The 72,089-nt window shown below is 47.5% G+C and overlaps 2 long non-coding RNA genes and 2 pseudogenes across 3 annotated transcripts; 1 reads left to right on the top strand and 3 right to left on the bottom strand.

The window, feature by feature from the left end:
• Positions 1–12,304: 12,304 nt before the first annotated feature.
• Positions 12,305–13,292, bottom strand: LOC123156065 (uncharacterized). The gene is made up of 3 exons (XR_006477822.1): positions 12,978–13,292; positions 12,752–12,897; positions 12,305–12,452 (listed from the first exon to the last, which is right to left on the bottom strand). It is a non-coding gene; the product is annotated as an uncharacterized lncRNA (long non-coding RNA).
• A 4,398-nt stretch (positions 13,293–17,690) lies between these two features.
• LOC123157905 (uncharacterized) lies at positions 17,691–19,579 on the bottom strand (annotated as a pseudogene).
• Positions 19,580–24,183: 4,604 nt separating this feature from the next.
• Positions 24,184–30,272, bottom strand: LOC123157906 (histone-lysine N-methyltransferase SUVR4-like; annotated as a pseudogene).
• A 3,998-nt stretch (positions 30,273–34,270) lies between these two features.
• LOC123156890 (uncharacterized) lies at positions 34,271–54,170 on the top strand. Of its 2 annotated transcripts, none has more exons than XR_006478485.1 (3): positions 34,271–34,312; positions 46,487–46,561; positions 54,126–54,170. It is a non-coding gene; the product is annotated as an uncharacterized lncRNA (long non-coding RNA). The 2 variants fall into 2 exon arrangements; XR_006478486.1 differs by lacking the exon at positions 54,126–54,170 and adding an exon at positions 52,444–52,691 and having other exon boundaries at positions 34,272–34,312.
• Positions 54,171–72,089: the final 17,919 nt, after the last annotated feature.

The following is a 72,089-nucleotide window of genomic DNA, read 5'->3' on the forward strand; positions in this document are numbered from 1 at the left end:
TTGAATCCGGCGGTGGCGACAGGTACTGGGTCTCGGTCCAGTCAACAAGGAAGCCAGCCAGAGCTTGGTACTTGATCATGGTGCGGGGCTCGTAGAGGATGGTGTGGCCAGCTAGCTCGATCGCCCACTTGGCGACCCGGGAAGAGGCATCCCGGCAACCCATGATCTCGCCGATGGGGGGCCATGCTAAAAATGGTGACAACATGCTCTTGGAAATACTGCTTCAACTTCTTGACGGTAAAATACACACCATAGCACATCTTTTGGTTGTGGGGGTAGTTCTGCTTTGAGGCGGAAAGCACTTCGCTCAGGTAATAGATCGGGCATTGGACGGGCTGGATCTTGCCCTTCTCCGGTCGCTCAACCACCATCACCGTGCTGACCTACCACGAGGTGGCGGCTATGTAGAGCAACAGCGGCTCCTTCTCGGTCAGTGTGGCCAGGACGGGTGCGGTGGAGAGCATGCGCTTGAGATCCCGGAAGGCTTTGTCCACCTAGTCGTTCCACTCCAATGGCGCCGTCTTCTTCATCAGCTGATACAGGGGCAAGGCCCTCTCGCCCAAGCAGTCGCTGACCAAGGCCAAGCAGCCGGTGAATTTCTAGACATCGCGTAGCCGGGCTGGCTGGCGCATGCGCTCGATAGCCTTGATCTTCTCTGGATTTGCCTCAATCCTGTGCTCCGAGGCGAGGAAGCCAAGTAGCTTTCCGGCCGGCAGGCCGAAGATGCACTTCTCCGGGTTGAGCTTGATCTGGTACTCGCGCAGATTGGCAAAGGTTTCCTTCAGGTCGTCGAGGAGCGTGAGGTGCTGCTTGGTCTTCACCATGATGTCGTCCACGTAGACGTGGATGTTGCGGCCGAGTTGCGGCAACAGGCATTTCTCCATGCAGCGCTAGAAGGTGGCGCCGACATTCTTCAAGCCGAACGACATGGTGATGTAGCAATACGCCCCAAAGGACATGATGAAGGATGTATTGAGGGTGTCGGCCGGGTCCAGCTTTATCTGGTGATAGCCCGAGTAAACATCCAGGAAGGACAGGAGCTCACAGCCAGCGGTGGAGTCGATGACTTGATTGATCCGTGGGAGGGTGAATGGATCCTTGGGCAGGCCTTGTGCAGGCTGGTGTAGTCTATACACATGCACCAGGTCTTGTTCTTCTTCAGGACGAGGACTGGGTTGGCCAGCCACTCGGGGTGGAACACTTCCATGATGAAGCCGGCTGCCAAGAGCTTGGCGACCTCCTCACTGACGGACAAGCTTGGCGTCCTTGCGGACGTGGAGTTTGTGCTCGGCGTACTTCCTCGGGATACCCGGCATGTCCTTTGCGGTCCATCCAAAGATATCCGGATTCTCACGAAGGAAGTCGACGAGCTCGCCTTCCTATTTGCTATCGAGGCGGGCGCCCACAACGACGTACTTCCTGCAGCTGGGGTCTTCCGGGTTCATCTTGACTTTCTTGGTCTCCTTGGAGGGCTGGAAAGAGGCTTCGTCAGTCGGCTTCTTGGCCGAAGCCAGCACGGCCAACGTCTTCTTGGCCAGCGCGATGATCTAGTCGAGCTAGCGCTGCTTCTCGGGTATGACAAGCGACCCAGCCAGTTTGGCGCCAGCTTGCGCACACTATAGGGACTTGCGGTAGTTGTCGGTGTCGGTGATGAGGCCCTTCAGACCCGGCAACTTCATTTTTAGTTAGGCGTAGTGAGGGACCGCCATGAACTTGGTGAGCGTGGGCCAGCCCAGCAGCGCATGATACGCGCTGGATAGGTCCACCACCTCGAACCAGATCAACTCGCGTCAGAAGTGGTCGCGGGTGCTGAACAGGACATCGAGCCAGATCTAGCCGATCGGGGAATAGGAGAGGTCGGGCATGATGACGTGGAAGATCGTCCATGTCGGCTCCAAGTCTTTGGATCCAAGGCCGAGCTTGGTCATGGTGTCGTGGTAGAGGATGTTGATGCTGCTGCCGCCATTGATGAGGACTCGGGAGAACTTTCATGTGCGTCGGGGCCTGATGATGGTGGGGTCAAGGACGAGGGCGTAGCCACCCGGATTTGGCATGACGACCGGGTGGTCCTCCCGGCCCCAGGTGACCGGGCGATCCGACCAATGCATGTACTCCGGCTTGGCTGGGACGACAGTGTTCACTTCCTGCCGGAGCAGGCGCTCGCTATGTTTGTCGTAACCAAGGCTGGTGAAGACGATGTAGGTCACGTTCTAGGCGGGGTAGACGTCGTCGTGCATCACGCCGTTGGCCAAAGGCGGAGGCGGAGGTGGTGGCCCCACCCCGGGAGCCGGAGCCGGAGGAGGCGGGATGTCGCCCCTCATGATGCGCTTGGTGATGGCGCAGTTTCGGAGCGTGTGTGTGAACGGCCTCGCGCCGCTGTGGTGCTTGCAGGGAGCGTCGAGCATCTCCTCGAAACTCATGGCGGGATGCCACGTCGTCTTGCCGGTTTGTCGGCATTTGGCGGCCGGCTCGGCCGCTGGCGCCTGCTCGGCGGCCGCGACGAGGCGGTTGTCGTAGCGCTGGGCCGGCTGGTCGGCCTTGCACTTGTTGTTCTGCTGGTTGTTCTGTTCTCTCGGTTGGCTTGGGAGGGGTAACCGGCTTGGCCCTGACGGCTTCGTCCAGTGCCACCTGGATCTTCATGGAGGAGTCGGCGTTGGCGTACTTGTCCGCCTTCACCATGAGCGCGACCATGGTGGCCGACTTGGAGTGCAGGAGCTTGTGCTTGAGAAGGGTGTCGTCTCGGCACCCACTGACAGAGTACTGGATGGCCTGGACCTCGTGGACGCCCTCGCAGCTGTTTCGAAGTTCGGTCCAGCGTGCGAGGTATTCGCGGCCGGTCTTTGTCGGCCCTAGTACGCACATGGCGAGCTGGCTGGGACGACCGGGTCGCTTGTAGGTGCCGGTGAAGTTGTGCACGAAGGCCTGCTCGAAGTTGACCCACGCATTGATGCTGCCAGCCGGTAGGCTGTTCAGCCACGTGCGGGTCGAGCCCTGGAGCATGAGCAGAGCGTAGCGTACGGCGAGGGCGATTGCCGCCCATGATGCTGATGCCGGTGGTGTAGTCGATGAGCCAGTCCTCAGGCTTCACGGTGCATTTATACTTGGGGGTGTCACGGGAAAGCGTTAACCCTTTCTGGAAGGGCCCATCCCGGATGCACGGGCCGAAGCAGGCCGGCCCCGACTACGTTGTTCTCCTCTAGCTCCAAGGAGAGAGCGAGTTGGTTGAGGCGGTGGCGAGCGTCGGTGTCGTTGATGGCGTGCGGGCCCAGCTGGCTAGCGACCGCGCCGTGGGGGGGGGTCAGCTGAAGCCGAACGACGGTCGAGTCGTGGGGGAGGGTCGAGTTGGAGCCGATCTTCTGGAGTCGGCTCGTCAGCCAAGCCGCCAGCAGTTGCCGGAGCACGGTTGCGCCGGGTCCAGGTGCGACCAGAATGAGTTTCGCTAGGTGGCGAAGATGATGTGTTGTGCTGGTCGTCGGGGTCGTTGGTGCAGTGCGAGTCAGATCCCGCGAGCTTGCCGAGCTGGTTGAGGTGATCCTGGTGCGTGTTGGCAGCGTCAAGGAGGTCGTTCACCCGCTTTAGGACGTCCTTTAGCTCCTCGCCCTGGAGCTTGTCCAGCCTGACCGCGGCTGCCTGGGCAACACACATGTTCTTCACGAGGATTTCATAGACGGGAGGGATTGCGCCGAGGGCGCGGCCAATGGCGCCGCCCAAGGCCTGCACATCGGTGACCCGGCTTGGCTCGACGACGGCTAGCGTGAAGCTGTAGGCGGCGTCGCGCTCCTGCTGAGTGGAGTCCAGACGGCGCTGCGTGGCGGCGAGCGTCTCAGACAGATCCAGCAGGCGCTGGAGATCCTGTTCCAGCCGGGCCCTAGCCTTGGCGGCGTTGGAGGTGTCGACATCGGTGGTGATGGGGATGCAGAGGCTCTGCATCATGGTGCGCAGCAGGTTGGCCTTGCGGGCACGATCCGCTGCAGCCCTGGATTCGGCGGCCTTCCTCGCCGCGCTGGACAAAGAAGAGGCGCTGGTGTCGGTGGCAAATACTTCCACCCAAACGCAGAGGTCCATCACCCCGGCGGAAGCACCGTCACCGAGGGAGATGTGGGAGTCAGAGATGTCAAGCACCCCGTTGGGGTACTCGTCGGTCACGGGCGCGTCAGAGATGTGAAGCGCGGCGAAGGAGGCGGTGAGCATTTTGATGACATCGTCCGCCAGCGAGACTGGCTCGTCGGTTCAGAGGGGAGCCCCGTCTGGAACATGACTCCGGTCGGGGCCTCGAGGTGCCCCACGGTGGGCGCCAACTGTCATGGTGGGTGCACGGTAGATGCCAAGGGATGGCTAAAGAGAGGAGGAGGCTCGAGGGCACCGGTGGGCTCCAGACGCGAGGTCAGCATGATCAACTGAGGGACGCAAGACATACCCAGGTTCGGGGATCTCCGGAGAGATAACACCCCTAGTCCTGCCGAGGTTGGTTTATACGATATGGTACACAATTGCTCCTAGAGCTGTTTAGAGGAAGAAGGAAGGCAGGCCATGGCTTAGGTTGTTCCTTCTCCCTGGTTTGTGTGTATGTGCAATGTGTGTTCTACTGATCGCTTCGCCCCTGTACATGGAGGCCTCCTGGGGGGTTTTATAGGCCAACCCCCCAGGGTTACAACAGTAAAGCTACAATGCCATGGGGACGGGTTGTCATCGTCCGAGAAGCCGGTGCTGGGACCCGCCGGGTGTCAGGGCCCGCTGGGTTCCCCGGGCGAGGACCCCATGTACCAGGTGGCACTGTTCTTTGTCTTGTCGGGCGTCACGGAGTGGCTGGGTCGAGTCGGCTATAGTGGCGCTCCACCCAGTCATCGTCTATTGTCATCAATGGTGACGATCGGTGCGATGTAGCCACACCGGCCTCAATCAGCAGGGTAGGTGGGGCACTGTTGCCATGCCTCTGCCGGTCAGAGGAGTTGGTGGGGCACTATTTCCCCGCTCATCTCTGAATGGAGACTCGTCCCATCATACGGCTTGGGATGGGACGGGAATTGACCCGTGGCCAGGTGGAGGAATACGCCACGGGGGAGCTAGCTTGTTGGGGAAGCCTTGATGCACCGGGTTCTATCGGCTTGTGCCAGCCGGCAGGGCCAGGTTGTCGTCTTGGTTGTGTCGAAGAGTTTGGCCGGACTTGGTCGGGTCGAGGGACCCGGCCAAGTGCGAGACGGACTAAGGGGTGATGCTGGCCCTGATGTTTTTGAAAAAGATCTGGGTTCCGTTGCCTGCCCGGGGTTCAGCCCCCCGACAGTCCCGTTCATACTTAGTGTAAAATTTTGACCATAAATTTAACTAACAAAGTGTCAATGCATATCATATAAAACTATGCCAGTAAAAACTATGTTCAAATACGAATTCAGTGATTTGATTTTTTATGAAATGCATTAATATTTTATTAGTTAAATAGATGGTCAAAATTTGACACAAAATACTACTAGTACTACTACATTATTTGCCAAGTGCCTTCGCAAATGTTTCATCTTGTTGGACAGGATGAGATAGGGAAACTATAGATAGGAAGTCTTGGCGATCCATTATTCCCCATCTCGGTCAGAGAGAACTATTCAACTAGTCTTCACAATGAAGTGACAATACAAACTGCAGCAGATGGGACACTTAATTAATAAGCTGAATCAGCCTTACCCAGTATTGCCATCATGTTTGCGAGTGGAGCATACTTCTGCAAATACACCTACGCACCCCTCTCTTCCATTAACTGACATATGGGCCCTCTTGAGGTAGACCCACATGTCATCGGCTTAACTATTTACGCTCCAAAGGACGGTATATCCTGGTAGTAGTACTAGTAGAATTGAGCTTTAATGCACTTTCTTCCCCGTCTTTCCCTCTTCTTTTCCTCTCTTCTTCTTCCTCCCCTCTTCCCCATCGTCGGCCGCACACCATTTCCCCCCGCTCACTCCTCACTCGCCCCCGCCATCTTCCTTGGTAGCTCGCACGTACCATATCCCCCCTGCTTACTGCTCAGCCACACACGCCATCTTCTTCACTCGCCCACCCGAATCCACTTCCCCACTCGCTCGCAGGCACCAAAAACCCCCAATCACTCTGCGCCCTAAAAAACCCTATGGTAGAACCGACTGACACGTAGAGCCACGATTGGAATTCCCTCCATGATGTTCTCTTGGAGCATATCTGTAATCGTATGGACCTGCTCAGCACCGTCTATCTGGCCGCATGCTCGGTGTCCTTGTACCGTCTACTCGTCTGCAACAGGCCGACCCTTTTCAAGACACCCTTCTTGCTGATGCCCGATCCTCGCAGGTGGCCTAGACACTGACTTGACAATCCTACGGAGGTTGTCGTGGTGCCCTTTGACATGCTACCACTACCCGTCCACCTGTCCTTCATGTGCGGCCACTATTGGGCGGGCATGAAGGCCAACTGGATCGTCCTCAACCACCAACCCGGTAGTCCGTGGCATCTCGTGGATATCTACACCCAGCGAGAGATCATCCTTCCATCATTGGATACTGCCACCATCGAGCCTCGTAGCCCACCAGACACTCCTGCCTATTACGCACGAGACGCGTTGAGCTTTTGGTGCGACCTCTGTTTGCTGAAGTTTGTAATCTACGAAGTGCCCACACCATCAGAAGACTACATGGATTACAAGCTCATTGCCTTGTTCGACATGGGATTAGTCTATCTGGAATCCGGTTGCCTTACATGGTTATGGATCATCATCAATCCTATTGAGCTTCCATTTATGTCTGATCTATAATGCACGCTAGCATCGTGTACACGATCGACGCACAGATTGGTTGCCTATACTGGTGGAATCTATCGTCGTGTAATTGTTCTATCTCATCTCATCTTTACCTTATGAATATGACTGCATGTTGATTGTTACAAATTTAGAATAGATAGTATGTCTATAACCACATCATTGTTATATGTTCCTCTCATTTCCTAGATTTTTACGACCACACATGTTATTGTTAGAGTTGGTATGAGAACAATTGACATCTAATGAGTAGAATAGATATTATGAGTATAACCTCATGATTTCTATATGTTACTCTCATTTCCAAGATTTTTATAACCACGCATGTTATTGTTTAGAGTTGATATGAGAACAATAGTAAGTGCTATGGTAGAATATGAGTAGGCCCCGTCATAGCTGTTTTCCTCTCATTGTTACATGATGTTTTAACCATGACATATTGCTAGACATGAAAGCCATTGGCTTATTTATTTTTAACTTGGGGTATGATTATGACCATGACATTGCAATTCTCTGTCTATCATATGTGTCACTATTATAATAATCTTAATTCCACACAAACTCTGAACATGATTGTATATTTTTGTCCTTTTGGTCTCCAATTTGATTTGTTGCAGCAGTCGGAAATGTGCTGGCCTTCATGATTCCAAGACCTGGAATCATACCATTCAATGAGTGGTGGTTTATCGCTCGTTCAACTAACGGCGGTCATTTGATGCTCATTCGCACGTACCAAATTGACCAAACCATTTCATCAAACCACATGTAGTACAATGCCTGGGGCATTCGTGATTGTGATGGCTATGGCTGCTTCATGTTCGAGAAAGATCCCAGCTCCGTTGGGCCAGGCGTATTCAACTAGAGGCGGGTTTACAGCCTCGGCAACCACTCCATGTTCCTCGGGCTCAATTATCTGATCATCCAACCAATCGTCGATCATATCACCGGCGATGATTACCATGCTATGCAACTTCCATTCACCAGGGGGAACTATGTTTACACATCGTACCATGGGTTTCATGAATCACCATATCCAGAGATTCGTCGACATAGCTTATTGCCAGATAATCTTCAGTTTGTGAAAGGCATCAAGCTTCCATGAGATGAATGGCTTTTGCAAACCTGACATCCGACGATGTGGTTCATGCAAACAGCAAATATGCACAACTTGATCCGTACTGATATCTAGACTGAGCCATATATCTTGCTGCTGTAGCATGACCCTCTTTTGTTGGATATCATGCAATGTTGTTAGTTTGAAGGATAGATACCTTTCTAGGATCAAGTGCGTCCTAACTCACCTGCGTAGGATGTACTGATAATGATGATGGAGATGTTGTGCAGAAGCCATATATATATATATATATATATATATATATATATATATATATATATATATATATATACATCCCAGCTATTCTGCAACCCATGCCTGAATAGGCTATTCAGGAACCATTCCTAACTGACCAAAAACAGATAAGCTAACTGTGCCTCATATTCTAGTTAACTGCCGTGCGGACTTTTACTCGCATCGTTTTTTCGCACAATTTTTTTATCGTAAATTTTGAACCGTTTATCGGAATGATGAAAATAATATATCGTTGGATAGCTATTGAATAGGAGCAAAAAAATCCATATTGATCGTTTTCCCAAAATCCTTACAGTTTTTAAACAAAATATAAAAAACTAAAAATTCTTCAAATGTGTTTTCGGTGTTTTTGTGAAAGAAATTTTGTCAGAATGATGCGTATGATATACCCTTGGAAATCTATCGATTAGCCTGAACTTTGGTATATATAACACTTTTTCAGTTTCGATACGGTTTAAGAGCAGTTTTGAAAAAAACTAATGTCACTTTCGTCATTTTTTCTGAATTGCTATAGTAGACGCTAACTGTTCAAGCGGAATAGCTAATTGCACTATGTTAAGCAAGCTAACTGCCGGAGATGCAAATACCTTTTTTTCTTTCATTCATTTTTTGTACGGGTGAGGCTAACTGCCGGGACCAAAATAGCTAACTACCGAGCATTGCGGCAATTAACATCAAGTTAACTGCCAGACTAAAGACACTATTTTTTTTCTTTTATATTTTTTCTCGGATCGAACTAACCGCGGGGCCTGAAATAGCTAACTGCATGGGGATGCGGCAGTTAACACCAAGTTAACTGCCGACAGCGAAGACACTAAAAAAATATTTCGTTCTTTCTTGTCAGGGTCACGCTAACTGTCACGAATGCCGAAGTTAACTACCACGCTGGCCGATGTTAACTATCGGAGCTGCAAATACTTTTTTCTTTCATTCATTTTTCGTACGGGTGATGCTAACTGCCGGGACTGAAATAGCTAACTACCGGGCATTGTGGCATTTAACATCAAGTTAACTGCCAGACTGAAGACACTATTTTTTCCTTTTATATTTTTTCTCGGGTCGAACTAACTGCGGGGCCTGAAATAGCTAACTGCCGAGAGCGAAGACACCAAAAAAAATATTTTGTTCTTTCTTATCGGGGTCATGCTAACTGTCATGAATGCTGAAGTTAACTACCACGACGGCCGATGTTAACTGCCACTGTGGATGATTTTTTTAAATGGCCAAACTTTTTTCATTTTTTTCTAATTCATTTTTTTGCCGTGGTCACCATAACTGCAATGAATATCGGGGTTACCTGCCACGTCGGTCGAAGTTAACAGCAACTGTTGAAATCCATGGAGATGTGCAGCTAACTGCTTGGGTTTTTCGAGTGAACCTGTCTTATTTCATGTTTCAATTGCAAAAAGATGGGTGGTGGGGAGTCACTGCGTTATAGATTAATAACTCAACTTCTACAGTTTTTGAAAGCAAACTGATACAGTTCGCTAACTACTACCTTCGCTCGCAGCCAGAATGAACATGAGACTTTCGTTGGAGCCGCAGCGGGGTGGTGTGGCGCTTGCTGTACATGGATCTGACCGGACAACGCCCATGCTTCTGGTACCGTACGGGAGCTACTGGAGGTAGGAAGCAACTAGTGGCGCCGGACGTGTGTGCACGCACAACTGCACAATCTCTTTTTCTAACTTCCACCATGGCTGAACTTAACTGCTGCCGAGGGAAGAACAAGAGGAGAACATTGGCAGGGAGGTTGGACGATGTAGAGGAGGAGGGGAGCTGGACGGGCGCGCTGGCAGCGTTGTCCTTCGATGCGCGTATTAGAGAAGCGGAATAGTCGCTTCTGGTTGTGCCCGTCTCCTTCGTCTCGCGCACCTCATGACCTGCCTTGGAGATGCAGCTCCATTCCTCTCTGCTAACTGCCCCCATGGTCGAATTGCTACTCGTGGTCGCTGACGTGGTTCCCATGGAGGTGGTGTGGCAGGTCGGGGAAGGTGATAACAGGCCCATGGTCAACAGGGAGCACACACATGGGGAACGGTGAGCCCCCGCGGTGGAGCAGAGAGGTGGTCGCCTGATGGCAGCCCGTGCGGTGATCTAGCTATGCAAGTCGTGGTGGTGGAGCGGAACCAGGGTAGGTGGAGCCTCCTCCTCAGGCCACCATGGGAGGAGAAGGCCACTGCCGTATAAGCTGGGGAGGATCTCGCCGGTGCCGCAGAAGCCGAGGGAGGATCTCCCCATGACTCGTGGCGGTGGTGGTCAGGATCCTATGCCATGGATCTTGACGGGTCCCAAGGCAAGGCGATGAATAGAGGAGGGCGCCAGGACTGGATCTCATGGATTGGCGGCACTGTCAGTGGGAGGTGGAGAGAGGAAGGTGGATCCCATCGACAATTTCGTGGCGTGGCGCCCGACAGGGAAGGTGGAGCTCGCTCCCTCGCACCCTTCGGGATTAGGGCAGCGGCGCGTCAGCGGGGATGGGTGGCGGTGGCGCGCCGGTGGGGTAGTTCACCGAACACGAGCTCGCTCCCTTCGGGAAAAGAAACAGGTAGGAGTGGGGGTGGTTTCTAAATAAGCTTATTTAGGAACTCTAAAAGGGGTTCCTAAATAGTCCCACCATATATATATATATATATATATATATATATATATATATATATATATATATATATATATATATATAGGACAAATGTTTCCTACAAGCAGTGGTAGTTACCACCACTTGCGTTTGTATGTTGTATGTAGTATCTCTCGGAACCGAAAATATGTACGTGTAGTATGTAGTATATAACAATGATTAGGTAGTATATATATACTAATTTTTAGGTAGTATGTACCATTTTTTGAATATGCTTATTTTTACGTACAAATATGTACGTATTTTACAAATATAACAAAAACTATGGGCTCGTATGCAATATTTTCATGTAACTTGCTTTGAAATATCTTAGATATAGTATATGAACATATTTAAAATAATAAAATACTCCCTCCATCCGGAAATACTCGTCGGAGGAATGGATGTATCTATATGTATTTTAGTTTTAGATACATTCATTTTTATGCATTTCTCCGACAAGTATTTTCGGACGGAGGGAGTAGTATATATAGTACCACATGGTAGTATATGAGACATGTGGGATAACTACCACCGGATGGTAGGATGGATTTTCCATATATACATATATAGGACAAATTTTATCTACAAGCAGTGGTAGTTACCCCCTAAGCAATAGCCCTCCACGTGTCCCACCCTAGCAGCGAACAAACGGGTCACCGGGTTCCAAAAGGATCCGATATGGCTCACCTAATTAATCAACTATTTAAATTAGTTAAAAAAATTAGATAGCGGTTCTGTTGCAACAAACCTCACGAGTTGCTGGCCGGCTAATTGCATGCATGCATGCATGTATGAATCGAGTAGAATCTATAATGATAGCCACTAGCCACATACTCCTCCTTACATGCATGTACGTGCATATGTCCTAATCTTAGGTATATACTCCAGGTAGAATATATATGATTATGTTTTACAGTATGTACGAATACTCTTGTTTGGCCTATGGGCCTATTATTTTTTTAGTGGAATTGTATGTATGTATATTTAAGAATAATATACTAATTACAGTACAGGGAATGCATATTTACTTATAAAAGTATTGAATATCACTCATGGAAAATAAGTGTGTGTATATAAACCTTTTATTGCAGTATGGGGACTATACACTAGTTTTTTTTTGCAGTATGGAGTAATATTTTTTGGTGTATGAAGTATCGAGTTTATCATATATTATTTTGAAGTGTAGAGTATGGAGTATGAAGTATGTGGTGTATGGAGTATGGAGTATGAAGTGGAGTATGGAGTATGGAGTATGATGTATGTGGAGTATGGAGTATGAAATACGTGGTGTGTATCTTCATAAATTAGGTAGTATGGAGTATAATTAAGTAGGTAGTATGGAGTATATCTGTGAGTACAAAACATTTAGTATATATCGCACAGTTGACTGGAACAATACAATTTTATCCATGGCTCAACTGTCTCTTCGAGCTCAGGTTGAACGATTATCTACACTCATTTCACAATGGAGTTTGTTGTCCGAGCAGATCCTATACAGCCATACTTTGTAGCAGCCGCCGCACTAGAGTAATCACCCGTCGACCATTTGTCATACTACGTCGCGCGACTGCTGCTACACCGTTGTCTTGCTGCTGGAGCGCTATCCTGTCCGCTGCGTAAACCGCATGTCATCATGGCCGCCGTCATGCTAGAACAGTCACGGAGTCTCCCGTTAGCCGCCGTTGCACCTGCACATTGAGGCCAAGTAGTGTTAGTCGTTGTGCCACAAAAAATAGAGTATTTATAAAATGAAAATTGTGAAGTAGCATTAGAAAATAGTATCGTGTAAATGTAGTAGTATATATATGCACTACTATGTGAAAAGAACGTATGGAAGTACGTGGAAAAAAGTAGTATGTAGTATTGGAGTTTCATGCATGTAGAGGCGTTATCATCAGGATCCATCATGCACCATATTTCTTTCCATATGTGTTTGCTCACGTAGATCTTTTTTCCAGTGGTAATGTGTGGTCGTTGCATTGCTCACCTCGGTGACATCCGCCGCCGTCATCATGCAGTCGTCGTACGTCGCTGCGTCTAATTAACCCTGAGCCGTCATCAACGGTGTCAATCACTCGCGGGTGCTCGCCTCAACAGGCTACTCCCAGACGATGCTTATAGCCTATTCATCATCTAAATAAAGCAGATCAAAGTTCAAACTTCAGAAAGCAAGCAACGAAACATTGGAACCTGTGGTGGAAGTGGTATCAAACCTGAGTCAGCTAGCGACGTCCTGCCGGCCGAGACGGCGGATGGTGCCACGCGGCACTCACTTGCTTCCGATCTATGGCAACAACATGGATCTATAGCGGCGACATGACAAAAATTCTGGACGTGGAAACATCCATGGAGAGAGAGAGAGAGAGAGAGAGTCGGGTGGTGGCACACGACGACGCCGGTCCCCTGTCTCCAGCTGGTGATACTCACGACGAGGCCGATCCCCCGTGTCCAGCCTGTGCGGGACGCAGCCTTGAGGCAGATCGCTAGATAGAGGAAAAATTGCTTGTTGTTGGTAACAAGAACATACAGAGAAAGCTATTTTTACGTGGAGAAAATTGCAGTCAGTTTTTTGGATAAGCTCACGACCAGATAGCTGTGGTTAACCATAAAATAAAGTAATTAACGAATTAGTACTAAACGGGTGAAACCTCATCTAACCCGTTAGGATTCTGTTGGTCATCTAGCACGCTTAGATCGGCACATGGGATGAACGGTGGATTCTTAGGTGGTAACTACCACTAGGTGGTAGAATCTATTTTCCCTATATATATATATATATATATATACTACTCCCAGGATTAGAATAATTATTCGGATCACAGCTTCTCTATATAGGGCGCACGAGGATGTTCCCGAACTCCACGAACCGGCACGCACAAAAAAGAAAAAAGACATCCACGATGCCACGACCACGAACTGCCCCACCTCCTTCCCCCTGATCCCATCGCTGCCAATCACCTGCCCCGCCGCCGGTGACCCCGCGCGCCGCCGCTCCTCGGAACACCAGGCGCCAGCGACCTAGTGATGCCCACGCGCCCCCACCCTCGCCAACAGCCTCTGCCCCATGTCCTCCCGACGCCGCCAACAGCCCCTGCCCAGTGCGCCACCGCAGGCCCTGGATCCCGCGCGCCGCAGACTGGCTCTGGATCCCGCGCGACGCTGACGGCGCACACCACCATCTCCCATTACTGCCTACTTACCATCCTCCCTCTGCCGCCCACCGTCTTCCCGCCGCCGCCGTGCAAGACCACCACTGTCCGATCCACCACCTCCATCGACCATCCACGGCCGAAGCCTGGCTCCGCCCCCATCTGTCGTGCCCCTACGCGTCACCCCCGCCACCTGCCCCTGCGCCCCGCCCCCATCTGTCGTGCCCCTACGCGTCACCCCCGCCACCTGCCCCTGCGCCCCGCCCCCATCGCCTGCTCCAGCATGCTGTCGCCGCGTGCCCCTCTGCGCCACTGCCGTCGCCTGCCCCAGCGCGCCGGCGACCCACCTTGCCCGCTTCCTCCTGGCTCTGCCCGGCTCCCGGCAACGCGCCCATCACTTACTCCCAGCCTCACAATGAACCGGCGATGCCCGTCACTGTGGACGCATCCTTCAGCTCCACCCTCCATCGCAGTCCAACGGGTTTAGCTGCAGTCGTTCACTAGTGACGCACGAGGTAAGCTGGATCCCAACCTTTTGCTCACCTCGTCGCAGACATAGCTCTCCTGCGAGCAGCCACTGTAGCCCAACCCTGGCCTGTGACGCCGCCGACGGCTTCCTCCTGCGACGTCACACTGACCATCACTTCTCATCGGCTAGCTACCTTTCCGTGGATCGGGGTCGTTTGTGCTAGCGTGGTGTGTGCGGGACGCCGACCATTAACGCTGATCAAAGTTCAGCTAGCTGTCTCGCTGAGACGTTCAAGCATTACTGTATAAAAAGTTCAGTTATGGCGTCAGGTGCATGTTCAGATGGAGTACTTGCGTTGCTAGCTGAGGTCTCTAAGGGCATGTACAGCGGAGGCATCACCATGCGTATGCCCCAACGAATCCACGCAAGCCTGAAGGAATGAAACCACCGTCTTACAATATTCTGGGCAATGGAGGCACTAGTCTGTGGTCCAGATTTTGCAGTGACTCTGTTTCTTTCCTACGTCAAGCACACCGGGTCTTCTCTTGCTTTTTTCGTGCATACTCCTCTTTTCTCTTCTCTCTCTTTGCTTTTCACATGAGGAGGCTGGCTCTTCTGCAAGCATCACCTTTGGTCTGCAGGCAACACCTTTCCTTGAGTTGGGCTTGTTAAGACAGACGTGGCAGCTGGGGCACTAGTCCATGCTGGAGCATTGGCCATGCCCTAACAGTAAAAGTTCAAGTGTGATTGTATGAGTCCTTGCATTGCATGTCCCTCCATTAGGTGTGTTCTGCCATATAAAGTGCAGTGAGCAGCTGAGTTAACTGAATCATTCATCGGCATATACGTACAGACAAACTTACACATCAATATGAGGTAAGTAGGCAAGTGTAGCCCTTTGCACTCTGTTACAGTGCGCATGTGCACTTGTTTCTTCTTCTTTTGGAGCCATGTACACAATGAAACCATTTTTGTGTTCTTCAGCACCTCAGCCTTCCCATGGATCCTGCTGTCTTGTTCTCTTCCATTTGGTGTGAGTTTGAAATTGAAGTTCAGATATAACACGGGAAGAAAAACTTCAGAGAATGCTTTGCATGTTCATAGATCACGATGGACTTTTCATACATGTTTGTGCTAGTTCATGCTAGTTCGTACTCTCTTTTATGTTTCAAGCCTTGTGTTTCATGAGTTGTTCCCACTACCAACTATGCGTGCGCAAGAGCTCCATGGACGAGCCATGGAGGCTATCGGGAACAACTAGATTTTCACTTATGCTTTATTTAATTTGTGCATTGTACTGCTGCCAATAGAGAAGGAGAACGGTGATGGTATTTTTCTGTGAACTTTCATCTACATGTGTTCAGGATATGGCTGTTCATTGTCTCCAAACATTTTTCTCTGAACATTTTTGTGCGCCTAGTCATTTTAAGGCTACAAGTGTGCTTCTCTCTGAAAACTTCTGGGGACCAAAAGGTGGGTGGTGTAGCAGTGGTGAAGCGGCCACCGGCGAGGACCAATGGCACTGTAAGATGCACTTCAAAGTGTCGGTGTTAATGCCTCAAAAGAAACTGTTTTGTGTAGTTTTGTATTTCAGTGCAAAGCACACTCAACTCCTTGAAACCACCATTGCCCAGCTGATGTGTCTTTGTGTCTTGCTGGTTGATACCTTTGGCCTACATAAGCTAATGTTGTTTGTGTCTATAGTGTCTATAGCAGAACTCAGCTGTCTGCAGCAAAACTCCAGTTGCATCACATTTGTTTGTGTTTATCCTCTAAAAAACTTGCCACTGTTGCAGGCCAGCTTTGCCAGATGCATCAGTTCAACTGCAAAAAACGAGCATTATATACTGTTGTCAAGTTCGCTCACTTGTTGGAATGAAAAAACGACTGAAGGTCAAAAGAAATTGTTCAAGAAGGTCAAAAGTATGTTTATATTTTCTGGAACACCGACACTCTCTTGACATCACTGGTTATCGAATAAGTGTTGTCCATCGTTTTCATCAATGCCTTAATTGATGAAAAGAATGTTACTGCTCACTTCCAGTGCTAGGGATGGCAGTTTTGCCCATGGGTATGGGTACCCGCTGGTACCCTACCTGAAAGCAATGGGCATGGGTAGGACTTGGAGAGATTTTGTACCCATGGGTAATGGGTATCCATACCTATAAAATAGATGGGTAAGGTATGTGTATGAAATTATGCCCATGGGTGAACCAATGGATACCTAGAAAAATTAATAAATGAGAATAACTCTTATGACATGTGGGGTCAACCTCGAACTCTTGTGGCCCACCCTAAGTCTCATATTCCTCAACCGACTATATCTCATAGGCCCGTAATCACCTTCTCACCATCCTACGTCCTATGTGACTCCTCAAACAGATGAAATCTCAAGTCTTCGCTACCAGACTCATGTCCAACTCTCGATCCAGTGATGCCCCATTCCCACCACCACCTCCCACTGCGTCGGGCTTCCACCAACCGGGGCTCATACTCCCTTGATGCCTCGAAGAGGCCACCCACTGTAGGAGACCATGCAAGTGCTACACTACTCGCCCATTATAACTTGAATTTTAAATTCATTTCTTTACCTTTAAAAAAATTAAATGCTATATATTGTACCCACTGGATACCCATTGGGTATACAATACCCAATGGGTATGGGCATGGGTGCCAATTTATACCCATGAGTATTGAAATAGGTGGGTATAGAAATTTTTTGTGGGTATGGGTTTGGGTAAAAAGAGGTTGTACCCGCCCATACCCTGCCCATTGCCATCCCTATCCAGTGCTATGTGTGTGTTAGAACATCTCTGTGTCTCACCTATCTTAGCTGTTCTCCTACTCTCCTAGCTACTATCTTAAGCTTGTACAACTTGTTAGAACAAATGAAAATGTACTAATCTGAAGTTCAGAGATGATAAAGAAAGAAGACATGGGATCTAGGATCTTGTGATTTTCCATGAGGTAAGTTGCAGCAAGAACTCTGCTTTCATTTGGAAGTTGTGAAGTATTAGACTAGAACATTTTTTATCTCATCATGCATACAGTAAGTTGCAACGCTTCTCTGAACATTTCTTTGTGTGCAGACTCGGACGACGTCCCCGCACCACCCTTCTCCCGCTGCGAACAACCCTTCTGCCACGTCTCCAATGACCGCTGTTGTTGCTACCTCCAGGCCATATGAAATGGGGTTGTTGCAGTCCGCATTGTTATACACCAGCATGACGGCTCCTTAAGATCGTGCCACTTGTCCTTCTTCCATCGACCATGGTCGCCATCACCGTCAGTAAAGTTGCACTCCATGATCAATGTATTTGCTGGGCGTGCTTGATGCATACGTGCACGTCACACTGCGCTCCAGGGAAGTAGCCGGGGGCAGGAACTGGCTGCACACTCACTACTGTTGGCATGGCCCAGTGGTGGTTCGCCAGGCGGCATGTCATGTTTATGTGAGCTAGAAGTAAGAGCGTGAAGCAGGAAGTTCAACTACTACACTAAATGAATTTCAGAAGAAAAACTTTTAAAACCGTCGCGAGTATGAAAAAATGATCAACACGGGAAAATTGCGTGTTTACACCAGCTTTCCATCTGTATATCAGTTGCTCAATTTCGGTGCGTGGATGGAGAGCTACGATAAAAAAAGCGCGTGAAAAACAGAGTGAAGTTCAGGTAGATATACCAAACAGTTCAAGTTCTTCACGCGATGCATTTTTGGAGAATCTGTTTCGCGACAAAGGCAGAACGCATGATCTCGTTGTTTTCAAAATTACTTGAAAACGTCTAGGAATCAGAGAAAACCATCAACATAAAAAAGTTCGCATTTTTTGTAGATTTTCAAGGGTATATTATTTGCCCCATTCCGATAAAGTTTGTAGAAATTACGTCCAAAAAACATTTTTAGCCATTTTTAAAATAGACTTAAAGCCGTAAGGAATTGGGAGAAATAATAGATATGAAAAAGTTTCGCATTTTCTCAAGCTTTCCAACGCCATAACATTTGCTGCATTCGGACTTACAGTTCAAAAATTAGCTCAAAAATACAAATTCGCTAGAACTTGTATCATTTTCTAAATTTCTTTTGAACCGTTCAAAATTAGAAAAAAACTTTCAACATGAAAAGTAGCGCATTTTCATAAGCTTTCCAAGGCCATATTGTTTGCCTCAATTGGATTAGCCATTTAGAAATGCCATCGAAAATACGAACTTGGCTGTTCACTTTCGAAAAATTAATGATTTTCCATATTACTCTTTAACCATATGGAATTACAGAAAACTATCAACATGTGGAAGGAGCGGTTTTGCAGCAGCTTTCCAACGCCATATTATTTGCCTCATTCCAATAAACAGTTTAGAAATGCGATCAAAAATACGATTCACATTTTTTGTATGAAGGAAAAAACGGTTTTCAAAACTGCTCTTAAACCGCTTATATTTTGCCAAAAATTCAACTTGGGTCATGATAGTCGTGTCCATAGCTTTCCAACCGTATATCGCAAGCCTCATTTGGACATTTTTTAGCTGAAGTTCAACATAGTACTCAGGGAAGGTTAGACGCGTTACTTGGGAAGTTCAGTTTGTGATCGGAATATATATATATATATATATATATATATATATATATAGGGTGGGTCTATTCTACAAGTGATTATAGAATAATATTCTATAATAGGCAAGCCCCTATATAAGGTAGTTTTGAATCGGAGACCGACCCGACCCGACCCGACCCGACCCGAGCCTCCTTCCCCGATGCCCTCCAAGGCTACCCCGCCCTCGGCAGCCCTCTCCGCGGCGAGCCCCGATTCCCCCTCGTCCACCGCCGCCGCGGGCGTCGGCGGCGCGGCGGCCCCCTCCCACTTCCGGCGCCGCGCGCGGAACGGCGCGGGAAGCTGTCGCGACAGCTTCTGCACGGCGCCACCGATGGAGGCGCCGAGGTCGGACCCGGCCTGCCCGAGCCAGCCACCGATCTCCACGAAGGACGTGACGGCCACGGCCGGGAGGTCGACGCCGACCGCTAAGGGGGCGGCGGGGAGTTCGATGTCGAAGGGGAGGAGCTTGAGCGGCAGGGCGGGCCACGGGAACTGCGGCGTCTGCATGTGGAGGTGGAGGAGCAGCCCCGAGATGCCCTGCGCGAGCGGTAGGCCAGGTCCTGCTCGTGCCTCTGCACACCCAGCAGCGCGTCCAGGGAGATCTCCATGGATGGCGGCGGTACGGGGCGCCGGGCGGAGGCGCGCCCCGCCGTAGCGGATTAGCTCGAGCGGCGGCGAAATAGACTGGTAGTAGCCTGTGTATCCCTACCATCGAGGTGTTCGACGGGAAGTACAAAGGTAGCAGTAATTGGAAGTACATACAATATTTAGGTAGAAATACAGAGCAGTACAACATGCGAGCGAGGAAGTACCTGCTCAGAATTATTCCTGATAGGGAGGCAGTACCATAGTTACACTGACATAAGTACCGAGTAGTTTGAAGTAGCAGTACAGGATGTCCTTTATGATAATTTGGTACTCAGCTTTTGCAGCTGCTACTTGGAGCTGTGGAATTAGCAAGCTTAGGGAAGTGCAAAAAAGGTTCTCTGTAGTGAAGAGTAGCAGTATAGAATATCTTGAAGCAGCAGTGCAGATAAAAAAATGCAAAACTAGCCTTAATAAAAATTGTGTAATTGAGAAGTACAAATCCTATAAGATCAAGAAGTACGAAACTGATATTCCCAAGAAGTACAAGATACATGTCGAAGGAAACTAACTTATGTTAAATAATTTACGAGCAATACAATTTAATCATTTCGAGTAATACAAAAAAACTATTGTAGAGCAGTACGAAACTAGTATTCTACGGGTGCGGGGTTATTACTGGTTCCAACGTCGAGCACAAGCACGAGCTCCTTCTCCAGCGAGAGGTGCGAGGGTAAAAATGTACTTCTCTTCATCGTGGCATTATGTGGCATTCTTTTTACTCCGACGGGCGACGAGGAGATTGAATGAAATTTTGACCTCCTGGGTGGAGAATTACGGGAAGTACAAAGGTAGCAGTAATGGGAAGTACATATAATATTTAGGTAGAAGTACAGAGCAGTACATCATGCGAGCGAGGAAGTAAATGCTGAGAATTATTCCTGCTAGGGAGGCAGTACCATAGTTACACTCAGAGAAGTACCGAGTAGTTTGAAGTAGCAGTACAAGGTGTCCTTTATGCTAATTTGGTACTCACCTTTTGCAGCTGCTACTTGGAGCTGTGAAATTAGCAAGCTTAAGGAAGTGCAAAAAGGTTCTCTGTAGTGAAGAGTAGCAGTACAGAATATCTTGAAGCAGGAGTGCAGATAAAAATGCAAAACTAGCCTTAATAAAAATTGTGTAATTGAGAAGTACAAACCCTATAAGATCAAGAAGTACGAAACTGATATTCCCAAGAAGTACAAGACACATGTCAAAGGAAACTGACTTATGTAAACTAATTTACAAGCAATACAATTTAATCATTTTGAGTAATACAAAAAAAATTATTGCAGAGCAGTACGAAACTCGTATTCCACAGAAGTACAAGGCAAAATTGTGTTCTTTTGAAATAAATCCGAGTAGTACAACTTATTCTTTTCGAGGAGTACAATTATTATTATTATTATTATCGGGCAGTAAGAAACTCATATTCCACAGAAGTACAAAGGTACATGTGGAGGGAATTTGAGTTCTCTGGAAAAAAAATTATCGGCAGTACAATTTAATCACTTTGAGAAGTACAGAAACTTCTTTATTCTCGGGCAGTAAAAAACGTTTGTAAATTTCAGTAGCTTTCCAACGGTATATTATTTTCGCTATTCCAGAAGTGGTCAAAAAATTAATATATAATTAATGTTCGTCTATTTTGAATGAATCTCGGTATTTTCAAAACTGCTCAAAAATTATGTAAAATTTGAAAAACATTAATACACGAAAAAAATGTGAATTTAAGTACCTTTCCAATGCCATATCATTTGCATCATTTTGATATCCAAAAATGATCCATGATCATCTTTTAATAAAACAGATTTTTAGTATTTTCAAAACTGTCCCAAAACTATGCAAAATTTGAAAAAACTTAAAACATGAAAATGTTTGTAAATTTCAGTAGCTTTTCAACGGTATATCATTTTCTACATTCCGATAAGTGGTTAAAAGAATTTCGTTCAAAACACTTTTCATTCAGCTTGTGATGATTTCTGTTTTTTTGAAAATTCATAATTAAAAAATAAAAAAAGTGAAGCAAGTTACAATATATAAGAGTTGAGAATTTTCTGTAGCTTTCCAACGGTATATCATTCGCGCAATTCTGATTAACGGTTTAGAATGTATTAGTGAATTACTACGCAAGTACAGAAGAGCAGTACCGACTTTACGAAAAAGAAGTACTGTAGTGTTATGCAGAAGCAGTACCAGATCTTTATTCCGGGCAGTACGAGATTATTGCAGAATATTATTCTATCATCAATTGTAGAATAGACGGCATGTGTGTGTTTATATATATATATATATATATATATATATATATATATATATATATATATATATATATATATATATATCAACTAGGCTTCAAGTGTGTACTTGCTGGTGAAAGTGTTGTCCAATGGGAACTATATTTTGTATTACTCATGTATCCTACAAAGTCTGTCGCACAACCTTGTAACTTCTCACTCCATTTCTAAATTTGTACTAGTCCTCTATACCGTATATTGCGCTGCTCGTACTACTTCCTCCCTCCTGGTTTATTGGTCCCCTTCGTAATTTGTGTCAAATGTTGACCATAAATTTAACTAACTAGATGTTAATGCATGTCATAAAAAATTATATCATTTGGTTCGTATTTTAACATTGTTTCCAATGGTATAATTTTCGGTGACATGCATTGACATTTTGTTAGTTAAACCTATGGTTAAAATGTGGTACGAAATATGACTAGTAAGTAGTACAGCAGTAGTACTAGTATACGTCGGTCAAATTATTCATCATGTCCTCACATTGAACTGACGTGACAACACGTTGCGCGTGAGATGACTCAAGAGTCCCGACAACGTGTTTGGCTCACCCCTCTTGTACTACAACAACACTCTTGCATTCTACAGAGAATCACTCTCCCATTCTCTCCTGGTCTCCACGCCTCCCAGCCGCCGCCTTGTTCCAATCCATTTGGTACGATGAGTGATGAGGTACTGGAGTTGCTATACTTCATTGCAAGTAGTCAAAAGGAAGATGCTGAAAAACTCGATCTCAACAAGGATGCTCTTCAAGCTAGCCGGATGAAGGAAGGAACCAGCGAGGCCGCTCCTATGAGTATTCGTCCAGTTGCCCTGTATTATGATTTGATCTTTATGGGGGGTTTTCAAGTCTTCAGAGTCTACATGTAGCAATGAAGCTGAGACCCCAGTTTGTTTGCGTATTGTGGACTTCAGATTTGGAGTACCACTTATCTGTCAAAATCTTCCATCATTTAGTTAGAACAGTCGATTGATCATACATTGAGTACCATTTAATCGGAATTAATTGATGCAAGTCCAAGAAGGATTGGCCAATGCTGCTGGCTGGAGTCAAGTTCGATCCCATGGATCAGGAGATGATCAAGCACCTTGAGGCCAAAGTGAGTGTTGATAGTGCGAGATCTCACCCTCTCATCGATTTGTTCATACCAACCATTGACAGCGAGCACGGCATATGCTACACCCATCCTGAGAAACTTCCAGGTGAGACACCGATCGGCCTTCTACTTGCACAAATATATTGCTTTGTTTATAGCTCTATTTTCTTTTTAGACATAGACCTAGTGAAGCAATTACAATTTGACAGTTAGTAAAAAGTGAAACAATTGACTGTAGCATGCCAAAGATGTTATGAAAATGCCAACTACGTACAATAAAACCTGTATTTGACAATACTGCAGGTATCACACTAAGTGGCCTAAGCAAGCATTTCTTCCAGTGCAACTCCAGGGCGTTCAAAAGGGGCACGCGGATGCGTCTCAAGATGCAGTCAGAGTGTGGCATGCACGCGATGTGGCACAAGACTGGCAATACCTTGCCGGTGATGGTCAACGACCGGCAAACGGGCATCAAAAAGGTTCTGGTGCTACACACCAACAAGAACTTCGACCAACAGAGGACCTACTAGGTGATGCACTAGTACCACCTTGGGGACCTGGATCAAGAGAAGGAGCGGGAGCTGGTCCTCTGCAAGATTTTCTACTAGACGAACAATAGGGCCAGGACTGAAAAGATTATAAGTTAGTTTGGTATTGGTACTTGTACTACCTGGTTGTCTGCAAGTTGGTATTGTTGTTAAGGATCTTTTGATATGAACTTGGTATTTTCTTTCAACCATCATGTCGAGGGTTGACGCGGATATAAAGCTGAATCATTTATTTCGAAATGAATTTTCAGGCACCTGATTTTTATTTGATGGGTAGCATAAGCACCGTTCGAATTCCCAGTTCTCCAATTTTTTTACATCTTCGAAGTACATAGGGGATCCATCCGGTTTCACAGGCTGATAGTTGGATGCAGCACGTCGGAAGTGGGATGTGGCATGCCAAGCCCAACTACAAATTGTTAAAAGAGAGCAGCGATGGATTTGGACCTTACAGAACAGTTAAGTATCGCGACCTCGATCATGAAGCGCCTCCCATGGACTAAAAAAGGCCTATTCCGTTATTATTAGTTGAAATATGTAAAATATTCCACAATGAAAATAAATATGTAAAATGCAATGAATTTAGTCCGCTTTCACTGAAAAACATCTGATTTGCATGAAATTCATCCGTGGAACCACAAGACGGCTATCCATACAGAGCCTAACCATACAGAACCAGCAGGTTCATGGTCGTATGCATGCAAGTGCATGCACTTATTATCACGATGGAAAAATAATGCTAACATATCAGACGGTGAAACACATGAAGTCTTCAACATAGTCAATAAACGAGAGAATTCTGCAAGTACAGACTGATAACTGGGATCCAACAGGTATATTATTTTTTCAAGTCGAGCAAGTTTCAACTGGGTTGTAGACTGCCCAGGCTTGGTTTTGTTTTTAACGGGCCCAGCCCATGACGACAACAGGGCACAAAGATCAAGCAGGTATCTACTGGCCTCTGGCCTACCAGCCTTAGCTATATTTTATCTTAGAACATAAGCAGGCGGTTTTTTTACTGAATCAAACCCACATCCCAATTATATTTTCCCCTTGAAAGCCATGTCCTACTTCCGTTTTCTAATCTCTACGTATAGTTTTACTAGTTCAGCTACACATATTATTATATTGAAAATACATAAAGTTCCCTTTTCATCTTTACATCCTTATTTTTTTTGTTGTTTCCTTGCCAGCGCTGATTTTTTTACCACTAGTTTTCCCTTCAACCAACTCAATTGTCCCACATCTTATTAGCTTACAAAAACAAAACGATATTTTTTGGCAAATCAATAAGTTATTAAAAATAAATGTTTATCATTTCTGGATTAAAATAGTTCGGACTCCACTGAAATATGCAAAATAAGGTTGAACTTTTTGACCGTGGTCCTGGGCAGAAAATGGGTTGTAATAAATTCCTTAAGAATTATCAAATAGGCTGCAAATTATTAAAAAAATAGCAAATGGGCTCTATGTTGTCTGCCACAGATTTGGAGGCTGACTTGTGGGCCTACTAAGTTCATGCGTACACAAGGTTTCTCGAAAAAAGAAACTTAGTTAACAATCGATTACCAGCGCCAGACTGTTAGATGTCAATCTAACGACAATCATGCTTTTTAAGTCTCTGATCTTGCTGCTTCAGCCACCCAAACCAGCATCAGCGGAACCACCTACTCCCGCCTCCCATGGCTAGCTGTGCTATCGGGCAGGCCTCATGGGCCCACCATACTTGCATCCCTGGCCTGGCTATCCCTCTACTCACCCACACCTCCTGTTATTCTCCAGCGACGGCAGCCTCACACTGCAGCCGAACAAGTAAACCCTCGTACCCACTTCGTGTGGGAAACAACTATCGAGTCTTCCTTGGCTCCGGGTCGTTCCCTTACTTGGCCTCGTTGTTGTCCACCACCTTGGTGCTCTCGGCACGGCGTGCTCAATGAACGACATCCATCAGAAGAGGACTGTATGTGCATAGGCTGACAGATGGGTTCATGGCCGCACGCAAGGAGGTGCCTCTTTTTTTGCATGTAGGAAGTGCCTCCTTATTACACACAAAATAATGATTCCTCCTCCTGACAGTTAGGACCCACCGGAAGGGCCTCTGTATTTCGCGAAAAAAACATTCCCCCGCTGAAAGCTTGGATCCACTAGCTATTACGCACAAAAATAATGAATAGCCCTGCTACAAGGTCGGTCCCACCATATTTGGAGGCTGACTTGTGGGCCTACAAAGTTGACGCAGATGCAAGGCTTTGTCAACTTAGTCAATATAAACGATTCTAGTTGTGGTGATCGTACGATGTCCATCCAACGGTCGTTGTGCTTCTTCTACCTCTGGCCTTCTTGCTCCTGCCGCTAAAACCAGCGCCGGCCGTGCCGCCTGCTCCTGCCTCTCGTGGCCGGCTGTGCTGCCACGCAGGCCTCACCGCCCCACCCTACTCCGACCGCTGGCCAGGCCTTCCCTCTACTCACCCACACCCCATGTTATTCTCCGGAGACAGCACCCTCAAACCGCAGTAGAAGCAGTCAACCCTCATATTCCCCTCCACGTGGGCATCCACTGCTGCGTATTCCCCGGCTCCGGGTCATTCCCTTCCTAGGTCGCATCGTCGTCCACCACCTTGGTGCTCTCGGGCGGTACGGCATCGTTAATGCGGTCAACGAACGACAACCATCAGAAGAGGATTGTAAGTGGAGAGGCTGACAGTTGGGTCCATGGCCACACGCAAAGAAGTGCCTCCTTATTACGCACAAAAAATGATTCCTCCACCTGACACCTTGGACCTACCGAAAGGGTCTCTGTATTTCGTGAAAAAAATGTTGCCCCTGATAGCCGGGACCCACCGGCTTTATCTTCGCATGGAAGGAACTGCCTTCTTACCCCCTGACAGCTGGGACCCACTAGGTTGAAGCGAAGGTAGCGTTATCTGTCCGGCCATGAACGTGTATGTATGTAGCGGTCGATCGGTCTCTCTGCAGTGATGTACCGTGGCCGAGTAAGGAGCGGCACGTGTTGAAGTAGAGGCGCCGATGTAGCATGTCACGCAGTCCCGTCTATATCATGTACACGTACGTACGGCCACGCTGCAATAGTAAATACGGCTACGTACGTACATACGAGTGGGGTCTCTAACGCGTACAGCGACTAATCTTGTTCATCGGCAGGCAACCGGCTGGGTCGAAATGGAGTAAATAGTGTTGCTTGTTCATCGGGAGCCAACCGACTTGGACAAAACAGCCGAAACGAGGTCTGGCGTACCGCAGAACGGAGGAAACGGGCCTTCTGTTCGACCGCGTACGGTCAAAACAGGGTCATGTTCATTGGGAAGGGTCTGGCGTACCACAAAACGATGGAAATGGACTTCTGTTCGAGCTCCTACGGTCAAAACAGGGTCCTGTTGATTGGGAGGGGTGTGGCGCATCGCAAAATGGAGGAAACGGTCTTCTCTTCAACCTCCTACAGTCAAAATGGGGGTCCTGTTCATCGGGAGGGGTGTGGTGTACTGCAAAACGAGACTCCACGGGCTACTGTTCATCCACTGTCTACTGCCTCGCTCCTGCCTCCACGGGATACTATTCATCCACCGTCGACCTCCTCCAGCCTCCACCTGCGACTGTTCATCCACGGCGTCTCCCTCCTGCCTCCACCAGCTACTGTTCATCCATGGGCTCCTGTTCATTCATCCTCCACTGGCTACTATTCAACCACCCCTCCACGGGCTACTATTCATCCAACCCTCCACCAGCTACTGTTCAACCAGCCCTCCACAGGGGTCCTGTTCATCCACCCCAACTGGTTCGATCGGGGTCCTGTTCATTCAACGGCAATGACCTCTACTATACCACGGGGTCCTGTTCATCCAACCCCCACCTGGAACTATTCATCCAACCCCCAACAATGCTCACTGGTCATCAAGAGGCAGCAGGTTTGATCGGCTTCAGTTAGCAGCAGTAGCGAAGGGACCGCTCGATCGGGTACAGTTAACAGCCAGGGATCGATCGATCGCTCGGGTTCAGTAACGCGTAGCTAGTGCAATCACTTGGGTTTAGTTAGAGCCCAACGCCTCGCACCCATGTGCATACTTGTACGAGAGAAACGTGCAATCCCTCCGTGCATCGCTCGGCCCCGACCACCCACCGTAACCAAGAACTCCTCGATATTCTCCTCGTCCTCGCTTCTACCATGGTTTTTTTCGTCATGGACGGCCCAAAGAATGTCATGCACCTGCGTCTCCGGCCCGCCCAGGATGAAAAGCCCATTTTATGTCATGATTGTTTGTCACAGAAGTAGGAGGCCACCACATCTATGTAGATACCGGGTTTTGTCACAATTATTGTCATAGAAGTGTCATAAGCATGACAGAAAAAATCGTTCAGCCCAAAATGTCACAGATGTGTCTTTTTTTGTAGTGTAACCATCTTTGATCAACGAGCTAGTCAAGTAGAGGCTCACTAGGGACACAATGTTTGTCTATGTATTCACACATGTATTTAGGTTTCCGATCAATACAATTCTAGCATGAGTAATAAACATTTATCATGAATAAGGAAATATAAAATAACAACTTTATTATTGCCTCTAGGGCATATTTCCTTCAACAAACACTTACCCGCGTTAACTCCTCAAAAGCCTCTATTTTCTTGGCAGTGAATAATGCAAGCTGCGTTAAGAGGGGGGAAACATTAATTACTCAGAAGCATGTAGCTGCAAATCAAGCACCTTCTGTGCTGAAATCAATATAAATTGCCAAAAATCAGTTACATGGTAATAACGTCGATCAGGAGTCTCGACTTCAACAGGTATAATTACCAAATTTGCATCATAGCATCTACATGGAAAAGCATTATTATTAGACACAAATCAGCGAAAAGTACAAATATAGCATTAATAGACAAGGCTGCTGACGCCTTTACAAATGGACATATGGGAAAAGAGTCCTAGCATACCTATGGTAATCGCCCGATATTCCCATAAAATGTTAGATCAAGGCAGAGAGCTTCCTCGTCTCTTAGCACCCCTTCAAAACCCCAACTATCATCTAGGAGCACTGGATCCACATGCTTAGAATTTTTGGCTTTTCTCTCATGTAGTGCAGAACTTGTTAGTACTGCCCCAACTAATTCACAGATGAGAGAACCTTTTGGCAACCCATCCAGCGTCTGTGGCCCCCAGCCCTTCCCTTCATTCGTAAAAAAACACCTGAATCACGGAATAATGGTAAGCTCATATCCATGCTACAAAGTTGACACCAAAGTAAAGGGAACAAAGTGAAGTTTTGATTTGCTAGTGCTTACAAGAATGGAGCAAGAAACACATTAATATAGGAAAACAAATGAATAATGTCAATGGCCATTCATCAAAGAACAGAATGGTCAATGGTCCATAAACAAACTACTGATGAGTGATCATCATCCAAAAATGGGAAGCCACAAAAGTATAACAATTGTGATAACCTATAGATGTTTTAAGATAGTACCTGGAGATTGCATGTTATCCCAGGCTGAATCACACGATTTCCACACTGCATGCCACAGCCACATTTACTCCAACACTCCTTAATGAATTTTCTAGCAAGATGGCCTTTGCATGGATCTAGTGAGGGCTTCGTCTTATATATTTCAAGAGAGCAAGCTTTACAATAGCACTTATTATCCTTTTCTGGGAAGTGATTAACAACAATGCACTCATCAATTAATTTTGCCCTGACCAGGCCCTCCGGTGTGTATGCAATCTCACCTCTAGTTGATCTTGCACATGCACATGGATGTGATTCTAATAAGCAGTTTCCTGCACAATCTGTGCAGCAATCCTCATCACCAATCCACGCAACTGAGGTGTTGACATAAGAACTTTGGAAAATGAGATTCTTTCTTATGTAATAGAACAATGGTAGACAATTATCACTACAAATTCGCTTATAATAGGTATTCTAACTCATTCTTCTCCCTTGGTTATGTTAGCAACATCATGTTGTGGCCTTTGCTTAAAAAGTGCTTCCTGAGGCTGATAAGCAACTACCCAATTTTGAAAGCTAGGTTTCAAGGATGATCCTACGGCAGCATTACCATTCCCATCAACAACATGCTTACAAGTGATTAGCTTCACAAAGGGAGCATACGTCTCCAAAGCATGTCCTTGCAAGCTGCCACCATTGTTTTGAGCTTCAAAATGCACAGCACGTGACTCCGCAACATATTGGCATATCTCATTCATCAGCTTGCCAACAGAAAAATCAGGAGGTAGGGTTTTGTACGAGCGGAGACATTTATCCTCAACCATTTTGAAAACCTTGTCCAAACTAATGCAGACCTCTGAATGGTCAAATTTGCATTTCCATGACTCGTTCACCTCACCCGGGGTGGATGAAGCTACATCAAGTTCAACAAAAGATGCCTTGTGAGTCTTTTGAACAGTAGAATCTACCCCATCCTTGACTGCATGTTGGCTGCTGTCCAGATTTTGGTCGTGGTTAACTATGCTAGCTCTAGCATCAGAACCCCAAGTCAGCATGTCCCTTGTTTTACAATGTTCAATTAGCATGTTGTCCCCACCTATTTATTTTTATTTTTCAAATACAATAGATCCAATTAGAACAAGAATATTGCCGACAGAAACTCATCCCAAATAGAGAATTATCAAAGCAACTACTACAATTGCACATACATCCAAAAAAGGAAAGAAAGCAACCAAGCAAATGCTAAAATGAACCACATACATGTGCACCGGGAAACCGCCATAAGGACTTAAACAATTTGGTAATATCATAGGGAAAATGTTGAGTTTCATTTCCAGAGCATACAAACATCAGTATGAACTATAATCTCAACTAAAACTAATGCAAACACTACAAAAAAAAGACACATCCGTAACATTTTGGGCTGAACGAAAAAAAATTATGTCGTACTTATGACACTTCTATGACGATAATTGTGACAAAACCCGGTATCATCATAGATGTGGTGGGCTCCTACTTCCATGACAAAAAATCATGACAGAAAATGGGCTTTTCATCCTGGGCAGGCCGGAGACGCAGCTGCATGACATTCTTTGGGCCGTCCATGACGGAAAAAACCGTGGTAGAAGCGAGGGCGAGGAGAATATTTGGGAGTTCCCAGTTACGGTGGGTGGTCGGGGGCCGAGCGATGAGCGTGTCTCTCGTACACGTACGTGCGTGGGTGTGAGGCATTGGGCTCTAACTGAACCGGAGCAAGGTGTCGCCTAACTGAACTCGAGTGATTGCGATATAGGCTACGCGTTACTGAACCCGAGCAATTAAGTGATTCCTTCGCTACTGCTGCTAACTGAAGCCGATCGATGCTACCTCTGGATTCACAATGAGTGTTGCTGAGGGGGTTGGATGAACAGTTCCTAGTGGGGGTTGGATGAACAGGACCCCGCGGTGTTGCCGTTGGATGAACAGGACCAGATTGATCGAGCCGGTTGGGCGTGGATGAACAGGCCCCCCGTGGAGGGCTGGATGAACAGGACCCCTTGGTGGGAAGGTTGAACAGTAGCCGATGGAGGGCTGATTGAACAGTAGCCGGTGGAGGGCTGGATGAACAGTAGCCCGTGGAGGGGTGGTTGAACAGGACCCCGTGGAGAGGGCTGGTTGAACAGTAGCCGGTGGAGGAGTGTGTGGTGGTGGCTGTATGAACAGGAGCCCATGGATGAACAGTCACAGGTGGAGACTGGAGGAGGTCGACGGTGGATGAACAGTAGCCCGTGGAGGCTGGAGGAGGTCAACAGTGGAGATGAATAGTATCCCGTGGAGTCCCATTTTGCGGTACGCCACACCCCTCCCGATGAACAGGGCCCCGTTTCGATCGTAGCGCTCTAACACAAGTGTGTTTCCTCTGTATTGCGGTGCGCCACACCCCTCCCGATCAACAGGACCCCGTTTCGACCGTAGGAGGTCCAACAGAAGTCCGTTTCCTCTATTTTGCGGTACGCCAGACCCCTCCCGGTGAACAGGATCCTGTTTCGACCGTGGCCAATTGAACACAAGGCTGTTTCCTCCGTTCTGCGGTACGCCAGGCCTCATTTCCATCGGCTGTTTCGACCAAGCCCTCCCGATGAACACGACGACGCATTCTGTTCCGACCCAGCCGGTTGGCTCCCCATGAACACGACGATGACGCAGTTTCTCCGTTCTGACCTAGCCATGTACACGAGCCTTGGCTGTACGTATGCACGAGTAGGCATTCAAGACCCCGCTCGTATGTACGTACATGGCCGTATTTACTTTCTTGCACCTTGACCGTTGTACGTACGTGTATATGCTACGTGTGCGCCTCTACTATGACACGTGCGCGCCTCTACATCGACCAGTATATACGTACACGTTCGCGACCAGAATGACAACACTACGTACGCTTCGACCAGGTGGGTCCCGACTGTCACACACTTCCTTGCGTGCGAAAATGTAGCTGGTGGGTCCCAGCAGTTAGGGGGGCGATTTTTTTTGCCCGTAATATGGACGCACTTCCTTGCGTGCGAAGATGTAGCTGGTGGGTCCCAGCAGTCAGGGTGCAAACATTTTTTTGCAAAATATAGTGGCCCGTCCGATGGGTCCCTGTTGTCAGGTGGAGGAATAATTATTTTGCGCGTAATAAGGAGCTAATTGTTTGCGGCTACCGTGGACCTAGTTATCAGCCTCTCCACGTATAGTACTCTTCCGATGGAAGTCGTTCCTTGACCACATAGACCACGCCGCACCGAGAGCACCAGGGCGGTGGATGACGGTGAGGCCTAGGAAGGGGACGACGCGGAGCAGAGGAAGACGCGGCAGTGGATGCCCATGCGGAGAGGAGTACGAGGGTTCATTGGTTCGGCTATGGTGTGAGGCTGCCGTCGTTGCAGAATAATAGGGGGTGTGGGTGAGTAGAGGGAGGCCTGGCTAGCGGTGGGAGTAGTAGGGGCGGTTAGGCCTCCGCGGCATCACAGCCGGCCATGGGAGGCAGGAGCACGCGGCACGACCGGTGCTGGTTTGGGCGTCTGTAGCAAGAAGACCAGAGGTTGAAGAAGCACTACGGCCGTTGGATGGACATCGTATGGTCACTGGAGTTAGAATCATTCATATTGACTAAGTTGACAAAGCCCTCCGTCCCAGTCAACTTAGTAGGCCCACAAGTCAGCCTCCCACTATGGTGGGTGCCAGCTAGCAGGGGTATTCATTTTTTTGTGCGTAATAAGGAGGCACTTCCTTGCGTGCGAAGATATAACTGATGGGTCCGACCTGTCAGCGAGGGGAATGTTTTTTTCATGAAAACAGAGCCCCTTCCGGTGGGTCCTAGCTGTCAGGTGGAGGAATCATTATTTTACGGGTAATAAGGAGGCATTTCCTTCGTGCGGCTGTGGACCCAGCTGTCAGCCTCTCCACGTACAGTCCACTTCCGATGGATGTCATTCATTGACCACGTTGACCAGGCCGTGCCGAGAGCACCAGGGCGGTGGACGACAGCGTGGCCTACGAAGGGAACGACACGGAGCCAGGGAAGACTCGGCAGTTGTTTCCCACGCGGAGAGGAGTACGAGGGTTTACTGGTTCGTCTGCCGTCCCCGGAGAATAACAACATGTGTGGGTTAGTAGAGGGAAGGCTAGGCCAGCGATGGGAGTACTGTAGGGCGGTGAGGCCTGCGCGGCAGCATAGCCGGCCGCGGGAGGAGGGAGCAGGCAGTCCCGCGAGCGCTTGTTTAAGCGGCTGGAGCAGGAAGAGCAGAGATTGAAGAAGCACGACGGTCGTTGGATGGACATCCAACAATCACTGCTCTCGTGTGTTGACTAAGTTGACACGGCGGCGTGTGCGTCAACCTTTTTTTAGGAAAACATATGCGTCAACCTGTAGTAGGCGCACAAGTCAGCCTCAAATCTATGGAAAACAATATACAACCCATCTGCCATTATTTCTAATAACTAGCACAATGGCCCGCTCGATACGCGGGCTAGAATTTTACAAAGTTTAATGGTGACAACATAATATTTGATTTGTCCAAAGAACTTTTTGAACCTACTGTGTTAACATTTACATATATAAACCTTGTGCGATCATCGTAATTTTGTCTTTGATATGTTTGTGTTTTTTATTTATATAATATATATTTTGTCCCATCATCATTTACTTGCTAATTATGCATGGTGTATAAACAACTTTTATATGCATTGTTCAAATTTTATATTTATCATTTCTCTGATGTTTTTGTCGTGTTGCTTAATTTTTTTTTATTTTTGTAAACACAAGGTTAATAGTTCTGATTGTTTCCGGGTAGTCATAGGCGAATTTGGTAATGCTGTTGAAGATTGATGTATTATTTTTAGTGATTTTTGTACGTAAATGATTTATATTTATATAATATACACATCCATGAAAAATTTCTTGGTAGGTATTTGCTTCCATGATTATATTAGAAATAAGTTAAGACACGTGTAGTCAACAGTACAAACGGTGGCTTACATTTTCACGTTATATAGTTTGCTCTCATAGTGTGCACTCTACTACATGCACAAAACGTCATTGGTTTAATGGGTCCCACCAGGCTGTTTCTTCACTTTCCCATTCTGTACTTTTCTTGACTTCTCGGTTCTTCTTTCGCACTCACACAGCGAGATGTTCCTCTAGCCCGATCCCCTTTCTCCTTTCCTCAATCTCTCTGGGCACTCCAAAATTGCTGCTGTCGAATAGCTCCCATCAACTCTGTTGTTCATGCTCACCTGCAGCCCCCCCCCCCCCCCCCCCCCCCCCAGATGGTGCTTCTACAGTGTATCCGTCGACGGCGGCTGGTATGGTCCCTCATATGCCTCGGTCTCCTTCGATTTTGAATGGCGATGGATAGTAGGGCCAAAAGATTAGCCGCAGCAAGGAGGAGGCGTGATCATTCATCTGCAAAGTGTCGTTATTGTAGGCGTCCGTACAGTTGATTTGGGCGTGGATTTCGTCTCCTGTGGCCCCGCTTGGATCCAGCTTGAGTATTAGGATGCCGGCGACATTGTCTTCCCCAAGTGCGCAAGGCAGACACTGTCAGATCCCACTGGAGATCGACAAGGAAAATGACTCCCGATGTTGGAGCACCCGCTATGAATGGGGAATTTTTGGTAGGAACCCTAGCTAAGTAGATAAGAACGAGATAAAAGTAGAGATGATAATGTTTCATTTCTTGCCCGAGCAGAGTGCTGGGTCACTTATATAGTCTTACAGAATTACAGAGTTGGTGGCCTTCAGCCGTTGGATCTAGGCTAGGGCTCTCAGCCGTTGGATCTACATAACTGTACCAAACGTTATCTGCTAGACTGATGAATGGTTAAACTGAAGAAATGTTCAGATAGCAGGGTTGTGACAATGCTCCCCGTGGAGATCACACTTGTCCTCAAGTTGTGTTTTGTGGAAACCAGGATCGGATCGTTTGTTTGAAGAATGCTGGGAACACTTGCTTGATGAAGTTTGCATCCTCCCAAGATGTTTCATTAGGTTCCAAGTTGGCCCATCGGATCAGCCACTGAGTGACCAAAACCCCTTTGCGTGGCAAGGATCGTGTTTCCAATACAGTGATTAGCTAAGTTCTGATCTTGCCATCTTCTCCCACCAGTGGCAGTTCCTGTTCTGGGACAGCATGGGTGCCTTTATGGCCCTTGAGCTGACTAACATGGAAAACCGGGTGGATTTGAATATGGGATGGTAATAGAAGTTTGTATGAGGAGTTGCCTACTTTCTTCAAGATTCGAAAAGGCCCATAGAACTTGGTAGTGTGCTTGATAGCTTGCCTCAATCCGAATGATGCCATTCTGTAGGGTTGCATTTTGAGGTATACCATATCCCCTTCTTGGAATGATCTTTCACTCCTGTTCCTGTCAGCATATTTTTTCATTCTTTGCTGGGCTTGTTGCAGATTTTCCTTCAAGTGTGTTATTGTCTTCTGTTTCTCTTCAAGTAATTGTTGGGCTTCAGCATCGGGAGGTCCTGGGACAGCCACTTCACTGATCATGGGTGGTTCATACCCATATAACGCCTTGAAGGGGGTTTCTTTAGTAGAAGTGTGATAGGAGGTGTTGTACCACCACTCCGCTAATGACAACCAATCAGCCCATTTCTTTGGTTCCTTGAATGTCATGCATCTCAGATATGGCTCGAGGCATGGTTAACTCGCTCGGACTGACCTTCTGTTTGTGGGTGGTGAGCAGTGCTCAGTTTGAGTTGAAAATCCATAGATTTGAATACTGCTTGCCACATGTTGCTTGTGAAGATCCTATCTCTATCAGTTACAATAGACACTGGTGGTCCATGCAATTTGAAGACAATGTCGATGAAAGCTTGGGCCACTGTCTGCACATTGTAAGGGTGGGGTAATGCAATGAAATGGGCGTACTTTGTATATCTATCCACCACCACCAAAATTACCTCTTTTCCCTTAGACTTAGGGAGCCCTTCCACAAAGTCCATGGTTATATCAGTCCACGCTTGGGTTGGGAGTGGTAGGGGATCCAGCAGGCCAGGATATTGGCAATGTTCTGACTTTGCTCTCTGGCAAATAGCACACTCAGCAATGAACTTGTGCACCTGCTTTTTGAGGCCAGGCCAATAGAAGATCCTTTTGATCCTTTGGTAGTTTGCCACCATTCCTGAATGTCCCCCAAGGGCAGATGTGTGAAAGGAGTTTATTATTTGCTCTTTGATGTGTTCTTCCTTGCCAATATAAATTCCGCCCTTATATCTCAAGATGCCCCCTGATAGTGTATAATGAGATGTTTTATCAGGAGCAATGGCCAATTGTTGCAGCAAATGCTGACAGTGCTCATCTTGCTCATAACTGTTCTCCACAACCTCAATCCAGGAAGGTGTGAAGGTTGTGATTGCCATGAGTGTATTATCTTTTCTGCTCAATGCATCGGCCACTTTATTTTCTTTCCCCTTCTTGTATTCAATGGAGTAATTGAACTCCAACAGCTTGAGTAGGAGTTTGTGCTGCAGCCCTTCAGAAACTTTCTGCTTAGTGATAAACTTAAGACTTTTTTGGTCAGTTTTTATGACTAATTCCAGTCCCTGGAAGTAGTGCCTCCACTTTTTAAGGGCTTCCAATATTGCCAAGGCTTCTTTTTCATAAGTTGACATAGCAGCAGCTTTCATGCCCAATGTTTTGCTGAAATATGCTATGGGTCTACCATTTTGCATCAATACTGCACCTATACCATACCCACTAGCATCAGTTTCCAGTACAAATTTTTCTTTGAAGTTTGGTAGGGCCAGAACTAGGCAGTGGTTAGTTTCTGTTTTAGCAAATTGAAGGCTTCAGTTTGCTCCTCTGTCCAGTGGAAGGAGTTCTTCTTGAGGATGTTGTGGAGTGGTCTGCAAATGAGCCCATAGTTGGGAACAAATCTTCTATAGTACCCAGCCATGCCCAAGAAACTTCTCAGTTGAGTGATTGTTTTTGGTAAGGGCCAATCTCTCACAGTGGATACCTTGGTAGGATCGGTGGCTACGCCAGCATAAGAGATAATATGGCCAAGGTATTCCACTTGGGGAGCAGCAAACACACATTTGCTCATTTTAGCATATGATTGCTGTTCCCTCAAGATTTGTAGCACTATCCTCAAGTGCCTAATGTGGTCTTCCAGTGTCTTACTATAGATTAAGATATCATCAAAGAAGACGAGGACAAAGTGCCTGAGGTTCTCCTTGAAAATGAAATTCATCAATGCTTGGAATGTGGCTGGTGCATTAGTAAGGCCAAAGGGCATGACCAGGTACTCGAAATGCCCCAAGAATGTAGTGAAGGCAGTTTTGGGTATGTCTTCCTTTTTCATCCTTATTTGGTAATACCCAGATCTGAGATCTATTTTTGTAAAATATTTGGCCCCATGCAATTCATCCAACAAATCTTCAATGATTGGTATTGGAAATTTGTTTTTGATGGTTTGGTCATTGAGTTTTCTGAAATCTGTGCACAACCTCCAGGTGCCATCTTTCTTTTTGACAAGCAATGCAGGAGCTGCATACGGACTATCACTAGGCCTTATGATTGAAGCGTCTAGTACTTGTTTGATCTGTTTTTCCATCTCTTCTTTTTGGTGATGAGGCACCCTATAAGGTCTGAGTGCTGGTGGCTCAGATCCTGTTTTGAGAGGGATTGCATGGTCAAAACCTCTTTGAGGTGGATGTTCCGTTGGTTTTTCAAACACATCCTGGAATTCTTGTAGTACTTCCTTCACAGAGTTTTCTATTGGTGCCGTTTCTGTTTTATCCTTGGCCTTCGGAAATAGGAAATATCCTTCTGTTATTTTATTCTTACTGGCTATCAATTTGTGTAAGGAGATTGGAGGGATTCCCTTGGCAAATGTCTTATCCTATAGAGTAATTGTTTTCTCTCTCTTCCAGTTGATTGTCATCAGCCTCTCATCAAAGTCTAAGGATATTGGGTTGTGCTCCAACAGCCAATCACAACCCAAAATAATTCCGTACCCTTTCAGTGGGAGTAGTTTGAAACTGTTGGAGAACTCATGGCCTTGTATGGAGTAATTTGCAGAAGGAATGTGGGCTCCTGTCTGCAACTTACCCCCACCAGCAATATGGACTGTCTGCAAATCATTCCTAGCAATAGTGCATTTAGTTGTTGTTGCAAAGGATAGATCCATAAAGGTGTTGGTGCTTCCTGAGTCCACCAGTGCTAGCCCCTTTTTGCCTCCAATATCCACCCACATGGTGAAGGTAGCCGCCGTGCTTTTTCCTCTAACCACTTGCATGGATATCAGCATGAGTTTCTCATCAATATTTGGTGAAGTAGTTGGTTGTTCCTCGTCTTGCTGGTAGTTGTTATTCTGCATTTGTTCATCCAGCTCTAATTCTTCTTCTTCTGTGGCCATCAGATTGAGAGTTTTGTATTGTGCACATTTGTGTCCAAGAAACCACTTTTGTCCATAGTACCTGCACTGCCCACGTTCTCTGTATTTTACTTCTGGCCTAGTACTCTGCCTATCTGCTATTCTGGTGTTAGCATAGTCGACTGGTTTTGGTTTAGTGGGTAAGGTATTTGTGGCAGTGGTCTTTTGATAGTACCCTGTTTGCTGGTATTTTCTGGACTGGTTAGAAGCATTTGCTCCCTGTTCCATGTCTCTGGCAGTCTCTACTGCATTATAGAGAGAGGCTGGCTTAAATGGCTTGAGGTAGTGTTTAATTTCTTCTCTTAAACCATTGATGTAGCACTTGACATAATACTGCTCTTTTACTTCAGGGTTTTCTTTCTTGTAGCATGCTATTTTGTCTTCAAATCGGTCTGTGTACTCTGCTACAGTACTGGCCCCTTGTTTGATTGAGTTGAAATCAGCTACTGCTTCATAAGAGCTGCTATCAGCAAATCGTTTGCACAATACTTTGCAGAATTCTTTCCAGGTGGGGTTTTCTTGGAGTATGCCAGAGTTCCTCAACCAAGTGTCAGCTCTCCCAATGATATACATCTGAGCATAGTCAAACTTTGCACTTTCGGGTACAAACACCATTGCAAAGTATTTCTCTGTGAGCCTTAACCACTCTTGTGGATTGGAGCCATCAAATCTGGGAAACTCCATCTTCTGCGCTTTTGCAGTGGATTTGTAGAACTGAGCCTCTTTGTCAAATTCTTGTTATCTTTCTCCCCTGAAGTTACTGCCCCCTGCTCTATCATGATAGCTCATTGGAGGAGCTTGTTGCTGGTAATGTTGCTGTTGGGGTTGACCAGTCGCAAGGTTTGGGTGTGGGGGGTATTGTGGTTGAAGTTGAGAGTGGGGATATTGGCTATTGGGCGCATTATATTGCTGTTGGGGTGGTGGGTAATGACAGGGAAGTTGGTGTTGATAGTTTGGTTGTGGTTGGTAAGTAGGTAGGAAGTTGTTGTTCTGTGGGGGGAAAGGTAGGATTGAAGTGGTTGTGTTGTGGGGGGAGTTGATTGTGTTGTGGGGGGTAAACAGGAGGTGGTGGAGGGTAAACTGGGGGTGGTCTATAAATGGGGGGTTGGTGAACTGGATAGTGGGTTGGGTTTTGAGGGAATTGGTTTTGGTTATACTGTTGTGTCATGGGTTGTTGACAATCCCAATGGGGCTATTGGCCAGTAGGCATGGAAGTATTGGCTCCTTCTGGGAATATGGGAAACTGTGGGTCTGTCCATTGCTGGAATTCCCTTCCAGATGTTTCAAAATACATCTGCTCTGGACCTTCTTCATTGGCTTCTCCCCTTGTGTAATTAACTGGCTCCTGAGATGGCCCACTTCTTCTTCTCCAGTGAGGAATTTCAGTATGCCAAATCACAGCTTCCTCTTGACCAGGGATGGGTTGGGTTTGGGGTCTCTGGCCGGTCTCAGCTTCTCTTCCTTGGTCACAGGTTGCTGGGGGAGTGCTTGGCCCATGCTTCTCCTTCAGCAGGGATTCCATTCTCTTCATGCTTTCGTTCAACGCTGCCACTTGCTCTTGCATCCCTTCCACTTTATTGTTGATCTCATTGGTTCTTGCCCCCACGTTGTCTAACTCGAGCTTCATGGCTGCCACTTCCTGGGCATCTGCCTTCTCCTCCTGAGTCTTCGATTTCGCCATCAGGTCACAAGCAAGGTACGGAATTTTACCTGGGCACTCGTCCCGAACCCTTCCTGCTCGTGGCCTGCTGCCGCCGCCTCTAGGTTGCGCCTCCAGAAGACGCACGGATCTGCCTGGGTCGTGGGATTTTACCACCGCAACGTTGTGCTACAGCAACCGCACCCCCGCTACAGACCTGCGTCTGAACTAGTCTACCGCCGCCTATGCCTCCCCGAGCTCCACGCCGCTGCCAAGCTCCACCGAAGACCAACGGCTACTGATACCAATTGTCAGATCCCACTGGAGATCGACAAGGAAAATGACTCCCGATGTTGGAGCACTCGCTATGAATGGGGAATTTTTGGTAGGAACCCTAGCTAAGTAGATAAGAACGAGATAAAAGTAGAGATGATAATGTTTCATTTCTTGCCCGAGCAGAGTGCTGGGTCACTTATATAGTCTTACAGAATTACAGAGTTGGTGGCCTTCAGCCGTTGGATCTAGGCTAGGGCTCTCAGCCGTTGGATCTACATAACTGGACCAAACGTTATCTGCTAGACTGATGAATGGTTAAACTGAAGAAATGTTCAGATAGCAGGGTTGTGACAATGCTCCCCATGGAGATCACACTTGTCCTCAAGTTGTGTTTTGTGGAAACCAGGATCGGATCGTTTGTTTGAAGAATGCTGGGAACACTTGCTTGATGAAGTTTGCATCCTCCCAAGATGTTTCATTAGGTTCCAAGTTGGCCCATCGGATCAGCCACTGAGTGACCAAAACCCCTTTGCGTGGCAAGGATCGTGTTTCCAATACAGTGATTAGCTAAGTTCTGATCTTGCCATCTTCTCCCACCAGTGGCAGTTCCTGTTCTGGGATAGCATGGATGCCTTTATGGCCCTTGAGCTGACTAACATGGAAAACTGGGTGGATTTGAATATGGGATGGTAATAGAAGTTTGTATGAGGAGTTGCCTACTTTCTTCAAAATTCGTAAAGGCCCATAGAACTTGGTAGTGTGCTTGATAGCTTGCCTCAATCCGAATGATGCCATTCTGTAGGGTTGCATTTTGAGGTATACCATATCCCCTTCTTGGAATGATCTTTCACTCCTGTTCCTGTCAGCATATTTTTTTCATTCTTTGCTGGGCTTGTTGCAGATTTTCCTTCAAGTGTGTTATTGTCTTCTGTTTCTCTTCAAGTAATTGTTGGGCTTCAGCATCGGGAGGTCCTGGGACAGCCACTTCACTGATCATGGGTGGTTCATACCCATATAACGCCTTGAAGGGGGTTTCTTTAGTAGAAGTGTGATAGGAGGTGTTGTACCACCACTCCGCTAATGACAACCAATCAGCCCATTTCTTTGGTTCCTTGAATGTCATGCATCTCAGATATGGCTCGAGGCATGGTTAACTCGCTCGGACTGACCTTCTGTTTGTGGGTGGTGAGCAGTGCTCAGTTTGAGTTGAAAATCCATAGATTTGAATACTGCTTGCCACATGTTGCTTGTGAAGATCCTATCTCTGTCAGTTACAATAGACACTGGTGGTCCATGCAATTTGAAGACATTGTCGATGAAAGCTTGGGCCACTGTCTGCACATTGTAAGGGTGGGCTAATGCAATGAAATGGGCGTACTTTGTATATCTATCCACCACCACCAAAATTACCTCTTTTCCCTTAGACTTAGGGAGCCCTTCCACAAAGTCCATGGTTATATCAGTCCATGCTTGGGTTGGGAGTGGTAGGGGATCCAGTAGGCCAGGATATTGGCAATGTTCTGACTTTGCTCTCTGGCAAATAGCACACTCAGTAATGAACTTGTGCACCTGCTTTTTGAGGCCAGGCCAATAGAAGATCCTTTTGATCCTTTGGTAGTTTGCCACCATTCCTGAATGTCCCCAAAGGGCAGATGTGTGAAAGGAGTTTATTATTTGCTCTTTGATGTGTTCTTCCTTGCCAATATAAATTCCGCCCTTATATCTCAAGATGTCCCCTGATGGTGTATAATGAGATGTTTTATCAAGAGCAATGGCCAATTGTTGCAGCAAATGCTGACAGTGCTCATCTTGCTCATAACTGTTCTCCACAGCCTCAATCTAGGAAGGTGTGAAGGTTGTGATTGCCATGAGTGTATTATCTTTTCTGCTCAATGCATCGCCCCTTTATTTTCTTGCCCCTTCTTGTATTCAATGGAGTAATTGAACTCCAACAGCTTGAGTAGGAGTTTGTGCTGCAGCCCTTCAGAAACTTTCTGCTCAGTGATAAACTTAAGACTTTTCTGGTCAGTTTTTATGACTAATTCCAGTCCCTGAAAGTAGTGCCTCCACTTTTTAAGGGCTTCCAATATTGCCAAGGCTTCTTTTTCATAAGTTGACATAGCAGCAACTTTCATGCCCAGTGTTTTGCTTAAATATGCTATAGGTCTACCATTTTGCATCAGTACTGCACCTATACCATACCCACTAGCATCAGTTTCCAGTACAAATTTTTCTTTGAAGTTTGGTAGGGCCAGAACTGGGGCAGTGGTTCGTTTCTGTTTTAGCAAATTGAAGGCTTCAGTTTGCTCCTCTGTCCAGTGGAAGGAGTTCTTCTTGAGGATGTTGTGGAGTGGTCTGCAAATGAGCCCATAGTTGGGAACAAATCTTCTATAGTACCCAGCCATGCCCAAGAAACTTCTCAGTTGAGTGATTGTTTTTGGTAAGGGCCAATCTCTCATAGTGGATACCTTGGTAGGATCGGTGGCTACGCCAGCATAAGAGATAATATGGCCAAGGTATTCCAGTTGGGGAGCAGCAAACACACATTTGCTCATTTTAGCATATGGTTGCTGTTCCCTCAAGATTTGTAGCAATATCCTCAAGTGCCTAATGTGGTCTTCCAGTGTCTTACTATAGATTAAGATATCATCAAAGAAGACGAGGACAAAGTGCCTGAGGTGCTCCTTGAAAATGAAATTCATCAATGCTTGGAATGTGGCCGGTGCATTAGTAAGGCCAAAGGGCATGACCAGGTACTCGAAATGCCCCAAGAATGTAGTGAAGGCAGTTTTGGGTATGTCTTCCTTTTTCATCCTTATTTGGTAATACCCAGATCTGAGATCTATTTTTGTAAAATATTTGGCCCCATGCAATTCATCCAACAAATCTTCAATGATTGGTATTGGAAATTTGTTTTTGATGGTTTGGTCATTGAGTTTTCTGAAATCTGTGCACAACCTCCAGGTGCCATCTTTCTTTTTGACAAGCAATGCAGGAGCTGCATACGGACTGTCACTAGGCCTTATGATTGAAGCGTCTAGTAGTTGTTTGATCTGTTTTTCCATCTCTTCTTTTTGGTGATGAGGCACCCTATAAGGTCTGAGTGCTGGTGGCTCAGATCCTGTTTTGAGAGGGATTGCATGGTCAAAACCTCTTTGAGGTGGAAGTTCCGTTGGTGTTTCAAACACATCCTGGAATTCTTGTAGTACTTCCTTCACAGAGTTTTCTATTGGTGCCGTTTCTGTTTTATCCTTGGCCTTCGGAAATAGGAAATATCCTTCTGTTATTTTATTCTTACTGGCTATCAATTTGTGTAAGGAGATTGGAGGGATTCCCTTGGCAAATGTCTTATCTTGTAGAGTAATTGTTTTCTCTCTCTTCCAGTTGATTGTCATCAGCCTCTCATCAAAGTCTAAGGATATTGGGCTGTGCTCCAACAGCCAATCACAACCCAAAATAATTTCATACCCTTTCAGTGGGAGTAGTTTGAAACTGTTGGAGAACTCATGGCCTTGTATGGAGTAATTTGCAGAAGGAATGTGGGCTCCTGTCTGCAACTTACCCCCACCAGCAATATGGACTGTCTGCAAATCATTCCTAGCAATAGTGCATTTAGTTGTTGTTGCAAAGGATAGATCCATAAAGGTGTTGGTGCTTCCTGAGTCCACCAGTGCTAGCCCCTTTTTTCCTCCAATCTCCACCCACATGGTGAAGGTAGCCGCCGTGCTTTTTCCTCTAACCGCTTGCATGGATATCAGCATGAGTTGCTCATCAATATTTGGTGAAGTAGCTGGTTGTTCCTCGTCTTGCTGGTAGTTGCTGTTCTGCATTTGTTCATCTAGCTCTAATTCTTCTTCTTCTGTGGCCATCAGATTGAGAGTTTTGTATTGTGCACATTTGTGTCCAAGAAACCACTTTTGTCCATAGTACCTGCACTTCCCAGGTTCTCTGTATTTTACTTCAGGCCTAGTACTCTGCCTATCTGCTATTCTGGTGTTAGCATAGTCGATTGGTTTTGGTTTAGTGGGTAAGGTATTTGTGGCAGTGGTCTTTTGATAGTACCCTGTTTGCTGGTATTTTCTGGACTGGTTAGAAGCATTTGGTCCATGTTCCATGTCTCTGGCAGTGTCTACTGCATCATAGAGAGTGGCTGGCTTGAATGGCTTGAGGTAGTGTTTAATTTCTTCTCTTAAACCATTGATGTAGCATTTGACATAATACTGCTCTTTTACTTCAGGGTCTTCTTTCTTGTAGCATGCCATTTTGTCTTCAAATCGGTCTGTGTACTCTGCTACAGTACTGGCCCCTTGTTTGATTGAGTTGAAATCAGCTACTGCTTCATAAGAGCTGCTATTAGCAAATCGTTTGCACAGTACTTTGCAGAATTCTTTCCAGGTGGGGTTTTCTTGGAGTATGCCAGAGTTCCTCAACCAAGTGTCAGCTCTCCCAGTGATATACATCTGAGCATAGTCAAACTTTGCACTTTCTGGTACAAACACCATTGCAAAGTATTTCTCTGTGAGCCTTAACCACTCTTGTGGATTGGAGCCATCAAATCTGGGAAACTCCATCTTCGGTGCTTTTGCAATGGATTTGTAGAACTGAGCCTCTTTGTCAAATTCTTGTTGTCTTTCTCCCCTGAAGGTACCGCCCCCTGCTCTATCATGATAGCTCATTGGAGGAGCTTGCTGCTGGTAATGTTGCTATTGGGGTTGACCAGCCGCAAGGTTTGGGTGTGGGCGTATTGTGGTTGAAGTTGAGAGTGGGGATACTGGCTATTGGGCGCATTATATTGCTGTTGGGGTGGTGGGTAATGATAGGGAAGTTGGTGTTGATAGTTTGGTTGTGGTTGGTAAGTAGGTAGGAAGTTGTTGTTCTGTGGGGGAAAGGTAGGATTGAAGTGGTTGTGTTGTGGGGGAGTTGATTGTGTTGTGGGGGGTAAACAGGAGGTGGTGGAGGGTAAACTGGGGGTGGTCTATAAATGGGGTTGGTGAACTGGATAGTGGGTTGGGTTTTGAGGAATTGGTTTTGGTTATATTGTTGTGTCATGGGTTGTTGATAATCCCAATGGGGCTGTTGGCCAGTAGGGATGGAAGTATTGGCTCCTTCTTGGAATATGGGAAACTGTGGGTCTGTCCATTGCTGGAATTCCCTTCCAGATGTTTCGAAATACATTTGCTCTGGATCTACTTCATTGGCTTCTCCCCTTGTGTATTTAACTGGCTCCTGAGATGGCCCACTTCTTCTTCTCCAGTGAGGAATTTCAGTATGCCAAATCACAGCTTCCTCTTGACCAGGGATGGGTTGGGTTTGGGGTCTCTGGCCGGTCTCAGCTTCTCTTCCTTGGTCACAGGTTGCTGGGGGAGTGCTTGGCCCATGCTTCTCCTTCAGCAGGGATTCCATTCTCTTCATGCTTTTGTTCAACGCTGCCACTTGCTCTTGCATCCCTTCCACTTTGCTGTTGATCTCATCGGTTCTTGCACCCACGTTGTCTAACTCGAGCTTCATGGCTGCCACTTCCTGGGCATCTGCCTTCTCCTCCTGAGTCTTCGATTTCGCCATCAGGTCACAAGCAAGGTACGGAATTTTACCTGGGCACTCGTCCCGAACCCTTCCTGCTCGTGGCCTGCTGCCGCCGCCTCTAGGTTGCGCCTCCAGAAGACGCACGGATCTGCCTGGGTCGCGGGATTTTACCACCGTAGCGTTGTGCTACAGCAACCGCACCCCCGCTATAGACCTGCGTCCGAACTGGTCTATCGCTGCCTATGCCTCCCCGAGCTCCACGCCGCCGCCAAACTCCGCCGAAGACCGATGGCTACTGATACCAATTGTCAGATCCCACTGGAGATCGACAAGGAAAATGACTCCCGATGTTGGAGCACCCGCTATGAATGGGGAATTTTTGGTAGGAACCCTAGCTAAGCAGATAAGAACGAGATAAAAGTAGAGATGATAATGTTTCATTTCTTGTCCGAGCAAAGTGCTGGGTCACTTATATAGTCTTACAGAATTACAGAGTTGGTGGCCTTCAGCCATTGGATCTAGGCTAGGGCTCTCAGCCGTTGGATCTACATAACTGGACCAAACGTTATCTGCTAGACTGATGAATGGTTAAACTGAAGAAATGTTCAGATAGCAGGGTTGTGACAGACACATTGTTTGTATTCCAGCTCGAGGTAGCCGGGCACGTCGTCGTCATCCCCCACAGCATCAACAATCTCCAAAGTTGAAAGTGTGCCCTGCAGGTCCCCCTTCTTCCTTTTCTTGACTCATATTTTCCCTTTTTCTTAATATTTACATGTGTTTGTGCGGTTCAACTAATATAATGTAATTAAGGAAAGACCTGTTAGTGGTAAATGTTTCATTATTTTTCTTTCAAATTTTGGAAAAACATGTGATTCTTTTGAAGTGCTCAATAATTGTTGAATGACGTAGATACTACAGTAATAAGTTAGTAAAATTGTAAAAATGTAAGTATATGTGTGAGCAGACATACCAATGCAAACCCAAAACGTTGGATCATATAATCTAACCTTGCTCACATAAAGCAGTATGGAAATCCATTAAATGTCAATATAAATTACTAATAATATTTAGATTTAATTCATCGTAATTACTTTAGTGGATTTTTTGATATTTTAGTTTTTTTGTAACTTTAAGCATGTCATTCGAGTACTTCTTTTTGTCTATTTTTATCTTGTTGACTTATAGCATCCTTAGAAATGCCGCGAACTAAAACATGTACGTCATGTTCATCTGCTATGGTTTCTCAATGTATCACTTATGCCATCAGGCACTGTGTTGATGAGATAAGGTACCATTAATCTACAAAAGAACCAAACAAAGTTGTTATGACCGGCTAGGTCTATGGCCACAGGAGGCCCACCGGGCAAACTTAGCCATCAAGTTATCTTAGTTTTATTTCATATCGTGGTTATATATACGACTTGTAAGACTATATTGAGAATTAAGCAATAAGACTATTTCTACTGCCCGGCTCCCAGAGGAGCCGGAACCCTAAAACCCTAGCCTCCTCCTGTCTCCGCTGCCGCCCCACGCACAAGGACGGCGCCACACCGCCGGCCGCCACGCTCGAGCCCTCGCCCCTCTCCCTCCTTCCCCTACAGCCTCCGGCCAAGACTGGGCAGAACCCTAGCTCCTAACACCTTGGTATCAGGTACCCGGGTTTCAACCATGTCTTCACCGCCTCCAAACCCGCCACCACCACCGCCGCCGCTGCCCAACGCCTCCCCCACCGCCGCTGCCACCGACTCCACCAACGCCGCCGCTGCGTCGCCGGGCACCACGGCCTCCCTATCGACGCCGATCTCCCCCGCACCCGGCACCACGCCGGGCCAGGGCCAGCCGCAACACCACATCCAGCAACCACCTCCGTCGCCTCCCCCAGCGCCGCAGCAGTTCACACCGGAGGCCATGGCCGGCGTGCTCAACGACCTGGTCGTCGTGGTCCAGGGCATCCGCCTCTACTTGGCGAGCCCGTATGGGCCGCCCTCACCGCTCCATCCGGCCGCGCCCGCTGGCCAGCAGGCGCTGTCGTGGTACTCAGTACCGGCGGCCATCACCGGAGGCTACCCGGCGCTTCCCCCACCGGCGGCTTCGACGCCGCCTTGGCCATAGTGGCCGACGCTATTCGTGGCGCCAACCGCGCCGCCTGCCGCCACCCAGGGACCGCAGTGGCCGACGTGGGCCGCGCCGTCTCCCACCGTGCCGTCCCTCCCGGCGGCAACGGTGCAGGTTCCACCACCGCCCCCGCGCAACCCTAGCCTGGGCCGGTCCTCACCGAGCGGCCTTCCGATCCAGGATGTCCGTTTCCCTTCGTCACCGTCGCCACTTCCCGGCTAGCCCCACGAGCCGCCGTCGGCTTACACGGAGGCCCAGCCACCGTCAGGGTCCCAGTTGTAGCCTGAGGCGTCAGGCGCCACAGGGAACTACGCCGGCCCTTCCACCCTGGACCGAGCTCCGTCATCAGCCCTCCGTACCGCCGAGGCAGTGGGCCAGGGCGCACCACACCAGCAGTCGCCCCGGATCGCCAAGATCGACTTCGCCACGTATGACGGTTCGGACAACCCGCTTAACTGGCTCAACCAGTGTGACCAGTTGTTCCGCAGATAGCGCACGCCCGTGTCGGTGCGCACTTGGCTGGCTTCCTACCATCTCCGCGGGGCCGCCCAGACATGGTACTACGCCCTCGAGCAGGACGAGGGCGGCATGCCACTGTGGGATCGTTTCCGCGAGCTATGTCTTCTTCGGTTCGGACCACCGGTACGCGGGAGCCGCTTGGCCAAGTTGGGCCGCCTGCCTTTCACCTCCACGGTGCAGGATTTCGCTGACCGCTTCCAGGCACTAGCATGCCACGCGCCCGGTGTGACGGCCTTACAGCGGGTGGGGCTCTTCGTCGGCGGCCTTCCCGACCACATCCGCGTGGACGTCGAGATGAAGGGGCCCCAAGACCTTCAGACGGCCATGTACTATGCTCGGGCGTTCGAGCAGCACGCCCAAGCTTTGACGCGGCCATCCGCGCCACGTCAGGGCCGCCACCCCCCCGGCTGCCTTCGACAGCACTGGCGTCTTCCACCGCCGCCCCGGCACCGACGCGGCTGTTCAGGCGCCTTACTCAGGCGGAGCAGCTGGAGCGCTGGCGCTTGGGCCTGTGCTTCAACTGCGATGCGGCTATGCACCAGGCCATGTCTGCCCGCGCCTCTTCTACTTGGAGACGACAGACAAGACCAAGGATGACACCCCGGAGGATGGCCTCGCCAGCCCTTGCGGAGCCCGCAGCGGCACTCGCGCCTGCCCCGGCTATCGCCCTCGTGGTGTCACTTCACGCGTTGGCTGGCATCCATGATGAACGGATGATGCTCTTACAGGTCATGATCCACGGCGAGCGCCTGGTGGCCCTCCTGGACACAGGTTCCATGCATAATTTCCTGCCGGAGGCCACCATGCGGCGCCTTGCACTACAGCCGACCGGCGGGGAGCAGTTGCGGGTCACTGTCGCTAATGGCGACCGTCTACGCTGCCATGGTCTTACCCGCGACGTGCCCATCACTATCAGTGACGAGCACTTCACCATCACCTGCGCCGGCATCGACTTGGGTTGCTTTGACTTCATCCTCGGCGTCGACTTCTTGCGCACGTTGGGTCCCATTCTCTGGGACTTCGACGCGCTGACGATGACCTTCTAGTGTTTGGGTCGCCGCATTCGGTGGGAGGGCATTGGGGGTGCTGCGCCCACACCACCTCTTCAGCTGTCCGCGACCATCGCCGAGGCCGAGCACCCGCTCTTGGACGACCTCCTGCAGCAGCACCGGGATCTCTTTGAGGAGCCGCAGGGCCTGCCGCCGGCCCGGATCTACGACCACCGTATTCACCTCCTTCCGGGATCGGCCCCTGTGGCCGTACGGCCTTACCGGTATCCTCAGCTGCAGAAGGACGAGTTGGAGCAGGAATGTGCACTCATGCTTGCCGCCGGCATCATCCGCATCTCCGCGTCACCATTCACAGCGCCGGTCCTCCTCGTTCACAAGTCGGATGGCACGTGGCATTTCTGCATCGACTACCGCGCCCTTAATGCTCTCACATTGAAGGACAAGTTTCCTATTCCGGTGGTCGATGAGCTTCTCGACGAGCTGCGCGGGGTGCACTTCTTCACCAAGCTGGATCTCTGGTCCGGGTATCATCAGGTGCGCATGCACCCGGATGACATCGCCAAGACGGCATTTCGGACTCACCATGGCCACTTTGAGTTCTTGGTGATGCCCTTTGGCCTCCCAACGCCCCGGCGACCTTTCAGGCCTTGATGAATGATGTCCTACGACCCTACTTGCGTTGGTTTGTGCTCATTTTCTTTGATGACATTCTTATCTACAGTGCCTCTTGGGCAGAGCACCTCCAGCATGTGGCTATCGTTTTCAACGAGCTTCGGGCGCATCATCTTCATCTTAAGCGCTCGAAGTGCTCGTTCGGGACGCCTTCTATCGCTTACCTCGGCCACGTCATCTCAGCCGAGGGAGTTGTAACGCCCGGATAATGATCCTACAGTAATCCCCTACTAATGATGCCAAGTCATCACTGTTACTGCTGCTAATCTCACTTTGATTCAAAACCAATTCAAATTCAATTTTAAAATAAAGTCAAATAAATTATTTCTCCAAACAGTAAAACAAAAATGTTCACTGGGTTGCAAATATTCACTAACTAAGTGTCATGAGTGATACAACATCATTAGAGATAGCTAATTTCCCCTGGGAATTAAAGCAGTTCCAAATCAGCATTTTTAAATGCTTTTTCCATTTGTGAAAAATCCAAATCAATTCAAACTCCTCCCAAACTTTTTGTGGCAGGTGCCAAATATTGTAATGTACTTATTTGGCGAAGTCCCACCTTTTACAGAACTCCTTTTGGCAGCTCAAATATTGCATATCATTTTTTCTGTAAAAAGAAAAGAGCAAAAGCAAAAAAAAAGAGAAGCCACCCCCACCCCTTTGCCACACTGGGCTTTAGCCCACCCCAGCAGCCGGCCCACCTAACCTCTCCCGCGCCAGCCAGCCTCCCCGGTCGCCTTCCCTGTACAACCGACCGGGGGCATGGCCGAGCGCGCCCCTCTGCACCAGCTCGCCGGCGTCGAGGGGATAAGACCCCGACGCCTCGGGCTCCCCTCTTCCCTCCCCACTTGCCTCCCTGCCTCCTCGATCTCCGCCTCCACTCACCTCGCCCCTCTCGCAGGGATCCCTTCCCCTCCTCCAGATCCCCCACCTCCCGACGCGTCCCTCGCCGTCCACCTTGCTCCGACGTGGCCACCGGCCACCATGTGCGTCTTCGTCATGACGTAGCTCCTCGCCGTCATCCGCTACGCCCCCCAGTGCCATCCGCAAGAGGTCGGAGGCGCTGGAGCGCCGTCATGCCGTCTTCTTCAACCTCCGTCCGCCTCGGATCACCGGAGCTCCACTGCTCCGTTCGTCGCCTCCCCTGCGCTACAAAGCCGTCAAGGGCTTTTCTTAGCCGTGCGGTGAGCCTCCGCCCGTTCCCCCTTTCTTCCCCTCTTCCCGACGCCGTTTGCCATCGCCCAAGCTCCGGCTGTTGGCCGCGATGCGCGCCCGTGCCTCGCGCCACGGAGCCCCGTATGCTCCCCGCTGTCGCTAGTTATCGTGCCCCGTCCGTGAACCGAACACACCTACGAGAGGCAGTCGCCCGCGCCACGCCTGGGCCCCGTCCCCGCTCGCCGCCACCGCCGCCTCCCGCTGCTTCGTGCTGCGACTGCAGCCGCCCGCCGCCCCCCTGTAGTCCACCCCGGCGCCGGCCCTGCCCACCGTTGGGCGCGCCGCTATGGCCGCTGCCCAGCGGACCCCGCCGCGCGTCCAGCTGCTGCCGGAATCGACCGGCCGGAGCTCCTCAGCCGCGCTGGATTAGCGTCGGCGTTAGTCGCCGGCTAGGCGCTGATGTGGCCGGCTTAATTAGCGCTAACCCAGCCATTAAACCCCAATGACAGTCGGGCCCTACACGTTTAATTCTTTTTTGCTAATAAAAAAACATTTTGATTAAACAAACAACTGATAGTTAGGGCCCGCACTTTTACTGTTCAAATGGATAAGATCCGCTGAGTCAGCATGCTGACTCAGCACCGGGGACCACCAGTCAGCCTCTGGATGACTAGTCTATTGACCCTGTCAACAGGGCCCACCAGTCAGCCCTTGTGTGTGCTGGCTGGGTACAATTTTGTGTGCACATAGCAGTTTTCCTATTTTTTTCGAATTAGCAGTAATTTCATAAAATACTAAAATCTTTGAAAAATCATAGTAAATAATCTATAACTCGGATGAAAATGTTTTTTATATGAAAGTTGCTCAGAAAAATCTAACGAATCCGAATACACGGTCCATTCATCTATCACATGCCCCTAGCATGCTGATCATGGAACATTCCCCCTCCGGTCATCTGTTTGACACAGGTCCGGAACCGGGAAAACGTTCCCAGTTGAATTCCCCTTTCGCCTATATCGTGTAGCCATACGTTAGGTCACACCCGGCACAACATATTGCCATGTTATGCTTTGTGATGCTTTGTTGATTTTATATTTATTGTTTCTTCCCCCTCTTCTCTCCGGTAGACCCCGAGACCGATGCTGCCTCTGTGATGGACTACGTCACCGACGAATCTTCTTCCTTTACAGCAGAGCTTCCAGGCAAGCCCCCCTTTGATCATCCCGATATCGCCCATTCCTTTCTCTCATGCTTGCATTAGATTTTGCTACTGTTATTGTATGCCCCTATTCTGATGCATAGCCTGCTTTTGTATCTGTTATTGTACCTTACCTGCTTATCCTAAACTGCTCAGTATAGGTTGGTTAGTGATCCATCAGTGACCCCCACCTTGTCCTTGTTGCCCCTGCTTCATCATTGAAGACCAGGCCCCGGGACCGCACATCACTTTCCCCTTAGTTGCTCGACACTGCTGGGTTACTATCGAGTGCCGAGGGTGAGACCTCTACAACACTTCTGATGTTAACCCTGTAGTGTAGCTATTCGGTCGTGGTCATCGAGGGTGATTCCACCTTAACCACTTTCGATATGACTCTGTCGTGCAACCCCTCAAGTGTGAACCTCGGGGGTGATTCCTCTTACGTTCACCTTGATGATTACATTGAGTGGAATTCACCGGGGGTGATTCCTCGGGTTTTCCCCTTGATGTTTAAACACACAGTTACTATGGTTACTATAACTTTACACTGAACCATGTTACTAAAGACGGGTCGACCCTGAGGGGTGCCCGCGCGAGCATAATTGTTAGTGATGAGGAGTCGGGTTGACCTGGAAGGTGCCCGCGAGATAATTACGAGGCGTGGCCGGGCATTCTTATCCCTTGCCGCAAGTCCTCGAGACGGGGCAACGGGGTCACATCTTTCGTGAGTCTCTGCTTGTTACCGCGCGTTCCCAATCCACTACGATTTGGATATTTGATCCGAGGGGCCTCTGGCCTGATAGCACTAACCATCACGTGGGCATAGTATGGGCGGTCTGCGTCGTATACATCAGCCGAAGCTTAATAGACGTCAGCGACTGAGCGGCGCGCGCCGGGTTGGACTGGTAAGCACCTACCTTTTTAAGGAGGTAGCTAGGTCTGCTCACCGGCCGCGTTCGCAACGTGCAGGAGTTCCCGGGGAGATGGCACATGACCCCTGGGGGCATAGGTTTAGTCCGGTGTGCTGGCCTCTCTATTAAGCCTAGGTCGGGTTGCGGCGTATTGTTTGGCCGAGGCCGGGCATGACCCAGGAAAGTGTGTCCGGTCGGAGTTAATCGAGCGTGTGGGTAAGTTGGTGCACCCCTGCAGGGAAGAAAACATCTATCGATAGCCTGTCCTACGGTAACGGACACTCGGAGTTGTATCCCGATCGATACAACTAGAACTGGATACTCATGATGAGAAATGGATTGAGATGAGAAATGGATTGTGATGAGAAATGGATAGTATGGCTCTGGGATTTCTTTCTCGCAGGGTGTCGAGAAAGGATCTCTGGCCGAGGTTGATAACACTACTACTACTTTACCTTATGCTACTCTACTCCCTCCTATTTGCTGCAAGATGGTGGTTTCCAGAAGATGCTAGTCTTCGATAGGACTAGGCCTTCTCTCTATTCTGGCATTTCTGCAGCCCAGTCCACATATACAACCTTTCTTTGATAATGTTGCATATGTAGTGTAGATCCTTGCTTGCGAGTACTTTGGATGAGTACTCACGGTTGCTTTGCTCCCCCTTTTCCCCCTTTCTTTTCTTTCCGGTTGATGCAACCAGATGACAGAGCCCAGGATCCAGACGCCACCTTTGACGACGACTACCACAACCCCAAGGGTGCCTACTACTACGTGGAGGACGCCAACGACCAGGAGTAGTTAGGAGGCTCCCAGGCAGGAGGCCTTGCCTTTTCGATCGTAGATGCTTTTGTGCTAGCCTTCTTAAGGCACTTGTCTAACTTATGTCTGTACTCAGATATTGTGGCTTCCGCTGACTCTTCTGTATTCGAGCTTATGTATTCGAGCCCTCGAGGCCCCTGGCTTGTAATATAAAGCTTGTATTATTTTAATTTGTGTCTAGAGTTGTGTTGTGATATCTTCCCGTGAGTCCTTGATCTTGATCGTACACATTTTCGTGTATGATTAGTGTACGATTGAGTCGAGGGCGTCACAGGAGTGGCCATGGACGCCGACAAGGTGGTGGCCGTCGCCGCCTTGCCGATTCCGCAGTCTCCGTCTTCGCTGGTTTCTGGGCCTTGCAGGGTACTACCGGAAGTTCATTCGGGAATTTGGCCTCATCACGGCCCCGCTCACGCATCTTCTCCGTCGCGACGCCTTCTCTTGGGATGAGGAGGCCACTACAGCATTCGATGCCCTCAAGGGGGCCCTCACGACGGGACCCGTCCTGCAGATGCCGGATTTCGACCTCCCATTCAACGTCGACTGCAACGCCTCCGGTGTGGGGTTCGGTGCGGTCCTTCATCAGGGCGATGGACCCCTCGCTTTCTTCAGCCGCCCCTTTGCCGCACGACATCTTAAGCTGGCGGCTTATGAGCGCGAGCTCATTGGGTTGGTGCAGGTAGTGCGCCATTGGCGGCCTTATCTTTGGGGTTGTTCCTTCCGGATCCGCACGGACCATTACAGCCTCAAGTTCATGCTAGATCAGAGGCTCTCGACGGTACCCCAGAACCAGTGGCTCACTAAACTCTTTGGGTTTGACTTCACCGTCGAGTATCGGCCGGGTCGCCTTAACACCGTCGCCGACGCCCTGTCTCGGCGTAACGCCGATGTGGATGACGGTGCGGCGGAGGGGGCGGCCTTCTGCATCATCATCGGGCCCTCCTTCGCCCTCTACGCCGACATCCGATGGGCGACCGCTGCCGCGGCTGACTCCCTCCTCCTGTAGCAGCAGCTGGCGGCGGGAGAGCTGGAGGAGCCGTGGCGCCTCGCCGATGGCCTGCTCCTCCATGGGTGCAGGGTCTTCGTTCCGTCACATGATGATCTTCGTCAGCAGGTGTTGCGCCTCGCCCACTCGGCGGGCCATGAGGGGGTGCAAAAGACACTCCATCGTCTCCGTGCCGACTTCTACATTCCCGGTGATCGTGCCCTGGTCCGTGACTGGGTACAGTCTTGTGTGACGTGACAGCGCAACAAAACGAAGACTCTACGGCCGGCTGGCATGCTTCAGCCCTTGGAGGTGCCATCCCAGGTTTGGGCGGACATCTCCATGGACTTCATCGAGGGCCTTCCCAAGGTGGGCGGCAAGTCCATCATTCTCACGGTGGTCGACCGTTTCTCCAAGTATGCTCACTTCATCGCGCTTGGCCATCCCTATACAGCGGCGTCTGTTGCGTGGGCCTTCTTCGATGGCATTGTCTGTCTCCATGTGTTCCCTTCTTCGATCGTCAGTGATCGGGACCCCGTGTTCATGGGACACGTGTGGCGTGACCTCTTCCGGCTGGCGGGCGTGAAGCTCCACCTGACCACCGCCTTCCACCCTCAGACGGACGGCCAGTCTAAGATCGTTAACAAGGTGATTGCCATGTATTTGTGTTGTGTTACCGGTGATCGACCTCGCGCATGGTTGGACTGGCTCTCGTGGGCGGAGTACTGCTACAACACCTCTTATCACTCCGCCCTCCGTGCTACGACATTTAAGGTGGTCTATGGCCGGCCACCCCCGCCGATCCTTCCGGTTGATCCGGCCTTGGCACGGACCGAGGCAGCCGGTGCTCTTCGGAGGAGCCGTGGTGAGATGCTCGCGGAAGTCCGGCAACGGATCCTACATGCCCAGCAGTTGGCCAAACATTACTATGATGGCCACCATCGCGAGGCGGAGTTCGCGGTGGGTGATTGGGTCTGGCTGCGTCTACTTCATCGCTCTATGCAGTACTTGGACCCACGCGCGAGGAGGAAGCTCGGTCCTCGCTATGCCGGTCCCTTTGCTATCCTGGAACGCATTGGGAAGGTGGCTTACCGTCTTCAGCTCCGGCAGGCGCGCGGATCCATGATGTCTTCCATGTCGGGCTGCTCAAGCCATTCCGCGGCACCACCGGCACTCCCACAGATCACGGACGGGCGTCTCCTTCCTGAGCCGGAGAAGGCATTGAAGGCTCAGCTGCGACGCGGCTCCTGGTACGTGTTGATTCAGTGGACTGGACTGCCAGAGGAGGATGCTACTTGGGAGCAGCGCGAGGAGTTCCGCCAGCACTACCCCGACTTTCAGCTCGAGGACGAGTTGTTTGTGCAGGCGGGGAGAGATGTTATGACCAGTCAGGTCTATGGCCGCAGGAGGTCCACCGGGCAAACTTAGCCCTCAAGTTATCTTAGTTTTATTTCATATTGTGGTTATATATACGACTTGTAAGACTATTTTGAGAATTAAGCAATAAGACTATTTCTATTGCCCGGCTCCCACAGGAGCCGGAACCTTAAAACCCTAGCCGCCTCCTGTCTCTGCCGCCGCCCCACACGCAAGGACGGCGCCACGCCGCCGGCCGCCACGCTCGAGCCCTCGCCCCTCTCCCTCCTTCCCCTACAGCCTCCGGCCAAGACCGGGCAGAACCCTAGCTCCTAACAAAAGTACATTGTATATGCTAGTACAAATATGGGACAAATAATAAATAATTAGTAGGTTACCACTGAAATTGCGAGGCTTACATAGATACGCACTTGTATTAAGACCATAAGCAGTTCTTGAAAATGAATTATACAGTAGGGCCATGTTGTTCCCCGGGTTAAAAAATGTCTTGAAAAGGAGGCAATAACAGAAATAAATCATTATTGAAAAGGAGGCAATAAGAAAAATAAATCATTTATAGAATAGTACACATCAACAACCACATACGTAGTCAAGAAGAAGCATGTATACTGATGGTCTTACATATATTCCATTCTCTACTTACTCTGATAACCTAGTAACTTATACATACATGCAAAATGCATTTGCAAGCTAGGCGTGCACAACACGCTTATCTATAGTCTATTTTCTCTTGTTATCTGATATACCGGCGAGTACCTAGTATGTTGTATCCATCACTACACGGAAGAAAATAGAGATATATACCTACAGTGTTATGGTCGAGTACCTACCTCGGTAATCAGGCATATACTTTTTAGCAAACTTATCGTTGAAGTTCTCCATGCCTGAAGATAAGACTGTCGTCAAACGTAACACTGTTGCCTGAAAAGTTGAAGACACACAATCATCTGTTATAGAAAACACAAAATTGACTTTACAGACTGAAGATAAGACATTGAAGTTTCAGGATTTCAAGCATCTTGTCACATCATATTAAAAACTGATGAGATTACCTAATCAATCTTTGTTCTAAGTGAATATTCTATTGCCTAAATTGTACGAAATGACATATATTATGTCCCAAGGGGCTAAAGCTTTATGCATTGGCTGATTGGAATTAATCAAGGACGTCTAGAAATAGCAGAAGCATGGAAGATTTAAAACATTTTCTAACCACACGCTGATCTGCTAATGGATGACAACAAACATTAAGCATTTCAGTCTTACAATAGTTTTCTTACTTCCACTCAAGAATGCTGACCTTCCTATCTAGACCATAGTGGCCCGTTCGCTACTTCTTTTTGCTCCACATACTGATGGGTTGTGTTGCAAACAAATTTACAGGAACCCGGTAAGTAACTAATGATGCCACTATAAAAACACAATCCATAACTTGATGTCTCCAGCTATAGTAAGTTGTTCCTATATTTCGCGCATCAATCTGACTATCTTCATAATGCACTATTGTGTTTCAGAGAAGGTGTGACCGAGGGCTATGAGCTGTACCATTGTAGACAAGCGTGGAAGATTTAAAACATTTTCTAACCACACCTGATCTGCTAATGGATGACAACAAACATTAAGCATCTCAGTCTTACAATAGTTTTCTTACTTCCATTCAAGAATGTTGACCTTCCTATCTAGACCATAGTGGCCCGTTCGCTACTTCTTTTTGCTCCACATACTGATGGGTTGTGTTGCAAACAAATTTACAGGAACCCGATAAGTAACTAATGATGCCACTATAAAAACGCAATCCATAACTTGATGTCTCCAGCTACAGTAAGTTGTTCCTATATTTCGCGCATCAATCTGACTACCTTCATAATGCACTATTGTGTTTCAGAGAAGGTGTGACCAAGGGCTATGAGTTGTACCATTGTAGACATGGACGACGATGCTGAGAGGATCCATACCGATGCACATCAAGTGCGTCTGGTTCTCCAATATCCAAACACCCTGGTTAGTGGTTCTCCAATATCCAGTTGCGCTGGCTAGTGGTTCTCCTAGTGGAACTGGTCGCCAAGACCAATATGGCCATTGTACACTGGCGCGGGTCCATCATCCATCATAGTGGTTCTCAAAGCATTCTTCACCAAGTGTTCTTCACCAAATGATCTTCGCCATGTCCTTTGATAGGTATGTAGTATGAACATGAGCAGGGAGCGGCGTAGCATACGCTCGGCTGGGCGTCCATGAGGTCGTCGGTGGCGAAGCCGACCTTGTCAAGGTTGTAGCTCTTGTTGTCGAGCCGGACACAGGCGACACACACTTGGTGGTTGAGCCCGACATAAGGCATGAGATAGGCTGTTGTGCTCTCTGTAGATCTGTGTCTTTTCTAGTAAACAATTTAACAATAGGTGGTATGCATGAACAGATATAGCATCATTTTTTTCTGAATCCAGTAAATAGAAAGGGCTAAATTAGTACAAACACGCAATCAGTATCTATGCATTATGATCTAAATATAATATAAAAATAGATTTTTGCTAATAGTCAGAGTAATTCGAAACAACCTCGGTTTCGCTAATGATTAAAGATTAATTTCTCATCTAACTTGTTCAAGGCGTAAGACAAAGCAAAACTAAAAAAATAAAATCAGTTGCATCTATCTTATTCACCTTCTCTTGCTAACTCGCCCCTCTTCAGATATATAGTCGGTGTAGTGACCCTAGCAAGTTGCAGTAGAGCTATTGGATAAAGTTAGCAATTGATTGTATGGTTGCATGTCTTTAGACCGAAAAGGTTCACTCCAAGAAGTGAATCATGTCGGAAAGGTTCACTCCAAGAAGTGAATCATGTCGGAGTGCTGATTGATTTGTGTATGTAATCGCACATCCATGATTGATGATTCTTCTAGCTGTTAGGAGGAATCTGAGGTAAGCGTGTATGGACAATTTTTTAGTTTTTCAGGGGCTCGAGTATAGCACATCGACGTCCACCATCTTGGACCTGTAGCAGCTAAAGATGAGGCAGCAACATAAGGAAAACAGGGGCCTAATAACATCGACAATTAGAGAGGAGATTTTTAGGAAAAACAAAGACCTAACAATAGTGACAAATACAGAGAGTTTTTTCTGGTCTTCATGCATCATGGTCTTCATGCATCCTTGGCGTCCAGATGAAAACATGAACAAAGCAGCGGCGGCAGCGGGAGTAATCAGGAGGCTCTAGCCTATAGGGCAAGATATACACGTGAATATATGTACAAACTTTTTTTGTTAAACCAAGGCCAATTTCCATGTATGTAATGGCAATGGTGGGTAATTCTAATCACTTAAATCTAATGGCTATTAATCATTAATCCACCAAATAGATGGTTAGATCTTTCTAATTATTGTGGGAATTTTAATCTATTTCTCTTTTTTGTGGTTAACCCATCAATTACTTATATGTACAATTTTTTTTGTTAAACCAAGGCCAATTTTCATGTATGTAATGGCAATGGTGGGTAATTTTAATCACTTAAATCTAATGGCTATTAATCGTTAATCCACCAAATAGATGGTTAGATCTTTCTAATTATTGTGGGAATTTTAATCTATTTCTCTTTTTTGTGGTTAACCCATCAATTACTTTTTATATAGGGAATTATAATCTATTTCTTTTTTTGTGGTTAACCCATCAATTACTTATATGTACAAAAAAATTGTTAAACCAAGGCCAATTTCCATGTATGTAATGGCAATGGTGGGTAATTTTAATCACTTAAATCTAATGGCTATTAATCATTAATCCACCAAATAGATGGTTAGATCTTTCTAATTATTGTGGGAATTTTAATCTATTTCTCTTTTTGTGGTTAACCCATCAATTACTTTTTATGTATAAATAGATGTACAGCCCATTTGCTAATTCTTAAGAATTTTTTTGGAGCCCATCTTTTTGTTAGCATTACACCCCATATTGTGGCCACGGTTAAAAATTATACGAAATTTTGCATATTTCGGTGCGGTCAACTGTTTTTAATCCCGAAATATCGATTCACATTCAAACTATTTTGAAAAAATAATTTATATAAATATAAAATCCAAATAATTGTCCACGCATAAAAATCAATGGAATTTAAAATCTTGTAATGAAAAAAAAATTAAAACTAATTCCCGGTTTGATGTGTTTTAAAAATGTACAGCCTATTTCAAGGCAAACCGAATGAAACTCTCCTCGTCTTGAAAGATTTGCAGCCCAGTAGGGCTGATAAAGCAAGTAGGTCTCGTTTGGGTATTTCTTTAAAACAAAATACAACTGGGCTAGTCATTTTCAGCAAGAAAAAAAATACAACTGGGCTCATGATGTGATAAACATAAATAAAACCCTGGCTAGACGGGCCATAGCCCCTGATCCGTCGCTAAAACTAGTATAAATAACAACTGCTTGTTCCTAAAAAAACTGCGTGACCTGCTGGGTCCCTGGTGTCAGCCGCTCGTAGTGTAATTATCTCGTTTATTGACTACGTTGACAATGGCGTGAGCCCCAGATGTCCATCCATTAGGAGGAACCATTTTTTTGGGCTTGTAATAACGAGGCACTTGCTTGCGTACTGCCATGATGCTGGTGGGTCCCTATTGTCATCCTCTCCACGTACAATCATCTCCTTGTTCCTCTCGGTTGTTGACGACGTTGACAACGCAAGAGAGTGGCGCACTGCGCACGGCGGGCGAACCAAGGCGGAGGACGATGGCGAGGCCTTGGATGGAACGAACAGGAGCCGTGGAAGATGCGTCGGTCCAGTCGCAGGTGGAGGGGAGTACGAGGGTTGACTGGTTCAGGTGCGGGTGCATGTTGGGGCTGACGTCGCCGGAGAATAACAGGATGTGTGGGGGAATAGAGGGAGGGACTGGCCAACTTTGGAGGGTACGGTAGGGCGGCAGAGGCGCAGCCAGCCATGGGAGGCAGGAATAGGCGGAGCCGACGGGGTGGTTTGGTTTGGGCAGCTGGAGGAAGAAGAAGACAAGAGATAGAAGATACACGGCAGATGTTCATGTCTCCAACGGCTGGTTGGCAGAATCGTCTGTTGACTGGCTAGTAAGTCGACACCACCTTGGATAGGCTATTTCCTCGTGGGTCCCAAATGTCAGAATCCAAATTTGTCACGGTCATGCAACCTTTCCTATGAAAATTTACAGCCCATTTGATGTGCTAGTTTGAAATAAGTTTGTGGGTGCTGGTGGGGGCTAATCACTTGGCTCCTGTAATGCACAGTGAGCTCAAGCAGCCGGCGAGAGTGATGTTATTTCCCTTGGTTGGGATTTGTTACAATATTTCACTCTAAATTAAATGAATGGCAAGCCATTTGCCTTGTTTCAAAGAAAATATGACAGTCACAACCGAGTTGAAAAGGGCAAGAACATCTAACTCCAGATTACAAACTATACAAAAGCATGAGGGTTAATTGTTCATCAGGTTTACACAAAACCCAGGTTGAAAAGGGAAACAACATCTAAATCCAACACTGTTTTCGGCAGCCACAGTCAAATGGATCAGTCAGGGCCATAGAATGAACATCCTGGATCGTAAAATTTACTAGATTATGACCACAATATGTTGTAAATAGAAGCTCGGCACGTTCAGAAGCTCTTTTGCCCACCTGAAACTCCTTTTTTCTCTTCAACATACCCATCCGTCAAAACCATGCTGCTGATAAACTTAAGCTTGATGGACAATAGTAACCTCGCATTTAACAGGAAGAATGTGACAAATCTAGTGTTTGCACGGTTGGCTACATATCGCTCTAGCATTATTGTCTTCAATCGAATCTCATGAGAAGTGAGAAAATCCCGGTGCTTACGAATCCACCGATTGGTTATAACTTTCATACCCCATCCTGTTGCCTAAAATAGACATGAAGAGTGAAAACAGTTAAGGTCTAAAAAAAGAGTGTTGAAAGAGCAACAGCTGAACAGTTAATTCTAGTACACTATATGCGGGCTTCCAATGTGCGTGAAATTACCACCTTTACATACAACTTCTCCAGACATGGAAAGCATTGCAGCAAGCCAATAATCTTATTCAGATCAAAACTATTCATTTGGATATATAAGATCTTGACATAATCCAGCACCATTGATAGGCCATCCATGGAGAAACTCTTCATTGAGCATAAAACATAATATTAGTACAAAATGTGTACTCCAAGATGATATATAACTTATGCGCAGAAATTTAAAATGCAGCTTATGGTTAAAGTGTAGATGATAATATAAAGTACCTGAAGAACTATGGAGCCAAACAACATATTGAAATGAGCACAGAGATCATGTATTACACCCAAGGTCTCCAGTTTAGGCGCAGAGAGGACGGTTATTTGCAACGGCGAATAACTAGAATCAAGGATCAACCTTTGAAGTGAAGGGGCATCTTGGATGATGAGATGCCTTTCATCAAAATAAATTCCAATTCTTACAAGGTTAGGCGACTTTATTTGGAGACAAACGATTCTAACTGTGAAAACAAGCACCAAGCACTCCAGGGCAGGGCAACTGGAGTGGATGATGCTGTGCAATGAGGCCTCCGATATACGAACCCGCACAAGTGAAAGTTTCTTGAGAAATGGGAGTCAAAGGTTTAGTACCAGATTGTCTGGTAGGTAGCACATCGCAAAGGTGGCGGTGTGGAGAGAGGAGGAAAACCGCGAGATGGACATCGGTGCTAAGGGCACAAGTACATGGCGTTCTGTATGTGGTAGGTGGTTTCCAGGGGAATAGTAGAACTCAAGCAGCTGTAGCTCTGTGAATTCAGGGGATTTCAGCCAAGCGTCCACCGTGCAGGGCATGGTATGCTTGCTCAGGTAGCATGACAGGATGTAGAGGCTTTGAACAGAGCCCTGGTGGGAGGAGATGACGGCTTTGGGATTTCAAAATCATTGAAGAGAGATAGTCGACGACAGTCGAGATTAAGGGGCACGGCGCGCCATAGAGGGTGCCACCGAATTGAGAGGACTTGGGTGCGGCAGCAATCCTTGGCGGGGAGAAGCGAGATGATCTCCTCAAGGACGGCGTCCAAGAGATCGCTGATGCGGTCCACCCGAGATTCTATGGTTTCCTGGGATCCGGTGGGGGCAGGGTCGCCGCTTCTCCCCGCGCTGCCGGGTGCGGGATCTACATCAGGCATCGCCGCTGGCGGGAGCCTCATCTTCTTGGCGCTGGGGTCAACCGACTCCATTTTCCTCCAGGACGTGCGTTGCGCTCACGGATTTGAGCAGAGTAACGAATGACGAGCCTAGTTGTAGTGCGAGTGAAGAAGAAGGGGAGCTGGGGTTTTTCTGTAGTAGTGAGGAAGAAGGGGAGCTGGGGTTTTCTATAGGAGTGAGGTGAGGAATTTGGGGGCACGAGTGGAGCGAGCTGACGTGAGGTGGGTGGGAGTGAGGAGGAAGAACCCAGGTTTTTTTGGGGGGCGGTGTGCTAGGTGTGGGTAGCGCCTCTCATTAAGTAAATATATGGGCTTTTGAATTGATTTTACTATTTATAGGGTGGATGGGCTGTTTTGTCTTGGGCCCAGAGAAACAATTACTACTAGTATAGTGGAGACACTCTACAGCTACCCAGAAAAACAATTACTACTAGTACAGTGGATACACTACCGATTCTGGCTCCTGCTAGGTCATCGAAACATCTCCCTCTACTGAATGTCGTTATACTTTTGTTCACTGACATGCGGGCCATGCAGCGCGCGGGCCCAAATGCCATCCACCAAATTAGAAGGCAGTATGCAGGCGGAGAGTCACCCCGGTCGTAGCACGGCAGTAATGAGCCGTCATATCACAAAACCCCACCTCCCCGCAGTCTAAGTTTGACAGACGAAGCAACCATCATTTCACTCTTCGCTGAATCCCCTTCTCCCTCATTGTCTTCAAGAAAGGCAACACTAGCATCTGCCACTGTTCTTCTCTCCCAACGAAGGGAAGGTAAGCGGATCTGTGATGTTGGTATATTTCCGTTCAGAGAAAAAAAGAACTTTTGCAAAGCAGTAACCGATTCTCACTCTCTTTTTTGTTTCATTGTCATTGCGATTATGTTTTCCTTTCAATGGTCTCCCAGTATTCGTCAGTTTCATGATGGACCAAGGAGAACCGGGCAAAGATCTGCTGATATTGGAGCAGACGCGGGAGGCTGATCCCCACGAGACAGAGAGCTCCAAGAAGATGGAGGCAGCCACTGAGCCGACCCCAGATACGCTCATGGCCACTACTGAGATGGTTAACGCCCCATTTGAGGTTACAGCTCCCATGGCACTGCAGGAGCAGTTTTCCCCCTTCGAGGATGTGCCCCCCCCCGCTGAGCTATCCAAGGTGATTTTCTTCTTTGCCGATCTCGATTGTGGTTTCCTCTAAGTATGTGGTGATGAATAATGCAAAATTTTATTAGCTTCGATGCCATGCTATACATAGTGGTTTAAATAACTTGTGTTTCTTATACTAGAAAGTAATTCAGATTTTTTTCTATTTCAATTAGAGCCCTGATGCAGACAAGGATTGTGGGGTTGTACACGTCACTCGCTATGAGGCGGATGACCTAAATATACGCACTAGGAAAACAGAGTTCTTAGGCCGTTGGATCCTGGAAGCCATTTGCGCTTATACCAATGTCGAGTTGTATTCCAGCCTCACTATTGTTAGACATGTTGTCCAGGGTGTACTGAAGCACAAGAAGTTCAAAACTACTCCTTCGTTTGTGAGGCATATTGTTCTTGTCAAGCTTACGCAGGAAGATGATGTGGCATGCCTCCACAAACAAGTTTATGAGTGGCAAGGCCACAAGGTTGTCTTCATGAAGGTTCATAGGATTGAGCTGCTGCCGGACGTCCTCGATGATGTTCATGGCAAGAATCATCTTGTGTCCAGCCCAAATTAGATCGAGGCATGAAATAGTTGCCCCAGCTAGTGTTTAGAAGTAGTTTAGATTGTGTCTAATTATCCGAACCTTGCCTGATATCGAGCCCTCTGGGGCTAGTACTCTGTTTGAATCCGTTTATGGGAACTGCTGCTACTTTTGTGTGCCCGTGAATCAGGTGAGAACCATCGTAATTGTTGCCGAAACACATGCGTCCTCACTAGTTTTTACATGAATATGGCATGGTAAGACATAAGTTGTCATGGTTTATCATACGAGCAGTGTGTGTTTGATGAAATAGAGTACTCGTTCGAGAACTGTGCACCGACGTATACATAAGTACTTATAAACACTGTTGGTGCTACCCCACTTGTAAGCAGTTGTGCAAAACACGACACATTGGCTCAGCTCGCTTCAACACTAGGCTATCGACTAGCTAACAATCAACAATCTGTTGTCTGACATATAAGCAACTATGTATCTTGTTACAATAGTTCATGCAGTTAATTGAGGCCACAATGTAAATTCCAAACGTTCACACGCTAGTCTAGCATTCATGTGGAACACTCACATTAAACTCGGCTTCATAAAAAACTTGAAAAGTATAAGTTAAGCAATTTTATACATCTCAATAATTCATAGAACATAACAAACATATACTAGTTCACAACAAAAGACAAAGTTGTGAGAAGGTTTACAAATCAGGAAAAAAAACAAGGCTTCTCTGAGCAAAGGGCCTCCCGGCAGGCTTAAATTTCTTGGAGTTCACTGTGATTTTTTCTTGTTGCCACAATCCAGGGTTAGGTTCTATCATTCCAAAATAACCAATTATAATTGTGGTCTCAGCTGGAATGCTGAACTGAACCATGCAGTGTACTAACCAGCTGAAATTCTTGTGCATTCCACTAAATTTAAGCGCTGCTATTTGCAGAAATAAGCAGACCACAATACCTCTTGTCCATGCACCTGTCCAGAAAACCGTCGTGCAGCCATGCCAGCTAGTCCTCGATCCATGGATGAACTGGTAGGAAGTGCATTCTGGACTAGTATGCAATTGTTTTTGCTCGTCCCTGCACTGCAATCAGGAAGTAAAACATACAAATCAGCTTCTTTTAGATTGCGTTGGTCATTCTACCTAGTTACTACCAATGTAGGAATACCTGGAACACCAGTGGTTAGAGGACGCAGCTAGGAATAGCCATCTTATTTTGTGAAGTTGTACTAAAACTGAGGTGTGTACTTTTGATTGCGCAGACAAGAAACAATATGGAGATAGACATCCTTGTTTGCGCAAATACGAAATACGGTTATTTAAACAATGACAGATATTTGCAGTTGTGTATGATTAACAACAGCATCTATTGTGTTATAATTGGCACTAGATTGATAATATGAAAGTGCCCTTAAGTAAGTAGCATCACATCGCATCAACACTGCCACTAGATTAACATGCAGAACAATAGCATTAGTATTACTGTCATGAGAGTAGCACATGGTCAGTAAATGTGCAATCAAATTTGTGCAGTTCCACTGGGATGAAGCAATGTTAGCGGTGTGAGATTTAAGTGTAACTGCTAAAACACAATTCATGGGAAATAAAGCAAGACGGAAGCACTTCATAAAATTGTGGTGGCATTGCTTCAATTCATCGACGGCACTAGACCATTACTTATAGTGACATTAGGTGGCATTGCTTAATGCTTCATGTGATTTTACATTAACGGTAGCGATATGGGCGTAGGGACAGCAGGGGCATAAAGTGGTGAGGCAGATGTGGTTGCCGAGAGCGGTAAACACTCAGGCAGCATGTCTGCATTTGTCCCATTTTTTATCTCCTCGGTGACATTTTCCTATGTGAGCACAGGAAATCTAGACCTGCTCATTCTCATTTGCGTTGTCCCCCAACACCCGTCACTTTCTTTCCTTTTTCAACCAAGAGACATGTCCACTTCCCCCCACCCTTCGCCATCCACCATGCTTTCTTCGCCTTTTCAACCAAGAGACCGGTTGGGTAGCCAGTATCTACAACTTTCCGCCATTTCCTCTTAGAACCAAGTCCTAGATTCATGTTGCAGCTTTCCCACTTTCTTCCCTGTTTGAACCAACTCTTAGAGTCGACTGTATGAACTAGCTTTACCTCTAATAATAGTAAAAGTCCAGGTGGCTTTGAAACAGTGGACGGAAAGTAGAAAAAGATCCACACGAAGCCAAGTGGGGAGCTGGGGCAGTAGAGCAAGGCATGTTTCAAAGGAATATATACCTGAGGGTTGTCGGCATGTGGCAAAGACGGCGTCGGGAGGCCGCATCTTGGCCACAATAACGCAGGGAGGAAGAAGGGGTCGAAGGCCCTCCCGAGCTGGTGCTTTCTCGGAGAGAACGGCAAGGCCGCCGAGCGGGACGCACGGCAGCCGTTGGTCCCCTCACTCGCCGCTGACGGTAGCGTGAACGATGCACCTACACCCCTGCCCCGGTTGAGGTTGTTCGGCCGGATTTGTGACCAGATGTGAGCAGAGAGAGAGTGTGGCCACCTATGTCTTGCTTAGATCTGTAGAGCATGAGAGAGTGAAAGAGATGAACTCTAGTAAAGCAAGCGCTAAGGCTCCTGCTTATATATATAGTGGAGTGATTTTGTTGTACCAGCTTCAAAAAAATGCGCTCCTACGTGTACCCGCGAGTGGGTGTGAGAGAACTAGTGCGTGCGTGCACCGCTTATCTTCGTGAGAGTACAATATACTATGCCCAAAGAACGTTCGCCACAAGAGTAATAGTATGAGTGTGTGACGTGTGAGCTAAAATAAAATGTGTGCGACGTCTTTTGTTTTTTAGAAGTTCTGAGGGTAGGGTGTGAAGAGCACATATGTGTGTGACGTCTACCTGCAGATAGACGGTGGGTGCGAGAGGACTCGGGAGAGTCAAGACTCGTGCGGGTGCGTGTTTGCATGAGAGAGAGGGGGCATGTATCAATGCAATGCATGTGTCCGTAAATCATTATTCGACAAACGTTCGCTGCAAGCCTTTTCCCGACGAACGTCGTAAAAACCATTAGATCGGCATCCGACAGTGTCAGTTTTGCCATGTCATTTAATAGAATAGCCACTCCTCCTACACAGAAATCTTCCACGTGAGTGTTAGCAACTGTCGTATGCTCCCTCCGTTCCAAAATGCAGTGTGCATATAGCTTTATTGAAAATTCAAACCTCGCAAACTTTTACCGAGTTTTCGTGTGCCAAATTGCAGATATAGAATACCTAGTATATATCATTTCATTCATCTTCGATAGGTAACTATAAAGATAGGGGAGGAGTCTACAAAGAAAGACCATCGTATCACCTGCAGCAATTTCAACCATCCTTTGGTGTGGAGGAATATCATAGGAACTCTATATGATATGATTTTTATAGGACTTTTTCCTTTAGAGCCAATTTGTTCATAGGAATAGATTCATATAGTCCACATTTCAAAGGAAATAAACATGATATCATTTTTATAGCTTTAGAGCCACTTGGTTCATATGAATGGATTCCTATACTCCCATAATTTCAAAGGAAAATAAACATTAGCGTATATTCAATAGAAAAGTTCCTATAATATGAACCAAATGACATCTCTTTTCTAATCCCTCCTCATAGGAATTGAGAGACATGTTGTCTCTAGATTCAATAGAAAAGTTCCTATGATGTGAACCAAATGACATCTCTTTTCCAATCCTAAATAGCTAGTACAACCCACTAGTAGTTTTTTTCCAAGACATGCAACTATGGAACAAGAACTATATAGTGTGCAAATAACTTTGAAAGATGGTCGCTGGATGAAGCTAATCCGACAGTGCAGAGATGGAAAATCCAAGCACTACTCGCCGTTGTACAATTTAGAAGACTCCATGGTTGAACTTAAGCATAATGCACAAACCTCAACACACAAGCACTTCTCCTTTGTTCTAGAATCTTCCGTATCATAATTGCCCAAAAAAATTCTAAATGAATTGCCATTATTTATTTTTTTACTTTATGCTTTACAATGCACAACCCCATGAATCTTAACATTTTTATAAAACTAATTGATTTTGAATGAGATGAACTATAAGAACTAAACGAACATCTACATCATGCATATATGACTCAAAGCTTTACATGCTATAGTGTTTATTTATTCATAATTTGGTTTCCAAATCTTATGTGTTCAATGCATGTGTACCTTACTAGTTTTGAGTAGAGTAGCAAATTTCACGCGGCCGCGGGTATATCAAAATGCAGGGCCCATGCATCATTGCCTTTCGGTCGAACCTACGTCCACAATTTTTTGTACTTATATCTCCATTGGTCCCCGAACCCAAAATGTTGCCTCGTTCTCGAAAAACCAAGCGGCCCACACATATTTAAGGCGTCGACTCGAACTCAATCCCTCTCCCATTTACTACGACGTGGCCCCGCACGCCGTAGTACTCCTACAAACCCTACCACCGCACTCATCATCGATTTTCTTCAAGAGGACGAGGGAGAAGCCGATTTGTAGTGGAGGCGCTTTAAAAAAAAGGATTTGTAGTGGAGACCCCTACCCTAGGGTGCCCTAGGTACCTGCCGCACACATCATTGTTTTTCTCTTTTCCTTATGCTCTTGCGCCCTAGAGTGAAATGATGGTTGCTTCGTCCGTCCAGCTTAATGCGGGAAAGGTGGGGCTTTGTGGTTTGACCCCTCATCGCTCATTTTCTACTACTGCAGCGCTACGACCGGGGTGCCTCCAATTCCGATCGCTGCTCCGAACTGTAATGTCACGCCCAAGATGCGACCCTATCCTAAAGGAACTCGAATGTCTCACCAAGGATAGAAGCGCATCTTGAAGACGCTTTTACGAGGTGGATATCATTACATCAAACCATTACATAATAGTTGGGGATACATACATAAGGCACAAACACCCCAAGAATACATCACATCATACAAGAGATCAACATCCGACTACGGATGGTACATAAACAGAAACTCAAACAATATCCACCCTGCTAGCCCAGGCTGCCGACATGGAACCTATCTCCTGATCGAAGAAGAAGCAGAAGAAGAACTCCAAAATAAGAAAACATCGCTCTCGCGTCATGATCATCGCATACCCTGTACCTCCAACTGTTTTTGTAGTAATCTGTGAGCCACGAGGACTCAGCAATCCCATTGCCATGGGTATCAAGACTAGCAAAGCTTAATGGGTATGGAAAAGGATAAGTGGTGAGGTTGTAGCAGCGACTAAGCATATATGGTGGCAAACATACGCGAACAAGAGCGAGAAGAGAAGCAACGAAACGATCGTCAACTAGTATTGATCAAGAACTGATCCTGAACTCCTACTTACGTTCAAACATGACCCCAAAACCGTGTTCACTTCCCGGACTCCACCGAAAAGAGACCATCATGGCTACACACGCGGTTGATTCATTTTAGTTAAGTCAAGTGTCAAGTTCTCTACAACCGAATATTAACAAATTCCCATCAGCCACATAACCGCGGGCACGGCTCTCGAAAGTTTAAACCCTGCAGGGGTGTCCCAACTTAGCCCATCACAAGCTCTCATGGTCAACGAAGGATATTCCTTCTCCCAGGAAGATCCGCGGGCATGGCATGACAAGGTGACAAACAGTGATATGGCATAATTATGAAGCTATGCATGGCAAGAGCAAGTTCATAGGGTCCACGGATCACTAGCAAAACACAGGACAAAACTGAACTAAATGTTAACAGGCTGACAGCAACATTATTTAGCAACTTGAGAGCAAGATTACAACATGTTACAGCAGGCTATAAATGCAATCAGGGGCATTGATGGGTAGAGCATGACATGTATAACAAAACATCCTTAGTGAACACCCCCAGATTATGCATATAATGACTTGTAGTAGCAGGTTTACATAGCATCATGATATAACAGATTTAGCCTAGCAAAACAATAACAGCAAGTACCCTACTTCACGAGCTCGATGCACTCACTACAAGACTCATAAAAGTACACGGATTGCACCACTGTAAATATGGCATGATGTAGCTCAAAACTAATCTAGACATCAAGCTCATAGGATGCACACATAAAATGCAATGAAAATGACAAATCACCAAGTTCTGTTAACAGACAGCAGTTAACATCATATAGCACTGTTGCAATAATGATTAGGGCATCAAGATGGACTCAAACAAGCATGGCACAATGTAACAAAATGAAGAGAATCTCACAATGAACATTTTGATATATCATACATGCAAAATTGAGCGGCACAAATGAAGTTATGGCATGATGAACATGGCCACAGAATGTAAAATATCAGGGACTTGGAAGAAAAACGGGGTCAACCTCGTCTGGATCTGGATCTGGCGCGGATTTCGAGGTTCGTCGGGGTTCCGCCGGAGTCGACGGGGAAGACGCCAGAGCTGCGGGGAAGACAACGGAGGTAGTCGCCAGCGAGGGGAGCGCCGTATCCGAGGCGCGGAGGTCGCCGGCGAGGTCCTGGGAGGCCGGGGGCAGCGATGGTGGGCCTCCGGGCGGCAGTGCTCGGAGCAGCCCGAGCGGTGGAGGGCGGCGCCGGCGAGAGGAGCTGGGCGGCGAGGGCGGCGGAGGGCGGCTGGCGGCGAACGACGG

The sequence above is a fragment of the Triticum aestivum genome, chromosome 7B (genome assembly GCF_018294505.1).
Source record: "Triticum aestivum cultivar Chinese Spring chromosome 7B, IWGSC CS RefSeq v2.1, whole genome shotgun sequence".
In the NCBI taxonomy this organism is placed as follows: Eukaryota; Viridiplantae; Streptophyta; class Magnoliopsida; order Poales; family Poaceae; genus Triticum; species Triticum aestivum.